The sequence below is a fragment of the Arvicola amphibius genome, chromosome 1 (genome assembly GCF_903992535.2).
Source record: "Arvicola amphibius chromosome 1, mArvAmp1.2, whole genome shotgun sequence".
Classification (NCBI taxonomy): domain Eukaryota; kingdom Metazoa; phylum Chordata; class Mammalia; order Rodentia; family Cricetidae; genus Arvicola; species Arvicola amphibius.
This window is the reverse complement of record NC_052047.1, coordinates 148,091,197-148,158,877: the sequence shown is the minus strand read 5'-3', so window position 1 is coordinate 148,158,877 and position 67,681 is coordinate 148,091,197. Positions and strand designations below refer to the sequence as shown.

The following is a 67,681-nucleotide window of genomic DNA, read 5'->3' as shown; positions in this document are numbered from 1 at the left end:
ACTCTGTAGTCCAGGCTGGCCTCGAACTCAGAGATCCACCTGCCTCTGCCTCCCTAGTGTTGTGATTAAAGGCGTGCGCCACCACACCTAGCTTCAATAATTTTTTTAAAAAATGAATTATTATTATTCAGCCATCAAAATAAATTAAGTACTTATAGGCTACACTGTGAGTGAATCTTTTTTAAGATTTCTTTATTTATTATGTATATACACACTAGAAGAGAGCACTAGATCTCATTATAGATGGTGGTGAGCCACCATATGGTTGCTGGGAACTCAGAACCTCTGGAAGAACAGCCAGTGCTCTTAACCTCTGAGCCATCTCTCCAGCCTGGATTTTTTTTTTAATAAGTGAGGCTTTCTTTGTTTGTTTGTTTGTTTGTTTGTTTGTTTTTTGAGGCAGAGTTTCTCTGTGTAACAACCCTGGCTGGCCTGGAACTCACAGAGATCCACCTGCCTCTGCTTCCTAAGTGCTGGATTCAAGGCGTGAACCACCACTGCCCAGCTATAAGGGAATCTTTAAATCCTTGTATTATATCAAAGAATATAGATATAAAAGGGCACATACTACATGATTCTGTTTATTTTTTTTATTAAAATTTTTTTTATGTTTATGGGCATTTTGCCTGTTTGTGCATGCATGCAATACCCACAAAGGCCAGAAGAAGCATCAGATCCCTGGCTTTTTTCTTTTTTCCTTTTTAGGACTTATTTGTTTTTCTATTATGGGTATGAGTGTCTTGCCTGCATGCATGTGTGTGAAGTACATGTGTGCCTGGTGCCCCAGATGTCGAAGAAGGCATCAAATCCCTAGGTACTGGAGATAAGATGCAGATGGTTATAAGCTGCCCGGTGGATGCTGGGAATTAGCAGCAAGTGTTCTAAACTGATGAGCCATCTCTCCAGCCCTGCGATTCTTGCTGTGTGAAATGTTCAGAACAGGCAGATCCACAGAGATTGAAAATATGTTGGCTGTTGCCAAGGGGACTTGGAACTGCCTGCCAGTAGTTGCAGAGCTTCTTTGTGGAGTGATCAGAATGTTGTTGAATGAAGTGATCATGTTAAAAATATGGCCCCCTAGCCTCTGCAGACACCTGCACTCACGTGCACACCCAGCACCCCTGACACACACATATACACATAATTAAAACAAGAATAAAGTCGTGGGGCTGGAGAGATGGCTCAGAGGTTAAGAGCATTGCCTGCTCTTCCAAAGGTCCAGAGTTCAATTCCCAGCAACCATATGGTGGCTCACAACCATCTGTGATGAGATCTGGTGCGCTCTTCTGGCCTGCAGGCATACACACAGACAGAATATTGTATACATAATAAATAAATAAATATTTTTTTTTTTTGGTTTTTCGAGACAGGGTTTCTCTGTAGCTTTGGAGCCTGTCCTGGAACTAGCTCTTGTAGACCAGGCTGGTCTCGAACTCACAGAGATCCGCCTGCCTCTGCCTCCCGAGTGCTGGGATTAAAGGCGTGCGCCACCACCGCCCGGCTATAAATAAATATTTTTAAAAAGAATAAAGTCGTAAAAAAAATCTCTGAACCTTGAGCTCTACTTCTGTTAATGAGATTTTTTTTATTTTAATTACACAAAGAGGAGCTGGGGGACACAGCCAATGGGTAACATGCTCTGTAAACATGCAGGCCTAAACTGGAGATTTAGAACCTGTGGAAGACCACATTCTTGTAATCCAGATCTTGAGAGGTGGGGACAGGTGCCTCCCAGGGCCGGATGAACGGCTAGCCTAGCATAACAGGTAAGTTCCAGGCCAATAGGAGACCTTGTCTCAAAAAACAAAATGAAAGGCTCCCGAGGAGTGACAGCTGAGGTTGTCCTGCCTCCACATGTATGTGCACACATGTATAAGCACACCATATATACACGCACACGTTCACAAATAAATGATAAAGTTAGCAAACAAAAGTTGTTAAGAAAATTAATACTAGCTGGGTAGCTGGGCATGGTGACACACACCTTTAATCTTAGCACTTGGGAGGAAGAGACAGGTGGATTCCTGAGTTCAAGCCCAGCCTTGTCTACAGAGAAAGTTTAAGGATAGCATAGTCTACAAACATAAACCCTGTCTCAAAAACAACAATTAAATGAATAAACTTCTATAAAAACTGATTTTTTAAATACAGGGAGCCAGGCATGGTAGTGCACACCTTTTATTCCAACACTTAGGAGGCAGAGGCAGAGGATCTCTATGAGTTTGAGGCCAGCCTGGCCTACATAGTGAATTTCAGGTCAGCCAAGGCTACATAGTGAGACCCTATTTAAAAAATATATACTGCCGGGCGGCGGTGGTGCACGCCTTTAATCCCAGCACTCAGGAGGCAGAGGCAGGCGGATCTCTGTGAGTTCGAGACCAGCCTGGTCTACAAGAGCTAGTTCCAGGACAGGCTCCAAAGCTACAGAGAAACCCTGTCTCGAAAAACCAAAAATAAATAAATAAATAAATAAATAAAATATACTGATATTATTAAGAATAAATGTAAAAACACAAGATAAAAACAAATGACCAATTATCAGAAATGAAAGCTTGAAAATTAACCTGAAATTAATATTAGATCCAAATGTGAATGCCAAAATAAAAAAATAAAAAAAAAATAAAAAAAAAATAAAAAATAAAAAGAAAAAATGAAAAAAAAAAAAAAAAAAAACCAAATGTGAATGCCAAAACATAAAATATCTAGAAAAAGACAGAGGAGAAAATCCTTGTTCTTTTGGGGTGGGTAAATAATTCGAAAGGTGTAAAAAGGATTTTAAGACTGGTGAGGCCGGGCGGTGGTGGCGCACGCCTTTAATCCCAGCACTCGGGAGGCAGAGGCAGGCGGATCTATGTGAGTTCGAGGCCAGCCTGGTCTACAAGAGCTAGTTCCAGGACAGGCTCTAAAAAGCTGCAGAGAAACCCTGTCTCGAAAAACCAAAAAAAAAAAAAAAAAAAAAAAAGACTGGTGAGATGGCTCAGAGGGGAAAGACACTTGCTGCCAAATGTGGCTCCTTAAGTTCGGTCCCCAGAAACCACGTAAAGGTAGGAGAATCAACTTCATAAAGTTGTCCTCTGCAATGTCTTCTAACTACACACCTGCACACATATGTGTCATGCCCTACCCTCTGACTGCACACCTGCATACATGTGTCATGCCCTGCCCTCTGACTACATGCCTGCACATGTGTCATTCCCTGCTCTCTGCAACTGAACACCTGCACACATAGATCATGCCCTGCCCTCTGACTGCACACCTGAACACATACATGTCATACCCTGCTCTCTGACTACATACCTGCTCACATGTGTCATGCCCTGCTCTCTGACTGCATACCTGCACACATAGATCATGCCCTGCCCTCCAACTACACACCTGAACACATACATGTCATACCCTGCTCTCTGACAGAATAGTAAACTTAGCTGCAGAGCCATCTGTCCAGCCCCAATAAAGACTTTTATTTTATTTTTGATTTTGATTTTTCGAGATAGGGATTTTCTGTGTAGCCTGGAATTTACTCTGTAGACCAGGCTGCCTCTGCCTCCCACGTGCCAGGATTAAAGGTCTGCATTACCACTCACCACTCAGCAACGTTTTTTTAAAAGAATGACTGAGGCCTAAAAGGTTGGCACCACCAAATGTTGGTGAGGACATAAAGCTCACAAATCTCTCCCACTCTTCAGTACTGGGATGGAGCTCAGACTTCACACATGCTAAGCAAGCATGCTAGGAACCACTGAGCTACACCCCCAAAACTGTCCTGTATGCTGATTGGAAGGTAAAATGCTAGACTCATTTGGGGGATGAATTTGCTGTTTATTCTAAAGTAAAATACGCATGGGCTGGAGAGAGGACTCAGTGGTGAGGAGCACCAGCTGCTCGTCCAGAGGACCTGGGCTGGGTTTCCAGCAGCCACAGACAGCTCACAATCCTCTGTAACTCCAGCTCCAGGGGATCTGATGCCTGCTCTGGTCTCCGCGGACCCCAGGTCTGCACAGTGTACACGCAGGCAAAGCATCCATACACGTGAAATAAAATACATCGTCAAAAGTAAATAAATAAATAAAATACCCATATGATATACAACCCAGTAATCTGATTTTTTTGACATTTACTAAGGAGCAATAGGAAACGTGTTCAAAGACTTGTACATGCCTGTTTATAACAGCTTTATTCATCAGGGCCCCAAACCAGAAATGATTGAAAATGTCCACCAGCTGATAAATGGCTAATTCATTTGGGCTTATTCACATGATGGAATATTACTCAGCCATAAAATTAATTGAGTTCAGCTTGACTCATTTGTGATCCACCTCTCCCCCAGGCCTATGGCCTGTGACCATGGGGATGGAGTCAAGTATTCCTTCCTACCTAACTAGGCCTGAGTAACAAAGGCCTCACTCATTCTCCGGCTACCTGGCTGGCGAAACACAAACCTTTCTACCTTCCGATCTCACTCCTGAGCCCACTGTGCATTACTGACTTCTGGTCCTGGCTGGGGGTAGGGAGGGACAGAGTGGCCTGAACCTCCCTCCCCATCTCCTTTTCTCTCTTTTCCCCCACTTTGGTCCACTTTATCTTTACGAGCCTCCTCTTCCGGCTGACGCCCCTGTCTCCCTTCTTACCGTTCCCCACTCCACACACAGTCAAGTGCCTGGCACACAACAGCGTGGCTGAGTCTCATGGAGACTGCGAGTTTTTAAATCTTTAAAATAGTTTTATTGGGGGGGGGCCATGCATGTATAGGTCAGAGAATAACTTTATATAGGTCAGAGGCTGGCTTTGTGTAGGCAGAGAACAGCTTTGTGGAGTGAGTTCTCACCTATGTGGTTCCCGGAATCAAATTCAGGTTGCCTGGCTTGCGCCTTTATCTGCCCAGCTGTCTCACTGGCCCTCTTGTAGATGATATAAAGTGAAATGGACCAGACATGCTCATGGTGGTATTTGTGAGTTCTAGGAAAGACAAGATATGGCTCTGGTTACAGAAACCAAACGGCATAGGATGAGGGGAAAGATTTAGATACAAAGAAAAGTAAGAAGCTTTCTGGACCAATGAATGTTCTAGATCATCGTGGGGTTGGTGGTTATGGTAGCGTGTGTGTACATTTATCAAAGATGTGCACTTACAATCCAATTTGGGGGTTTGGGTATCTGATCCCACTTGCCTAGTTTGCACAAGACTCTGGGCTTGATCTAAACGCTACCAAAACAAACAAACAAAACCAACAACCGTAATGTCGCAGATAAACTGCACCTTAGCAAAGGTGATTCCTTTAAATGCACACTGCTATCTCCAATGCCCAATCCTACTCTAGAAGATTTTCTCCCTCCTTCCCACTCCACATTTTTTCAAAGCATGTGACCGGTTTCCCAACATCTGTGGGTTCGTTATGTTTGTTTGTTTGTTTGTTTGTTTTATTTTGTTTATTTTAAGTCCTAGAAGTCTCTTCATATAACATCTTGAACATAGGTCAAGAGCCAAACTGTATAAAACAGCCTCAGAGAAGCTTGGCTCTGCGTCCGCCTCCCCTTCTTACCTGCCTCAACATTTCTATCTTACCCTTCTTCGCTTTTATTTATTTATTTATTTATTTATTTATTGTTTTTTTGAGACAGGGTTTCTCTGTAGCTTTGGAGCCTGTCCTGGAACTAGCTCTCGTAGACAAGGCTGGCCTTGAACTCACAGAGATCCGCCTGCCTCTGCCTCCTGAGTGCTGGGATTAAAGGCATGGGCTACCACCGCCCCCCTGGCTTCGATTTTTTTTTTTAATCAAATACATAGTTTACTTCCCCCCCGCCCCCAGAACAAAGGGAGTTGACTACATATTTTACAGTTTATCTTGGAAGCCAATCACTGCACATCAGCCAGGAAATCTGCTTCTCTTCTCTAGCTATGGCAGCACGCTGGGCAGGCTGTTTAATCAGCCCCCTGGTTGACAGGGTGGAAGGGGGTTGGTTCTCAGTGTGCTGCCATGCACACAATGCCACAATGAGCAAGCTTGTGCACACTCTGCTTTGTTTGTGGAGCGATTCTTAGGGGAAGTTGTTGCTCTGGCCTTGGCTGTCCTCACACGGCCTTCAGAAGCTCCCTCCCAGAGCCAGGCTATTTTGAGCATCTACCTGTTTCCGCTGCACCTGGCTGGCAGAGGGTGTGGTCTGAGGTTATTACAGTGAGGCTGAGCATATTCTAATGGAGGGGGGGGGCAGGGTTCTTTCTTCCACATGCTGCCCACACCAACAGGTGTCTGTGTGTGCTTGCTAACCAGCTAACCGAAAGCACCTGCGGTCATGCTAGAGCCGTCACATTTGAACTTCTGCTAAATCTGTTGGCTTGCCGTGCTGGCCCTGTGCCAGTGTTGGCACTGCCATGTGAAGGGGGAACTGGACTGCTGGGAAGAGCTTGGAAAGGATCCCTACTCAGAACTAGGCAGGAGCCCCTTCCCTCCTAGTGAACGTAGCACAAGGGCAGCGCTGTGAGTCCAGCAGCCACAGAGACGCTGCAGCGCACGGCATAGTGGCCTTTGACCCCATGACGTTGCTTCCTCCTTCTCCATCACCATTATCATCCTCATCCTCATCTTTTTTTTCTTTTTTTTGGGGGGGGGGGCGGGTTTCGAGACAGGGTTTCTCTGCAGCTTTTTTAGAGCCTGTCCTGGAACTAGCTCTTGTAGACCAGGCTGGCCTCGAACTCACAGAGATCCGCCTGCCTCTGCCTCCCGAGTGCTGGGATTAAAGGCGTGCGCCACCACCGCCCAGCCTCATCTTTTTTTATGACTAGGTTTCAAGGAACCCATGCTCACTGTGTAGCTGAAACTGGCCTTGAACTCTTGATCTTCTTGCCTCCACCTTCCAAATGCTGGGATTATAAATATACCACACCTGGGGATTTCTGGTATTATTAATATTCTTTAAACACATAGGCATGAATCTTGTAATAAGGGTTTTTTAAATCGATTGAATAGGTAATTTAATTAAATAATTCAAAATTATTACTCAAATTAAATTTTTTTCTTCTTTTTTTGAGAAATGGCCTCATATTCTAGCCCTAGCTGGCCTGAATTCACTGAGTAGATCAGGCTGGCTTTGAACTCACAGATCCACATGCCTCTGTCATCTGATTTCTGGAGGATGGGGAGAAAAAAAACAAAAGAGACCAAACCAAACCAAACAAAAATAATAAAAGGTCCAAACCAAAAATAAATAAATACAAGGTAAGTGATTCCTGCGATTAAAGATTACACCATTTATTTATTTATTTATTCATGATTTCTAAGGCAAAAATTACCTTTCTGTTAAAGGCAACTTTTAAATAGAGGCAACTCTTTCACTTCCCGGCTGCCCAGTTCCTAAATAATCACACAGAAGCTTAATATTAATTACAAACTGTTTGGCCTATTGCTCAGGCTTATTGTTAACCAGCTTCTACTTTTAAATTAACCCATTTCTATTAATTTATGTATTGCCATGTGACTGTGGCTTTTACCGGTCTGCTGGCATTTTGTTTCTTGGACTACTGGCTCGTGTCTTTCTCTCGACTCTGCCCTTCTTTCTCCCTGTATTCAGTTTGGTTTTCCTGCCTTGCTATAGACCAAAGCCACTTTATTCATCGACCAATAAAAGCAACATATTTTCACAGCGTACGGAAGGACATCCCACATCAGCAACTAATAGTATAAATTCCTTTTTTTTTTTTAAATTGTATTTATTTGGTTTTAGTGGAAGTGGAGGCACATGCCATGGTGTGTGTGGAGGTCAGGGGACAACCTGTGAGAGTTGTCTCTTTCCACTGTGTGTCACGAGGCTCACACTCAGATTATCTGGTTCAGTGGTTCCTTTACCACTGAGCATTCTTGCCAGTCCTAATGGCATTAATTTCTTGGCTGCCTTTTTAGAGGGACTGCATACATAAAACAAATTGTGTATGTGTGTGTTGCTGGGATCACACCAGGATCTTACATACACTAAACATATATTTTACTACTGAGCCACACATTCAGCCTTATACATACATATTTTTGCTCAAATGCATATTTTTCTGCAAATCTTTTTTCTTACTTCTCTGTATGTCTTAGAATTAATTCAAATAAGTCAGCACGTGAAGAGCTCTGTGGAACGTATCCATCAGGTACTTAAACGACACCAGGCCCCACTGGTTTGGTCTTTGTTATTTATGTTCCGCTCTCACAGAGTGTTACAGTCAGTAGCTTTAGACGTGTTATTTTTACACGTGCGAGTGAACCTGCAGGCTTGGTTTCCAGATAGAGACTGGAAGGGATAGATGCATTTACAATTTTTTTTTTCAGATCCTTCCTGAGAAAAGATTTTTCTGAGCAAAAGACAGTGGTAATACAAAAAGGCACTGGGCTCCGGATTGGGGGGGGGGGAGGGGACATTGCAAAGCGGGAAACGCAGTACGTGGTCAGTGCCTGGTGACTCCTTTTCAGTCCTGAAAAAGCCTCAGAGAGCAGTGACCAAGTCTAGGACTTGGTGTGGGAACGTCACAGGCACACAGAGTACCCGCTGGGAGCAGGTAAGACAGATAACGCTGGAGTTGGCAAAACACCTCAGCCTGATACTGGCAGTGAGCAGGAAAAAGGGGCCGTCTCTAGACAGGACATGGAGACTCCATGGCTGGTGTGCCAGGGCTGTGTTCTGGGCTCAGGGTAGAGAGTGCCTGCATCTGGAGAAAGCATCAGAGCACATCTGCCCCCGCCAGGCAGGGCTGGGGAGGGGCCGGAGGTGTGACATTCATGTTCCTGGCCCCAAGGGGCCCTGACCACACTGGCTGAGAGACAGAAAGGGAATGGGAACAACAAGGGTCAGGAGTGCTGCAGGCCAGGAGCTGGCATGAAAAAGAGCCCTTGGGGTGCATGTCTGCAGGTCTGTCTTGGCAGGGCTTTCACACCTCGGCATCCAGGGACATGGCCGATTTGTTTCCCCACTGAGCCCTCCTGGTGACGGATGCCTCTTTCTGTACCTCCTGCGCGCCCTGGTCTCCAGAATCCTGGGTCTTGCTGATCCATAGGTTAAGTCTTGATGTCACAACCCCTGACAGTCGCAGATTCTCCTTTCTGATGGTTGGTTCTGTGCGGCTCTGGCCGGCCAGCTCCTTCTCAATGAGGTGGCGCTTGCTGGCTACACTGACAGGAGTCACAAGAACCTCAGTGCGGGAGGAGCCTGGAGACCTGACAGATTCGGATCTCTGTATGGCTGTATGGTATCTCTCCAGTTTCTCTCCCAGCTTCACCGTGCTAGCTGGCAGCCTCACACTGGCACTGCGGGTTAAGGTTGTTTCTGAGTTGTCTTTCCTGGGGCTCATCTGAAAAGAGATGGTCCTGGGGCTGGAGCGTTTGAGGGAGCTGCTGTAGGTGAGCAGAGTAGGTGAGGATATGTCTGCCTCTTCATCCTTGCTGGGAATTTTCACCTGGAGTGTGATGGGTGAGAAGCGAGAAGCCTTAGTTGGAGGGTCTGTTGTACCCTGCTCTGCAGAGGAAGGTGGGCTCTTCCCAGGGACAGCCTTCCCTCTGGACTCCCTTGTGGTAGCCTGGCTTCCCCCAGGGGCTGGGGGCTGCTCTGAGGCCGTTGCCTTCTTTGGAGTCAGCTTTGTTTCTGAGACTATTGACTTCTCGAAGATGGATGCTTTCTTTGACACCAGCCGCCTCTCCTGCATCTTCTCAGAGACCACGGATTTTTCTAGAACTGGAGCAGACCTTTTCTCTGGTGCTCCTGTCTTCAGAGACGTGAGTGTCTTCTCAGGGACCAGTGACTTGTCTGACACACTCGTTCTTTCTGGAACCAACTTCTCTGGGCTGTGTTTCTTCTCAGTCGGGGATGCTTTCTCTGTGGCTGCCCCCTTCTCTGAGGGGCAGGCTTTCTCGGAAGCCAGTCTCTTGGCAGGCACTGGAGTCTTCTCTGGGCCAGGCGCTTTCTCAGAGACCAAGGTCTTCTGCTGGACCTCTGCCTCCTCTTGAAGCCCCTTTCCCCCTCCCCCAAGCTCTCTTCCCTTTAGGTGCTCTTCTTCCTGGGCCCAAGGGCCTCGCTGCTCCCGGCTCAGTCTCCGGCGAGGCAGGGGCTCCGCTTTCTTCTTAGGCACAAGGGGCTGAGTTGAGGTCTGCTCGGGGTCTGGGCTGTCCTTTTACCCCTCTAGCCTCTCCTGCACCGGAGCCTGGACAGCCTCTACCACCTGCCGCCTCTGTCGCCGTTCCTTCCGAGTCCTAAGGATGGCCTGGATGTCTTCCTCTTCATCTTTGGAGGCTGGGGGTGATGGCTTGGGGACCTCTGCTTCCTCCACACTGGGCAGCCTCTCCACAGATCTCTGAGCTCCATTCTGGGTGACTTTTGGAGATTCATCGTCTGTGGTTGAACTCAGGTTGCAGTGCCTCTGCCTGCGTTCTCGCTCCTGTTCCTCTTCATCCTCCAAAGTCCGCTGCCTGGCCAGGCTGGACAGCGCGGACCAATCCTTTCTGCTGACCGACATGCTGCAGAGCCCCGCGGCCGCCGCCGCATTTACAATTTTTTAAAAGTTTGTTTGTTTATTTATTTGTTTATTTATTATGTATACAGTATCTGCCTGCATGTCAGAAGAGGGCGCTATATCTCATCATAGATGGTTATGAGCCACCACGTGGTTGCTGGGAACTGAACTCGGAATCCTCTGGAAGAGCAGTCAGTGCTCTTAACCTCTGAGCCATCTCTCCAGCCAGCATTTATGATTTCAATGAAAGATGTCAAACAAACATTCTTGAGGTTGGATGAATTTGCACTTCAGCAGTGTGGGGCTGTGGCAGTTAGGACCCTGCCTGGTGACCTAGGAGCACTTGGAGAAAGAACGAGACACTGACAGGTCCTCCTGATATGACAGTTGCCTCCACTCTGTCCCTCAGTGGACTTGAATAGGCTGTGCTGGATCAGCTGGCCACTGGAGGCCAAGGCTTGGAAACAGGAAAGCGCCTGCTTCTGAACTGGACAGAGTAGTGATTTAGGTGGAGCCTGGGCTTCACTAAAGCTTTCAAGCAGCCCTCCCACTGTAAATTATTTCTCAGGCTGATGGGACAAGTAGACCAAAACCAGATGTGAGCATGCAGTGGGAAGGTTGTCAGCCATAGAACTGACCCTGGGTGGGTGGGCAAAGATCAAATCCCCTGTGGCAGTGAGGACAATGCAGGGGTTGTTGTCCTAATGTGACGCCCTTAACAAACACAAAGAGGCCACCACAGGGAGGAGGAAGGTCTGGAGCCAGCAGGAGGAGGAGCATCAGCACCTCATAGTGTGGTGTCCAAGGTAGCCTCAAAGTTAGAACCGGAGGCCTTTCCCTTCAGATTACAAAGAGCCAAACTTGGACCCAAGAAGGTTGGACCAACCTAGCCCATGGTCTACAAACCCCTTGAGCCTCACTGTTGGCTCATCTTTGTGGTGTTCGGGCAGCCTCTGTGGGCCCTCCCATCAGGCGGGCCCTGGCTGGCAGCATGGTCTGAGGGTGGATGAATGCTGCCTCACCTGGATCAGTGAGAACAAGTTAGCGGTGAGGCCTTCATCATGGCCATGACATCGAAGTGCAGAGCAAGAAGAGAGGAGGGGGTAATGTGGAGCTCGAGTCTGGGATTCTTCTTTGAATGTTCTTCCTGACGGCCCCCGCCCAGAGAGCTCTACAGCTGACTGCCGTGTCAGCCTTGGTGATGTTGCATGCACTGGTCTTCCTGTCATTTGGAGACTTTCCTTCTGGGTGGCTGGGTTTTCTTTCACCTCCCTCTAAAGAGAATTTTCCTAAGTGCTGTCTCCACTCACAACAGATTTGCCCACATTCTTGGATTCAGTGTCCCTTCTGTGTACATGAGTCTCCTCTCTCTGGATGTCACCCCCTTCCCTGTCCTCTCTTCTGGACTTGAACTGTTTGCATTGCCTACCAGACTTCTCATCAGGATATCTGTCATCATCTCAGGTGACCACACACGAAGTGCAGCCCGTCTCCCCTCCCATCGCTGCTTTTCCGCTCACGGCTTCGGTGTTCTTTCACCCCAAACTCAGACCCTGAGCCGTGTCTGGGGCCTCCTCCTGTTCTTAGATTCTCAAATACTAGTCTTTGCCAACTTCCTTCACAGCACTCTTGTCACTTCCGTTGTCCTTGCTAATCCAAGTTGTGGTACTCCATGCCTTGAATATTCAGGAGCCTGCTACTTGGTCTTTTTCCCTGCGGTACCACTCCCCCTGCTCCAAGACACACATAATCACATTTTCTCTTTCTCTCTCCCCTCCACCACACACTCTCTCTCTTGAGACAGGGTCTCTTTATGTAGCCCTGGATATCCTGCAGTTTGCTATCTAGATCAGGCTAACCTCAGACTCAGAGATCTGCCTACCTCTGTCTCCTGAATGCTGGGATTAAAGGTGTGTGCCACCATGCTGGGTGACAATCTTTCTTTCATTCTTTCATGCTTGGCCAGACAGACTTTTTAGGATGGCTTTCTTGATCTTGTCTCTTCTACCCAAATCCTTCAGATACTCTCATTACCGTAGATACTGTTCAGCTCACGAGCCTTTCTTGATCTGAGCCTGGCTCACTGGCTTTATCACACATAGCAAAGAGTACAGGCTTGGCTGGAACTGGACTCTGGGATCACATCTCATACGCTGTGCTGCCCAGAACAACTATTTCACCTCTCTCCGCCTGAGCATCCTCTTTAGAATAACTGTGTATTTTAAAGACACACAGACCAGTGCTGAGCACATAAGCACAGCATGTCTGCTGGCAGGTATTGTTGTTGTTGTTATGTTATGCCTGTGTACCATTTGTGTGCCTGGTGCCAGCAGAGACCAGAAGAGGGTGTCAGACCCTTGGAACTAGGGTTATGAGTGGTTGTGACCTGTCACGTGGGTGCTGGGAACCAAAGTCAGCTCTTCTGCAAGAGCAACAAGTGTTCTTAACCTGGCTGGCCATCTCTTCAGCCCCCAGATGCTAGCTTTTGATTGTACTGCCACTCACATGGCACACCCCTGCACACATCGCTCCTGACTGTCACCCACATGGCACACCCCTGCACACATTGCTCCTGACTGTCACTCACATGGCACACCCCTGCACACATCGCTCCTGACTGTCCATGCCCCCATCTTAGTTTGATTTCTACTGCGTGATAAAAAAAACCATGACCAAAGCTGGGCGGTGGTGGCACAGGCCTTTAATCCCCGCACTCTGGAGACAGAGGCAGGCAGATCTCTGTGAGTTCGAGGCCAGCCTGGTCTACAAGAGCTAGTTCCAGGACAGGATCCAAAGCCACAGAGAAACCCTGTCTCAAAAAAACAAACAAATAAACAAACAAAACCAACACCGAACACCCCCCACTTCCCCACCTTTCTGTTTGCTCAGCCCAGAATGCCATTCTCTGCCTGCCGCTCTAGTTTACCCTTAAAGGACTGGATACTTCCATTTCCTCCAGGTGAATACTTAGTTTCTGTTACACAGTGCTGCTCAGACCACACTAGGCTGTGAGAGATGTCAGAAACTTATGAAGCCAGCCTTTGGTCACACAGACACATCTTGCTGAAGGGTTTTCATTTATTTTTTAGGTCAAAACAGCTACTTCAGACATATCACTGGAGACTGGAGTCAAATATAAATTTGGCAGATTTAAATAAAAATAAATTTAATTAATTAATTACTTATTTATTTTTTCAATACAGGGTTTCTCTGTTAGCCTTTGCTGTACTGTAACTTCCTCTATAGCCCAGACTGGCTTTGAACTCACAAAGATCTGCCTGTCTCTGCCTCCCAAGTGCCGAGATTAAAGGCATGTGTCACTATGGCCACCAAGCTTAAAAACTAACCTATTTTAAAAAGATAAAATTTGGCCGGACAGGCTCCAAAGCTACACAGAGAAACCCTGTTTCACCCTTGCCCCCCAAAAGACACAAGACAAAACTAACAAGAGGACTCAGAGATGGCATCTGTGCTGCAGCGGGTTAGGAAGCAGGGATGCCGGATCCAAAGGCTCAGGATGTATGAGGGTAAGCCGGGCAAGTTCAGTGGAACAGGAGGAGTCATTTATACTGGGGGCTTCTGCAGGATGGCTGCTCTATCCCATCCCAGATGTTCTCTGCTTCCTGATAACCGGCACCTCTGTGTCTGTAGACTCCTAGGTTGCCTGGGGGCAGGACTTGTGTTACACCCCACATGTAGGCCTTATCTCATCAAGTCCATCCTAAACATCTGGAGTGCAGGTGTTTGGCTAGCCTGGTGGGGCAGCTGCGAAGGCTAGCTGTGCTGTTTGCTGAGTGTGCAAGGCATTTTCCCTCTCAGCCTCAGTTTCTTTATCTGTAAAGCACGGACAATGGTCGTCTAATGAGACTGTCCTCGGGCCTCACTGATAACATGCGTGCAGTATTCAGTACAGTGGGACAGCACTTAGCAAAAGCTGTCACCCTGTCCAGCAGTGCCAGGCTCTCAGGAGCGGCTGCTCCTCCAGTGTCCCCATCCCTCACGGCATCCCCTCCCTATACCTCCTCCTGCATGTTCACAGTAGATTTCCCTAGAGTCTCCAGACTTCCCTACCGTGACCATGACCTCACTCACAAACTGCATCCCATCCTATCCTGGGGACCACTCCTGACTGTGTGCACTGTGTAATTAAGCTGCTAGGCTACTCCATCTGAAACAAAGACCAAAACCGAATGGTTCCTCTGATCTCATGCCTTTCTAGCTGCATCCCAGTCCCCACTCCTTCACAGTGAAGTGCTGTTCCTCGCAGAATTGGCATGCGCTCACCCCAGCAGCACAGGCACTAAAACTGGAATGATAGGACGGCGTGGAATGTGTGAGGCACTCCAGACTGTTCTTCATGGCCACTTCTGCCACTACCCTTCCCTAGCACAATGCTGACTTTAGCCATGAGCCAAAATAAATCTTCCCTCCCTTTAACATAAACCAAAACCAACAAGCTCCCTGTTCCCAGTGCTTCAGGCCGGCCCTTACATTCCCATCCCATCCCACCACAGCGCGGTTCTGACCAGTGCTCCAGGGACCTTTGTGTGGCTGAATTAAAAGGACCCTCTCAAATTGCATCTTATCGGCTTCTTGGGAAAACCTAAAGGCTGAAACCCTCTGCCAAGACTCTCAAGCCCTCCATTCCTTCTATCTGCTCTGGTCTTCCTCGCTCTGCAGGCTACCCCACCCCATCTCCTTTGCTTTATTCTTCCATTCTTTTGGCCTAAGTATAGGGCTGGGCTGCCCTTAGATCCTTCTTCTCTCTCTATCTTCCTCCTCCCAGAAATAGGGTTTCTCATTTTAGCCTTGGCTGTCCCGGAACTCACTCTTTAGAACATGCTGGCCTCGAACTCACAGAGTTCCACCTGTCTCTGCCTCCCAAGTGCTAGGATTAAAGGTGTGCACCACCACCATCCAGCTCTCTATAATCTTAATAAACTGATATATTGATTGATGGGTGGATTTTTTTAAGACTTTTTAGGATCTGTCTATGTAACCCTAACTGCCCAGTTATTCTTTACATAAACCAGGCTGGCCTTGAACTCACACAGATCAACTTGCCTCTGTCTTCCAAGTGCTGGGAAGTTTTTGGAGAAAGGTCTTGCTGGATTGACAAACTCACTTTGAAACTTCAGTCCTGAATCAGGTTCTAGAGTGTTGGGATTACACGTGAGTACCACGGTGCCCAGCTCATTCTTGTGACCTTAAATGCCACTTGAAAGTTCCCCAAAGCTATATCTCCAATCTAGACCTCTCCAGACTTCCAGATTTACCATATCCTCGGCCTACACACAGTCTTCACTAGGATGCGTTGCAAACACTTCAAATGTGACATATTGGCTGGGGGTGTGGTTCAGTCATACGGCACGCCTCTTATAGGCGACACCCCAGGTTCCATCCACAGAACCTCCCCCGAAAGCCAAGATGCCTAAAGCTCTCGGTTCTTGGCTCCTTTCCTACTCTCCTCCTCCTACCATCCTGTCTATGACAGGATATCTGATCTTCCCGTCACTCATCCTGTCTATGACGGGATATCTGATCTTCCCGTCACTCAAGCCAAAACCTTCATAACTTGATAACTGGAGTTGTCCCTGGCTCCAGTCCCTTAAATCCCAGTCAAGATCAGCAACCCCGAGCGGTCAGCTGTCCCCCTCAAAATAAAATCTGGCCACTTCTTGCCAGCTCTGTCTCCCCACCGTGCTCCACATCACATCCCTGTCCCCTCTTCTCATGCAGGCCTCCTTAGCCCACTGAACAGGGCGCTCTCTCCTCCATCTGCTGCCCTTTCTCCACAGGCTGTTTCCACCCACAGCCGCAGCCATGTTTCCAACACATGCGTTCAACGCTGTCACTCCTTAAAGCCACCCAGGATCTCCTCTCACTGACTGTAAAATCCAGACTTCTTATCAGGGCCCACAGTGCCCGGGGGGCTGGCCTACTACCTGTCCAGCCTCGTTCCCTACTGTGTTGATTTGCACATGCTTGGATGAGCAGGCTGGAAATGTCCCTGCCTTGGAGCCTTTCTTCTTGTCAGCCCTTCTGTCTGGAACATTTGCACAGGGATGGCCTTCCCCCAGCTCATTTGTGCCTCTTCTCAAACAGAACCTCACTACGGGGCTGATCCTGTCCAACTCCTCCCGAGTATGACCTCGGCATTCTCTGACTCCCTACAAACCCCTCACCTGATTTCCACCACCTGACAAGACTAGTTTCCATGTTGGTTTCGCTGTATTTCAGTGGTTGTAACGCCCCATGGAGACCTGTGGTACCAGGAACTTAACAGGTCTCAGCAGCTGGGCACATAGGCAGGTGTTTTGCTGTGTGGTCAGGGATGGCGACTCAGACTGTTCTCCCATGGACGACTAGGGCACACCAGAGGCTGCTCAGCTCTTGAAAAGATTGCCTTAGAAAGCCAGATATGAAAGCCTGGTAGTGTAGTAACACACGCCTTTAATCCCAGCACTCGGGAGGCAGTGGCAGGCAGATCTCTGAGTTCGAGGCCAACCTGGTCTATAGAGAGAGCCCAGGACTCTCAGAGCTACACAGAGAAACTCTGTCTTGAAAAACCAAACCAAACCAAAAAACAAACAAACAAAAAGCCAAGCAACACAAAAGCCTATCGCTATAGCTGGTTCTCCTGCCGACTTACCTTCTGGGGCCTGCCAGCTAGCACACAGCCATATTAAGGGACTAAAGATCAGATTTCAGGCTTAATGTACTTTATTGTAAGCAGTAGTGAATTCCTTGATTCTCATCTGCCGACATCTGGCTTTGTGCCAGGCTGTGCAAGTGTAGCAAGTGTAGCATCTGGTGGTCATGATTAGGCCCTTGAGGCGTTCGGCTTCAGCTACACAGGGTCTCAGGAGCATCAGGAGCCTGTTGCTTAGGCAGATAAGAGACTGAACTAGGGGGACCTCTGTAGTCAGCCTGCTGTTTCTCCAGAGCTGAGCAGAGCAGAATCTACTGGCCATGGAATCTGTCCTGAAGTTCTTGGTAGCTAGGAGATGTCAAGGGAAGGACACCCTAGGTGATAACCTCAGAGCGGGTAGAGATGCCAGAGGCTGTGGAAGACAGGGTGGGAGGAGGAACGCACAGCAGAGTCAGTTCTAGTCCTTGACGGACCTTCAATGCTTCTTAACCGTTACCTATGGTTCTGCGGCTTTGGTGAACCCCAGTACTCATGGATAGCCCCATGGGCCCTGTATATACTTCCCCCTCACCATAGCTCACAGAGGTAAGGATCATTAAAGGGGTTTATCACGAGCCAGGCGCCTACCTAGAAGACCCTTCTTGCCTGTCAGGAAGGACCCCTAAGTCTGCACCTATTTCTCTAAGTCAGGGTAGCTCCTATACAGACCAAAGGGTGGCAACTGCTGGAGAAGCCCTGGTTCCCCTGAAAGCTGTACCGGTCCTGACCTGTATTGGAAGCGGGAGTCTTCGGGGTGTGCCTTCAGCACCTGGTGCACCTCTAGAGGGGGCTTCAAGCCCATCTGCTCTGCCCGATGCCAGCGCTGCATCCGCGAGATACCTGCAGGGTGGGCAGAAGAGTCCAGGCTAGAGAGTCCAGAGGGCAGGTCCTGAGCCTCCCCAAATGTCAGTCTCAGGAGGCAGTGTCCCAGAGCTGGGCAGGCACTTGGATTATTTCTGAGACACATCGATGACAGAACTGGCTCAGGGATGTGTCAGATGGGCTGGACGTGGGGTTCTCACCTGTACAAGGCCCATACTGCCAGGCCAGGTCAAACTGCCTCAGCAGCTCCAGCTCTGCTTCCTCTTGGCTGAGGGACTGGGTGTCTTCTCCTGCAATAACATACGGCTCCTCAGGCCCATCCCGGTTTTCGCCCTGCCCTGGACTTGTAGCTGTGCCACTGTGTCCTGGCTATGTCCTCACTCGTTTGCCTTTGCCATCCTGCAGACAGCTCATTGGAAGTACGAGTCATGCTAACTTCCCCTACTAGCCAACACACACGCACACGCACACAGTCCTTTCTGGTCCTTGCATATCCACTCTTCCTGCCACCCCCACGTTTTAGAGACCTAGCTCTGGTGCCAGCTCCCCCTTGCTGTGCCCAGGGGGCCCCTCCCTCTTCTTCACAACAGGGTAGGAGTCAGTGATGAACCGCTTCCGGCCCATGGCGGCCACCCAGGCAGGCAGAGCAGGAGGCAATAGCGGGAAAGAAAAGGCAGGGCAGCGGGCCTGTGAGAGACAGCTGCTGAGAGTGAGAGAGAGGGCCAGAGAGAAATGGGCCAGCGATGGACAGACAAGCTGACCCAGACAAGCAAGAGAGAGGAAGTCCCTAGGCTCCAGAGAATGACGCCCGTCTTCCGCCCCCACAAGCACGCAAACATTAGAGTCCTGAGCAAATGGCAAGCGGCTTTTGTGGGGCGGGGCCCTACCTCTAGCCAATGGCAGCTGTCAGAGGGTAGCGGGCGGGGCAGATGCTGCTCTGTTCCGAGTGAGGAAGGCTTAGGCGGAACCAAGGACCTGTCAAGATGCCCCAGACTTCACCACCTCCCCCGGTCCCTCATTGGTCCACTTGGGTCCCCAGGGACATATAGAGAGTTATCCTCGGCCTCTCACTTCCCGTTTTTCCTTCCTAGGCAAATGTTCTTTTCAGCCTCACTAATCCCCGTGGCCAGTTTGTAAGTCCCCTGAGCCCGGCTGGAACCTTTTACTCCTGCCGGTTGGCCCTAGAGCGCTGTGGGATCAGATCTGTAGGTCCAAAGAGAGTTTGGACTAATCCGGGCCTTTCCCTGCTCCTACCGGCCCCAGGAGACCTGGCTGGAGAAGCCCATGGGCTCAGAAGGCTCCTTTCTCACAGTCTGCTGGCAGAGACTCTGTCCACCCAGCCCAGGCATGCGATTTCTGTGTCCACTGTCAGGCCCGACAGCCTGCCTCTGTCCACTTTGCTAGTCAGGAAGATTCCATTCCAAACAGGATGCCAGAAGTCTAGTCCCCAAATCCACATGGGTTCAGATCCCCAGTTCTTTTTTCTTTTTGGTTTTTTGAGACAAGGTTTCTCTGTGTAACCCTGGCTGTCCTGGAATTCAGTCTGTAGACTTGGCTGGCCTCAAATTCACAGAGATTGCCTCACAGAGATCCACCTGCCTCTGCCTCCCGAATGCTGGAATTAAAGGTGTGTACCACCACCAGCTAGCATAGATCCCCAGTTCTTAATTGACAGATCTTTTCTTTTTCTTATGAATGTGGCAGTAAATAATATCAATAAAGCTTACCCTCATATTGTACTTACCATGTGCCAAGTGCTGTCCTAAGTGTTTCCCACAAACTAACTCAAAATAGACATCAAAAGAGTTTTGCAAGTGGGTGTAGGTAAGCTGTGATTAGGGTCTTAGTAACAGATACTGGGATACTGTGTAACTAGCCTTCCCTGTGCTCCAGAAGCTCCTAGGCTTGCAGGGTAGAGGGGCATCCAATTGTTAGTCTGGGACAGGAGAGCAGGAGAACTCCTCAGAGCTAGAGGGATGGCCGGCATTGGGACAAGACCTCCAGGAGGCAGATTGCTGTAAACAGTGTCTCTCAATTCTCCACCCATGACCTTTGTCTTGGGGCCCCTGTCATCGCTGACTCACCCCCACTACCACCTCCCCCTCACCAACTTCCTGGCAGTAGGGGAAAGTGCTGGCCAGTGGGAGTCTGGGAACCAGCACTGGACTGACCCAGCACTAATCACCCTCTGCAGAACCCATCCGGTTCTTCTTTCCAGGGGTGCAAAGTCTAATGGGGGTTGCTTGCAGGCCTGTGCCCTCCCCTGAAGCTCTGAGATCTGCCTTAGCGAGCACTGGGGCTCTCAGAGAAGAGCTCTAGAGAGGAGCCCAGCAGTGGGGAGGAGAAGGCTGTGTCTCCAGGAGCCCCCTCTGGCCTGGCCTTCCCCATCTGCTTCTTGAGGAGGAAGGAGCTGTGAGGCAAGGCACACTGCAAAGACCTGGAAGGCCCTTTTCGGCCCCATTGTTTAGGTTGGCCCCCATCTAGTCCCCCGATCTGTCTCGTGGACAGGGTGGGGTGTGCACATCCAGCGAGAAGGGACCATGCAGAGTTGAGGAGGGTGACAGGGAGGATTCTCTACCAGGAAAGGAAGGATATAGGATTAGGTCTAGTCAGGCTGAGTGCTCTATAGTGGGCCAGCTCCTAGGCTCTATGAGACTGACCACTCCTCCCTAAAAGGACCTCAGAAAGAGACTGGGGACAGTTCCCGAAGGTATGTGGCACCCACTTCCTAAGTCCACAAAGCCCTGAGGAAGCGGGGAACCATGGGTGGGGTAGACCCCTCCTCATTCCTGGTCCCTCCCACCCCTGAAAGCTGATAGCCGTGGGGCCTGCCACCGCCCAGGGAGCGTGAAATGGGGTGTGCCGCTGGGCAGCCACAGCAGCTCCCACTACCGCCTGGGCCCATTCCTCTCTCTTCTTTGGCAGCCCCTGACACCCCGACTTCCTCTGTGGAGGGCCATCCCTACCTGCTCCCCCTCCTAGCTCTGCCTGGCTCAGACCCAGCTAGCCACTCCCACACTGTCTGGAAAGAGCTCCCACGGGCTTTAGCTTCTTTCAGCCCCAGAGAGAGAGATCCAGAGTGTTTACCTGAGTTCAGAGACCTTAGGATTGGCCTTCTGACCTGGGGTGAGGCAGCTCTCCCTAGAAGGTATGCTCTCTTCTCCCAATCAGTACTGCTCAGCATCGGATGGTTTTCTGAGGTGTTTGGGGAACTGACTAGCCCTTGGCCTTCTATCTTTGGATGTTTTCCTCCTTTCCCCCAAATCTCATCTTTTCCCCTTCATATCTGGAACACTTTGCCCCACTCAGGCAGCTTCCTGGGCTCATCCACCAAACTGATGTTCAGTTCTCAGATTGGAGATTAGGTTGGTAGTCTGAGTTGGGGCTCAGTTCTGTCTTGTATGCAAAGTATACTTGGTCAGCACAGAGCCCTCCAAAGCTGGTGATGGAACCAGAAGGAATTACCTATTGCACCTTGGAGATACCTAAAGGTCAAAGTCCTGGTGAGACCATGGGAGCAAATAACCTGAGCAGAAGCCCAGCAGCCTTCTGGGACTGAGACTCACTGCTGACCGCTCCAGTGGACAGCAGATTAAGCATGGCTTCTCTCAGTGTGGCAACTGGGGGTGTGGTCAGCACCACACACACATGCACACGCACACACGCACACACACCCCACACACGCACGCACACACACACACCCCACACACGCACACACACGCACACACACACACACACACACACACACACACACACACACACACACACAAGCATCCTGAAAGCCCATCTCCCTAGTTTGACATGGGTCATATGGAGAGAGCCAGGTAGAGCTGAGAAGATGAGGCAGGTAGAAGAGAGGGAGGAGAGCAGCTGCCCAGGCTCAGCTGGGATGTAAGGCACACCCCATTTCTTTCCCTCTTTTTACCCACCCACCCTTTCCTCAGGTCCTGCCACTCACCCTGCTGGAGCTCAGTCCAGCTCAGGGGATTCTAGGCAGCCAGATGAATGCCCCAAACGCCTTACTCTTCCTGCCTTCATTCCTTTCCCCATGTGCCACGTTCCCTCAGGAGCGCCTTCCTAGTCCCTCTCCACCCTCTCAGACACAGCTCCTTAGCCGGCTAGGTTTGGGGTTTTGTGGATTTAAAGGGTAGGAACCTTGGGGAAAAAGGAGGCTTCCCTGGGCCTCTAGTGTCCTTTCTGCCCTGCCCAGAAACTTCCCATACCCTCGCTGATCAGCTCCCATTTCACCTGGGCCTACAAACAGTTCAGAAGAAATGCTGGGCAAGATTCAAAAAATCACCCTTCTGGTCATTTCTCACTATGGCCACCAGGTGTCAGACTTTGTCCAGAAGGGAAGATGTCCTCGTTAGTCCCTAAGAGCCAAGTCCTGCAGGTCAAGGAAAGTTGGGGAGGGACCCCCAAGTCATCCCTGAACTACCCAGGCTAGGAACCCTGAGGGTTAAGATAGAAGGACTGGAACCCAGACCCGCAGCTCTGTCACAGTTCCCTCACTTCCTTTGCCACTACTCCGCCACAAGCTTTCCCTCCTACTAGGAAATGCCGACACCAGACTGAGTCAGGGAGTTCAAGAATTGAGAGAACAAAGGCAGGGATAATTATGGCTCCAGAGAAGAAGGGAGAACTCAGAGGGAACAACCATCAGAATCTGCAGCCAGGCCTGAATCGCTGACCTTTGTATTCTAGGCTAAGGGGAACAGAGGACTGCCCTCTCTCTGTCGTCTCCATTTTCGGTAGCTGTGGCTGTGGCAACTGTGAATGTGTTTGTGTGAGATGAGTGCATCGATGAGTTTCCTCGCGGCTGAGGGGTCCCTGCACCCTGGCTGTTGTCATTCTCTGCTGAGGGGTCCCTGCACCCTGGCTGTCTCTGCTGAGGGATCCCTGCATCCTGGCTGTCTCTGCTGAGGGGTCCCTGTACCCTGGCTGTCGCGGATGCGGGGTTTCTGCATCCTGGCTGTTGTAGATGAGGGGTCTCTGAACCCTGGCTGCTGTCATTCTCTGCTGAGGTATGATGAATCGCCTCTACCGAGAGCCTCCTCATTGTCAATCCAATCTCCAGGGAGCTGCCTTTCCTCCTGTGCATCTTCTCCAAGCACATACGGTGACAGTGAGGTTTCCAGCACACAGTGCTGTCTGGAGACAAGGAGAAAGTCAAACACTTCCGTCTCCACTCTTGCTCCTCCCCCCTGAGAACACAGGACTTCTGGAGACAGCGTCATGCCTCTATCACACTGAAGAGGTCCAGCTAGATTTGCACGGTGGTTTCTCCTGGGCTTCTGACTCTTCAGACCACACTTAAGAGTTGTAACTTGCCAAGCGCTGGTTGTGCACGACTTTAATCTCAGCACACAGGAGGCAGAAGCAGGTGGGTCTCTGAGCTCAAGGCCATCCTTGGTTTACACAGTAAATTCAAAGTCATCCCAAGTTATGAGAGACTGTCTCAAAAAAAAAAAAAACCAGAAAAAAAAAAAGGGAAGGAAGGAAGGAAGGAAGGAAGGAAGGAAGGAAGGAAGGAAGGAAGGAAGGAGAAAACCAAAGCTCTGAAAAGCTCTCTGAACCTGCTACGGTAAGCTTCCCCACCCCCCTGCTTTCTCTAGGTGTGAATTCCAGTGCTCCCTACATGAAGTATCTCTTCCAGTCCATTCCCTGCCTGTTTCTTCTGCTGTCTATGCTGCTTGTAATATGTGGCACAACAGCTCAACAATTCCATTTCCAGCACCCTAAGGTCCCTCATGTCTTGACTTTGCTATTCCTGTCTTGCCAGTCCTTGGCCTTGAAAAATGCCCTCTTCACTCGGCCCCCACCTCTTGCCTAAATGCACTGTGTCCAGAAGTCCTGTGTCCGTAGGGGGAAAGGAAGGAGCAAGAGTGGAGATGAAAGGGTTTGACGTTCTCATTGTCTCCAGACAGCACTGTGTGCTGGAAACCTCACTGTCACCGTATGTGCTTGGAGAAGATGCACAGGAGACAAAAACCCGCACCTAGGAGGAAAAGCAGCTTCCTGGAGGCTAAGCGCCAGCACTAAGGAGGCTCTGGGTAGAGGCCAGATATTTCTGGCTTGGTAGGAAATGCCACCAATGGGACTCACAAGAAAAACGTGTCTGCTAGGATCACCTGATTCTTCCCAGAAAGCTTTGGGATTCTCTCCAGTCTACACCCCAGATCTCTCCATTCCTCAGCTACCACCTCCACATTTGGTAATAACATGTTTCGAACTCCTCTCTTTAAAACAGACAAACAATAAGCCTTCCTTGACCCTGTCTCTTTACTACAGGGCACTGAGACTCTGGATTTACTTCGGCTTTTGTCACACTGAATCTTTCTCTGACTCATATTTTGGTGACTGCCTCTCACCTGCTGTTTCAAAGGTTCCTATGGGGTGGGCATGGTGGCAGACTCAGGACACTGAAGCAGGAGGATCACTATGTTTTAAGTGAGCCTAGTCTACACAGCTCCCTATATCCCCAAACAAACAAGCTGCCTGTGGTTTCCTAACCACCCGAGCTAGAATTTTTCAGAGGTGTTCATCTGGCTGCCTAGAATCCCCTGAGCTGGACTGAGCTCCAGCAGGGTGAGTGGCAGGACCTGAGGAAAGGGTGGGTGGGTAAAAAGAGGGAAAGAAATGGGGTGTGCCTTACATCCCAACTGAGCCTGGGCAGCTGCTCTCCTCCCTCTCTTCTACCTGCCTCATCTTCTCAGCTCTACCTGGCTCTCTCCATATGACCCATGTCAAACTAGGGAGATGGGCTTTCAGGATGCGTGTGTGTGTGTGTGTGTGCGTGTGTGTGTGTGGTGTGTGGTGCTGACCACACCCCCAGCTGCCACACTGGAGCAGTCAGCAGAAACCTCCACTTCCTTCTCTGTTTCCTGGAGCATGAGACTGCTGATCAGCTCTCAACTTCTAAAACACTCTTGTTTCAGACAGTCTTTCCACCCGTTTAAATCACATACCAAGGATTTTACTGATTGGAAGGATGCTAAAACACTATCAGGATGTATGGCTAACAATCCTGGAGTCTGCCTGTCTGCCTGAGGAGACTTACCTGTTCCTGTCCTGTCTTCTCCACCTGTCCAAAATCTTCCTGCCCTCGAGAATGGTTTTGAATCCCACCCTGTGCCATATGCAAAGGGTGCACTGACCGCTTGCTGTGCCAGGCACTTAAATACATCAATGGCTTCAGGTCCTGCTTCCTTCCCAAGTGGTCCCAGCCTCGACCCTGACCCCATTAGGTGCAGCCCTCTGCCCTAGACTTCCATTTGCATGGGTCTGCCTGCTTGATTTCTTACCTTTCTCAATATTTATTGGTTCTTTTTCCATCATGTGGGTCCCAGAGATAAAACTCAGGTTGTTTGGCTTGGCAGCAAGTGTCTTAAACCACTGAGCCATCTTGCCAACCCATTGCCTAGGTCTTTCTACATTTAAGCAGATCTGCCTCATCATAGCCCAGCATCATGGGAGATCATCCTACTGTTCCCTTTTCTAAATTGTCTGTTCTATGTTACAGAATACATTAACGAGAAACACCTTTAGATTGGAGCCTGAGCTGGGTACTGGCACAGAGGGAAGAAGAGCAGAGGAGCATGGTGGTGTGTGCTTGTTATCCCAGCACCGCAGGGGTGGGGGTAGGACTACAATCAAGGGCAGCCCAGGGCACAGAATGAGAAAAGGCTGGGAGGGGAGAGAGAGGAGGTAGAGAGAGGAAAGGAAGAAAAGGAGAGGGAGAGAGGAAGGAAAGAAGGAACAAAGGGGAGGATACTAAAGAGAAAGACCTGGAAGACAGAACCCTTGCTTTCGTTATTGCCTTCCTCCTACCCGTGTAATGTTTTTTTTTTTTTTTTTTTTTTTTTTGGTTTTTCGAGACAGGGTTTCCCTGTAGTTTCTAGAGCCTGTCCTGGAACTAGCTCTTGTAGACCAGGCTGGCCTTGAACTCAGAGATCCGCCTGCCTCTGCCTCCCGAGTGCTGGGATTAAAGGCGTGCGCCACCACCGCCCAGCTCCGTGTAATGTTTTGCACTTCACAAGTCAATATCCTTTTTTTCCTGTGCGTCGAGAAAGCCCTGGTGCCCTTTCTGGTGCCTCAGGCAAAGAGGCAGAGTCCTGTGCTGCGAGTGTCTGGTCAGGTATCCTGGTCCACAGAAGCAGGGCATGTTCCACCTGGGCCAGCTCACTCTAGGACAGGACACTGAGGTTGGTCAGTCCATAGGCTGCAGAAGTTCCTCCGCCCACACCCTCACTTCACCCTTGCCTCGTCCACTACATCACGTGAATGTGCGTCTATTCCGTATCATTTTGGGGAAACTGATCTTTCTTCCCAAGTGGATTGCAGGTTCCACAGCAGCAGGAGCCAAGTTAGGCCTGAGTCTTCTTCTGGCTTTACCCAACCAGCACAGTGAAGGGCAGGTATTTAGGTCTTTAAAGTATCTGTCAGCTGACTGGCACTACCATCATTTGTTACTTCCTTGCTTAAGGCATTATCTTTAGGAGGCTCTTCTCATAAAATAGCCATGTGTTTCCTGGGAGCAATTAACCCATTAATTTACCCAGTAGCTCATAACTAAAATGTCATGACATAGGGATGTTTCAACTAATCTGTAATTACTAGAGTGGTTGCTGCTATAGCCAAGCACCTTTAAGATTTCGATCACCCTCTCCAACAATTGCATAAGCATATTTAATTATTCCCACTTTACAGATGGGGAAACTGAAGACGGGGAAACTTTGCCTAAGGCTACCCAGCTAGCAGGCTATAAAATGACATTGGAACTGAGATTATCCCTCCCATCCATCCAATTCTCTTGCAATCCAATACGCATTCTCTTCCTCCAAATAGGCTTTTACATTGGAGGGAAAAGAACAGATCCATAGCAAAGAACATGGACTTGGCTAGTGTCCATCACCCTCCCTCTGATGGGAGTCTGATGGGAGTCTGGGGGAGTCTGGGACTGAATGTCAGGGCTTAGTGATCAGCAAGAGTCGGCTCTCCCCACTAAGTGCAGGCCGAACCAAAGTGGAAAAATTCACGGCCAGACAGACCCGGGGACCAGAAAAGCAGTCCAGAGGCAAGGAAGACAGGCAAACACATGACACGCACAGCTTCAGGAGGGCCAAGACATCGCAGGTGTGGTGAAGAAGTGGATGGGTTCTAGGAGCCTGTGCTGCACAGGACCACCAGGAAGAGACTGCACCCCAAGCTCTGTGTACCTCCAGATATAAGGAAACAGTGGGAATTGGTAGGCAAGGCTAGGGTCACCAGCAATGTGCCCCAGGAAGATTGTTGGGCCAGGCAGAGTCCAAGTTCTGGGGAAAGCATTTTATTTGTTAATACAAGAATAGAAATTCTGCAATAAATATCATCTAATAAATAACATCTCCAAATAAATAAATATTAATACAACAAACTTAGAGTCATGAGTGGGTGGGGCTGGGGATAGGGCCTGGGGAGCCATCCCCCTCACCCCACAATGCTACTGCAATGTAAACTTTCAGGAAACCCTGTGGCTGTGGCTATGGCTGCCCTCCCCAGGCCAGGCAACCACAGATACCCTGGGAAAGGGGGCGGAGAGGAGGCACCGAGATGCCGGCAAGAAAATTCAAGGCGAGGTCCTGATGCTCAACAAAGCTTTCGGTTTCCGCCCTGTGCCACCAATCGCCTTGGTGACTGCTGGGTCTGGTCTGTCCCTGTCCACCTCTCTTAGTATTACATCTTCTGGCTTCTAGGCCACCTCCAGCACAGACCCTAACCCTCACTCCCTATCACACCCTTCTTGAGACTGGTCATCTTGTTTCCTGAACTGGATATGTAGTCACTGGGGCAGGGGAGCAACACCCATCCAAGGAGAGGGAGGGAAGCCAAGGGGCTTCACCCCAGAAAGGCACATGCTACAGTGGCCCCACCCATGCCCTCCAGGTGTGTTTCTGCAAGTGCCACCTGAGGAACGGAGTGGGCACTGGCAAGTGGTGAGCAGAAAGCAGGGAGCACCTTTATACCCACCTGAGCCATTTGACTCCCTCAAGCATGACCTCTGTGGAAACAGGATGGTGCCACCTTTTCCCGAGACCCTAGGACTCTAGGAGCTAGTAAAGGGACAGGGCTCACACTCCCCACCCAAGGCAGAGGAGGACAGAGTTCCCACTGTCTGTTTCCTGGCTCAACAAATGTTGGTATGCAGGGTTTTTCACCCCAGAATGGAAGCACAGCTGATTGGGGCAGAAGGTCTGGGGGAGCTAAGGGTCAGAGATCAGAAGCCATGGGCCTCCAAGTGCAGGGTGACCGAAGCTGCCGGAGACTGCATCTTCTTCTTAAGCCGGTTGAAGTCCTTGGCTGAGCGCCACAGCCAGGTCTGCAGCTCCTTCAGCAGCCAGAAGTCATCCATCTTTTGGAGGAAGTCACTGTGGGCAGGGCCAGGGGCCCAGGCTGGCTCAGTCCCTGGCAGAGGCTGGGGCAGTGGGTAGCCAAGAGCTGCCATGACCCCTGCAATGCTGCCCAGCAGGCCCTGAAGACTGGTACAGAAATGGGCCAGACTGCGCCGCAGCTCAGCTGTGGCAGCTTGACGGTTGAGGCCGCGCAAATAACACAGGAGGTGGCTGTAGGCCTCATAGTTCTGGGTCAGCCGCAGTTTGTCATTGAGGCTTCGCCACACTTCCAAGTTGACAGTGGCCCTGGGCAGGGTCTCTGCCCCCAACCGAGGAGGATTGAAGTCAGGCTCGTTGAAAGGGGGCCCCAGGTAGTTCAGCTGTGAAAAGGAGAGTGTGATGGGGAAGGAGGAGGGCAGATCGGCAGCCTGCCACCAGAGAGACACCTCCTCCCAAACATGGTAGCCCTCTTCATAGACCTCCTGAGCTTTTCCAGCAAGCGTGTCGTTTGCATGGAGGTGACAGGTGAAGCAGTGGGGTGATGGCCTCTCCTATGGAGAGGTGCAGAAAGAGAAAACCACGAAGGAGCCACTCAGGAAGGATGTGCTGATTGGCTGGGCGGAGAGTGCCCACCACAGGGCAGGCAGAGAAGAAGAAGACCCCGAGGAAGCTGGAGGCCAGGCTGGAGAGGCAGAAGGTGACCTCTGAGAGTGCAGGCCAGGGAAGAGCTCAGGAAGGCAGCAGAGCTCCGCAGGCAGCAGAGCCGCAGAGAATGCTGTCGGATTTGGTGAGAAGATGCCTGGTGACCTGGGAGAGGCGGTTGCTGTGGCCTGGAAGCCAGATTGCAGGGGGTTAAGGAATGAGTGGGTGGAGAGGAAGTGGAGGCAGAGGGTGTAGACGACTCCTTCAAGAAATTTGGCAGAAGATGTCCGGAGAGAAAGGGTCGGGAATTAGAAAGGGTAGCAGACTCAAGCAGAGGTTTTCTGTGCAGGAAACCAGCCAGAGGAGAATCTGTATCAAAGGCCGAGGGGTCGGGTGGCACCAAAACTCCTCTTCGACAGACCCGGTTCCTCAAGCAAAAGGGACAAGGGATAGTAGGATACTCACCAACACCCCAGAAAAGAGGATCAGTCGCTAGGAGCAGAGCTGTGAAAGGAAGAAACCTAGGACTTCTCAAGAGGGGACAGGAGGAAGGGCATGCAAGGCAGCACAGCATAGGAAGAGGGCAAAGCCCTTGCCAATGCCTCAGGGGATCGGCCTGAGGCCCAGGGAAGGGGATGTGGGAGACGTGCATCTGGGAGGGGGAGAGAAGAGGGGCGAGGCCTGGGATGGGCAAGGGCCCAGGGGGAGGTTCACACGCTGACAAGCACAGAGACAAACTAATTTCCTCGGTGTATCCTGGGGCTGGAGCCAGCTCCCCCGCCACCCTCCTCCCCTTTTCTTCCCTGGCTCGGGAGTAGGGTCTGGGATATGGAAGAGGAACACGGGAAGAGGGGGCCTGTTCCCCATGGTCCTCAGCGCCTCCTATCCTCTTCCCTTCTCTCCTGGGCTCTATGAACCTCTCTGGACTACCCTCAAATTCTTACGATATAACCACCCTCCATACCCCAAACCCCTTGCTGTGACTGCCCTGGATTCTTTGTCGACCTCTCCTACGACCCCCACTCCCCAAGAGGCCTGTGAAAGATGGGAGAGGCAGACGGAGGGAGGCCCATGGGTCTAGGACAGCAGGGCCCCAGGTCTGGGGGCAGAGTCAAGCAGGAACACAAGCACAGAAGGTGGGGCCCTCCATCCCCACCCAGCCCCGCCCTTGCAAGAGACACCACAACACGGTGTAAACAGAGGAGACTTCCCCAGCCCCCAGGGGGAGGCAGGCAGCTGGGCTGGCAGCCAGTGGGGAAATGGGCCAAGGCGGGTTCGAGGCCTGCCCACATGCCTAGTCCTGGGGCCAGGATGGGGGCGCACCTGAGAGGGAAGGACAGGAGATAGGCCAGATGGGAGAAACCGTGTGGACCCAAAGGGCCTCTCATCACCCAATCATTCACTAGGACCCCTGCACCATGCTCTCTCTTCCCAAAAGCCTCTGTTCCCTCTTTATCCAGTGCCCAAAGTAAACGGACATGGGAAAGGATACTCACATAGGTCCCAGCCAAGCTGCGGAGTTGGTGCTCCAGGTAGCGGGTGAGGTCATAGGTTTTCTGGATGGAGGGGCCAGGCCCTGGATCTCCTGTGCGATTAAGAGCTGGCACTGCAGGGAGGTGCCACAGCACTGTGCATAGGCAAGCTAACATCCCCCACGAGTCCCCTGTGGACAGGATGGGCAAGAAGTATGAGGATGAGCCCAGGCCCATCAAACTCAACAAAGGATGAGTGGGGAAGCAGTTGGCAGCCCCTCAGGTGTCTGTCCCCACCTTGGGCTAGGAAGGGGGGTGAGGCTGAGAGACCGGATGGGAGGTGGAGGGGACGGAGGAAGGGAAGCAGTTCTGGTCCAAGAGCGTGTGTGGAGGTGTGTGCACAAGGACAAAGTCCTGGCAACTGTGTCTATCGGTAGATGCTTGACTGCATCTGTCAGCTGAGTCTCTGGCATGTATGTCACTGGATGTGCCAAAACTGTGTGCAAGCGTGTACTCAGAAGGGCAGACCAGGCGTTAGGGATTTTATGACAATATGCCAGAGTTCCAGGTGTGTCCCAGCCTCTTCTCCATGTCTTCTCGTCCTACTGCAGCAGGAACAAAGGGCTGGGAATATGGCATATGCTAATTCTGGCGAGCTGTGAGCAGTGAGCCCTGTGGAAAAGTGAAGAGAGGCTGCAACCAGGAGAGGTAGGAGTAGGGTTTCACAGCCAAGGTCAGGCTGAAGGATCCAAGATGGTTTGGGGAGCGAGAAGTGGTAAGCATGTACTAGGATATCGCTCCTGGGTGTGACGAGGGTCTGACAGAGTTATCTGAAGATGTAGTGTTCCCCTTGGGAGCAAGTTTGATTACCCCCTCCCCCTTTTCTTTCCCTGCAGTGCTAGAATCAAACACAAGGCCTGGACATGCAGGCAAATGCTCTACCACTGAATTATGGCCCAGCTCTTTGTTTTTTGAAACAGGTTCTTCCTAAGTTCCCCAAGCTACTTGTGAACTTATGATCCTTCTGCCTCAGCCTCCCAAGCAGCTGGAATTACAGGCCTGTATCAACAGGCCTTGCCAATGTCTGCCCTGTCTTTGTCTGGGATGCTGGAGGGGACACCAAGGGGACAGAGGTATAAAGAGGCAGCCTGGCCCATAGAAGGCAATGGAAGGTTTGATTTTCCCAGAAACCTAGATGGGCCAGAGTCAAGTGGGAAACACTTTTCTAAAGGGCTTTTTAAGTGAGATCCAAGATCAAAATCAGCACCCATCTGGGCTAGGATAGGGTAGGAATATAATTAGCTGTGGGCTAGGTTAGGTTTAAGGACTAGGCTAGACTTAACATTTCAGATGAATTTGGATTTGGGATTTGGTTGAGTGAGTGTGGTTGAGATTTGAGTCCAGGAAGAGGATGTGGTTAGGTTTGGGCAGGCAGAAGGTTAGCTGAGACTAAGATCTGTGAATTTGTTGCTTTACACATCAGATAGAATGGGGTTTGGCATGTCACAAAAAGCAGGGATAGTTTGGGTTTTAAGCTTGGATAGGTATGAGGTCAAGTGGTTTCTTTACTCTAGTTTACATTTTATACTTCCAGATTCTTCTGTAATGACACATGGCTTAGAAACAAGTGGATAGCTTTACAATCTGACGGTAGTCAGACTCAGGTAGGTTTGGAGTTAAGGCATGAAGACCAGACTAAGGTTAGAGTCTGTCATTAGGAGTATTTAGAAGTCACTATCCAGGACTGTTGTCTCATACAGAATCCAGAAAGCAGTTGAGGATTTTTGCTGTGGCATTGGTCCTCCTTACAGACTCTCAGGTGCTTGACTAAGTCAGCTTTGCAGGAGGAGTGTGTATCCAGTCACACACAGGAACCCATGTCTTTGGATGTGTGCATATGTGTGCAAGTTCACATATGTTTCAGACTGCAGGATCAGACACTCAGCTGCTTCCTGGGCAAACAGGCTCCACTTTCTTCTCTTCCTTGTTCCTTCCTTGGTCCTTTCCAGCCCTAGTTCTTAACTAACTCTGTTTTCCTTTCTAGTCCCTGATTACTGAATCCCCAGATAGTCCAAGTCCTCTGTACAAATCCCTGGACATCTGGACAAATGCCCTGTAGATCCTGCGGGCATCACGGAGGGCTAGTTTGGAGATTAGAACCATGAGTTGAGCAGCAGCCCTCCCAGCCTCAAGACAGTTTTTAAGATGAAGTACGGTTTTGCTGGAAGTTAGTGGTATTGCCAAAGTCCTGCCAAAGCAGAAACTGGAGGCTTGGCTGGCCTCTTCACCCGACCCTGCCAGAGGCAGCCCCAGCATCGGGAATCCTGGACCAGGCTCTGTCTGTCCCATAATGTCAGGAGCCCAACCTGAAGCTTGTTTCCCCCTCCTTTCCTGGGCCCTGTGGACATCCCTGGGGAGAAAACTCCTTACACGGGGACAACAGGGGGGAGAAGAAGCCTTTGGATAAACAAAAGCTAAGTCATCTGGGCAGAAAAACGGCTCATGAAATTAACCAGACGAGGCCGGTGTTTCCAGGAATATTTCAGTTCTGAGGTAACTGTATCACTGCAGGCTTGGGGGGGGGGGGGGGACACGGGAGAGCAGAAGGAGCCTACTGACCAGTCCTGGAGAGAAGCAGAAAGGAACAGCAACCCTAGGAATCAGAGTGGAGGCCAGGAGAGGAGAAAGGACAGGCGAAGCACAGGACAGCTGCCCTATGACAGCTCTGATCATGGGCAAGATGTGCCCAGCTTTCAGGCAGCCAAGCTGGAAGGCCTGCACAGAGAACACCTGAGCTTAGTGTGACCACAGAGCCAGGGGCTCCCAGTGCCTGGAGCCCAGATCTCTGCTTCCCTCTCTAGCTCACAGTATGCAGGTGGACCCCACCATCAGGCTGTATTGCAGCCCCCTCCCCCAGCCCTCGTCCCGCCTCTGGCTGCTGCCCACTGATTGTTTACATCCCCTTCTCCTTGTGTTTATAAATCCGGCTGAGCACGTGAGGAGCTAATGAGTGCAGCTCACGTTTCCTGCTGCAGCACCCCCACACCCCCCATCCTGGCCCCTGCCAGGGCCAGCCCCTAATTCTATCCAGATCCCTGGGCCCTGGGAAACAAGGCCCCTCATACACACACACACACACACACACTCACGCACGCACGCACGCACGCGCACACACACTGCCTTAGTCCCATCAAGCCCAAGGGCCACCCCCACATGCTACACAGGCAGGCCTTTAGCCAACCTCCCCTCAGCTCCTGGCCGGTCTCATAGGCTGACCACCCTCAGTGAGGGTGGGGGGCTCAGCAGTGCAGATGTCCAGGGTTGAGGGGGGAGACTGCACCTGGGACTAGGGGCTAACAGCTGTTCATCCTATAGTTGAGTCCAGAAGTTCTATAGTCTAGGCTGAATATAGGAGCCAGAGGAAAGGTCCTGCCCTCAATTCAGACCAGAACCAGCATCCGGGTGACCTTGGAGAAGTCCACTGAGGGGAGCTGGAGGGAGTAGCCGAAGAAGGGGTGTGAGATCCAGGAATCCTACCCAGAGAAAGACCTTTCTTTCCATCCTCAAGACCGGCTTGTTCCTTTCTATTTTTTCCTTCCTTTGCTTCTGTCTTCTCAGGTTCCCTTCCCCCAAGGCTGCTGAGGGATGGGAGCATTGGTGGCAAGGTAGGCCTGGAAACCAGGAGACCTAGCTCTGCCATGAACTGTCTACTGACTGTGGGCTTTCATAAGCAGCCAGTGCAGTGCTGTGCCTGCTAAAGTTTCTCCCAGCAGAATCATGTGGGGCTTTCCGCATTCTCTCCAGCATGCCCATCTTTCTCATCCTCTTCCTTTCTAGTCCAAAAGATAGCAGAAACCAGGGGCAAGGAAAGAAGCAGAAGGCAATGCCGATCGGTCCCTGTGAAGTCAGTCCAGGAGCCGCGCTTGGGCTGAGGAAAAGCTGCTCCGATGTGCCTGCCACAAGAGGGCTCTTGAAGCACTCAGGGAGATCAGAGGGGAGTCCACAGCCACAGGCTGAGCAGCCCACTGAGGCCAGAAGCCGCCGGAAAAGAAACGAAGGAAATAGTTGAAAGCCGGAAAAGAAACGAAGGAAATAGTTCAGAGCAAGGGTGCGGGTGAACTGGAAAGGGTGCTGAGGTCAGAGTGTGCACGAGGGTGTGGGAGGGGCTGCAGAGTGCAGGAGCCAGGGTGTGAGCAAGCAGGTGGGATTCTGGGGAAGAATGTTAAGTGTCAGGCATCAGTAGCTAGTGTGTAGGGGTGGCCTGCACAAGTGCGAATTGGACACGAAATGTGCAGCCCAGGGGTCATTACTCCAGTCAGCAGACGCTTCTGGGGCTGCCCAGTGATAGTGGCTGACGTTTCTATGTTCCTCCTCTATGATGAAGTGTGGCTACGGGGCACTAGAGCTAGAGGGGTGCGACCTGTCTGGGAAATAAGAACTTGTGTTTCGTGGTGGGGGGCGAACTATGGCAGCGTGTCCTGGATTGAGATGGGTGTCTGTCAGAGACAAGGAACGTCGGAGATTTCCCTAGGTCAGATTCCTGGGGCGAGAGAGGTACACCTGATGCTCTCCACCATTCAGGCTGCCGCTATCATGCCTCCACTGTCTGCCCTCCCTCCTCCTCTGGCAGGTTCTTCCTGCCCGTGGGCTCTGGAGAACACAGAAACTGGGGGTCTCCCAGAGGGAAGCCTCCTGCAAGCCAGTGTAATAGAAAGGTAGGTGAGAACATGGGTGTGGGGACTTTGAAGAAGCTGCGCGGACTTTGCGTGAGGGTCTCAGCCTGGAGAAATTGGGAGGTGGGAGTTGGCAGGTCGCTGGCCCTACCTCCCCGACCGTGACCTCTCGATCCCGGACCCCTCCCGGCGGCGGTGGCGCCTTCCCCTTGTGTGGCCCCGGCGCCCCCGGCCCCGCCCCCCCTGTCCGCTCCTTTCCAGCGGCGGCGGGGGCGGAGGCGGGGTCCGGGCGCCGGGCTTCGGCTGAGCCGCTGCCCGCTCCAGCGCGTCCACTCCCTGCCCTGCCCGCCCTCCTGCCACGGGCCGCCCGACCAAGCGGCCGCTCGAGGGGCCGCCGGCAGCTCTCGGCGCTCCCGGGCCGCTGACGGGTCCGGCCGGGCTGCGTCTCCCCCCACCCCCCTCCCGCAGTAATCACTCCCAGGCCACCGCGGGCCCGTGGCCCCGGCCGCCCCGCCGCGCCGCCCCGCCGCGCCGCCCCTACCTGCCGCCGGCTCCGCGGCGGTGGGCAGCATGGAGGGCTCCGGCCACGCCGCGCGCAGCGTAGGAGCCGGGAGTCCCGCGGCCCGACCGCCCGGCCCGGCCAGGCTCGCTCTGCCCTCCGCCCTCCTCTCGCGCGCCCTCCTCCCTTCCCCGCCGGCCGAGGAAGGAGTTCGGCGCGGCCCGAGGTGTCGGCCTCCCCGCGCCTCCCGCTGCTCGGCCGCGGGCTCCCCCTCTGCCTCCCTCCCTCCCTCTTCCTCTCCTGGCCCCCTCCTCCCTCGCGCCGCGTCCCGTCCCCCCCACCCCACCCCCGCACGCTTGCTGCCCGCCTCGGAGTCGCTCGCCCCGACTCCGGCGCGGGGCTCTGTGTCCTCGGGTTCTCTGGGACCCCGCCTCGCTGGGGCTCCAGGTGGCCAGGTCTGCGGGTCGTCCAGGCTCCCCGCCGCGTTCTCGGCCACCTCCCGGCTCCGCCGAGCGGACTCCAGGAATGCCGCGTCCCCACCCGGCCCCTCTCGAGGGCGCCCGGCCGTACCTCCCCAGCCCGAGCTCTGCTCCCCGACCGGGCCCCGGCGTGGGGCTCCGGGGGTGGGGAGGAGGACGGGAACCGGATCTCACTGCCGCTGGGCGGGGGCGGAGGCCGAGGCCTCGGACGCCTGGCTCCTACCTGCTCGGAGGTCCATGGGGCTGGGGGCCGGGCCGGCCGGGCGCGGCTCCTCTCCCAGAGGCTGGCGGAGTGGGAGGGCGAGCCGCGGCTCCGGCGAAGCTTTAATAATCCCATCCGCCAGGCCCACTCGCAGGTTTTTTTCTCTCGGTTTCGCATTTTTTTTTTCGGTGTGGGACATTCTGCAAACTTTTTTTTTTCTGACGTGTAAAGCTGTAACCACAAATTGTAGCAGCCCTCCCCGGGGTGGGGGGGAGAGGGGGGAGGAGGGAAGGGAGGGCTTCTGGGGCTCCTCTCCCTCCCACAACACTGAGGGGGGGTGAGGTGAGGCAAGGCTGCGACGGTACCACCCTAGGCCTCCTGGGGGAGGGGGCAGGGAGGGCATCGTCCCTCTGCAAACCCTTGAGAGCTTGGAGAGGGAGCTGGCCTTGGTGTGGTCTTCTTCCTTGGTGTCGGCCAGGGCATGCCGGCCTTCCCTCTGCTCCCTGCTGGGTTTAGGGTCCCTGTGCCCACCCTACCTCTGCCTCTTCATTTCCAACCTTCCCTCCCCCTCCCACTTGAGTAAATGCAATGACACATTCTCTCAAATGCCAGCAAGCTGGCCTCCAAGCAAGTGATGGTGTTTTTCCTGCTGCCCTTTGTCTGGGCTGACCGCCCCCCTTGCCTATTGTCCCGCCGCTTGTGCTTGTCCCATTTCCAAAAGCTAGAGCTAAGTGAGCCGCCAGCGGCTGGGGCAGGTGACTAACCAGCTCATAATGCCCCCTGAGGAAGGACGAGGGCACGAAGGCCCTGCTTCTCCCTCAAGTTCACAAGGGTTTTCATTCTTCCCAGTGACCAGAGAGAGTGCACATGGGTGGGGGATTTGTAATTCATTAATCAGCACAAGGCACCGGACCAGTTTCAACACCAGAGGCTTCACGGGTGACTCAGCGGGAACGCGCAGATTCAAGGCCATGAGAAGACCAGACCCAGCATCCCGTTTGTGAAATGCTTCCCCATCGAGACATTTGGCATCCTCTTCCCTTTGGGGTTTGGGGTTGTTGGTTTTTCCGGTGGTGAGGTAGGGGTGGTTTGGCACTGAGCGCTCTTCTCCCTCCTTCGCCTCAGGCCTGGGTTGGGACTTACTGAGTGGGAGACCTAGGGGACCCATAAGCCCAGACCCTCCCTGGAGGGTCTCCTTTCCTCCCCCTTCCTCCCTCTCCAAAGGGCTGCCAGGGGGAGTGAGTGAGCAAGAGAGTAGTGCAGAGGAAACAGCTGTCCTCTGGGCCTTGGAGACAGCACCACTTTGTGATTTTTCTTGGGGTACAGTCCTTTGGTCCCCAAGTCTTGGGTGCCGTCAATTAAGTCATTTGGTGACAAGTTGCTGTATTGTTTATCTGTAGTTCCAACAGGGGCAGATACGGGTGGCAGCCAGAGCTGGAAGGTGATGCCTGTCTCAGGAGTGGCATGCGACTTTTATCCCCCACTTCTGCTGCTGCCCCTGGGGAAGAAGGGCACTCTGCCAGTCTAACACAGCCCCTCCGGCCTGTGGGTCAGGGTAGGCATCAGTCATGGCCGGTGCTAGTTTCCCAGGGCAGCACTTCCCTTTTCTCCACTGGAGAACTGAGGTGGGGGGGTGGGGGGGTGGGGAAGAAGTTTGTTTTCAATTACCTCACTGGAGTGGGACAGACTTTGTTGTTGGGTTGTTTCTTTCTATTTTTTTCCCTCTCTCCCTTCCTTTCTCTCTCCCTCATCCCCCCCCCCTTTTTTTCTGAACAAGAAGAGAAAGCTAAGAATGGAGAGCTGGTCTGGGGTGGGGGCAGGGGACTCTAGAGCATCAGTAGCTGCTCTGATGAAAAGTGCCTTGGAGGAGCCCTTATGAAAAGTGCTCTGGCCTCCCTCTCCCCCTCCTCCCCACCCCCACCAGCTAGGGCTCTGGAGTTTCAATGACATTCTTGGCCAATGAGCCTAATCATCTCTTGATGCTCATGCCAAGGTCAGGAAGGCAGGTGCCTACCCGGAACTGACCCAGAGTGGACCAGGAGGTTCTGCTGGCATCTACTACCTCTTCTGAGGGAGGGAGCAAGGAAGGGAAGGGGAACAGCTCGAAAGCCCAGCTTGGGCTGTGCAGCTCCAGAGCTCGCCCCTGGTGGGAAGGCTTTGCAGACAATGTGGTTTGGATTTGGCTGAGCCCCCTCAGCACCTTATAAAGCACCTTGCTGAGTCAGTGGGAAAAGCAGCCCCAATGAAGAGAAAAGGAAGGCGGGCTGAGGGGGAGAGGAAAGGAAGGATACAGGACAAGGGACCTGGGAAAGGAGAGAGGAGACGGAAGGGAATGGCTCAGAGCCAGAATAAGGAGAGCTGTCGTTGTGAAGGACGGGATGAAGGACTGGAGGAAGAGCAGCAGCCTTTGGCAAAGCTGGGGAGAGGGTTCTCCAGGTTACCCCACTCAGCCACAGCAAGGCTTCTTCAAGGCGTTGGCTTGCAGGAGTGGTGGGCAGTTGTTCTGGCAGATCCAGGCCAGTGGGAGCAGGACAACTGGGTTCATGCGTGGCTCCTGGGGCTCCCCTGTTTTGATTCTTAAGGTAGTGACCCCACATTTTAGGAAAGTCAGATTCTCCCTTAGCCCCATGTCTGGACTTGCATCCCTGCCCTCTCCCCTCACCCATTGGGGACCAACCCCCAACTCCTTCAGTGCCAAAGGGAAAATCAACTCCATCTCCAAGCTGCCAGTGCCCCTCTGCCATGTCTGGGCAAAGGCAGCAAGCAAGAAGCTGCCAGTTGGGGTGGGGTGGGGGCTGGAGTAAAGACTTTGCCTCCTGCCAAATCCCCAATAGGGGTGGGCTGCTGGAATTTGGGGGAGAAGGAAAAAAGAAAAGTGAATCAGGAGAGCCCCCCAGGGTTTCTTTGGATCAGGGTGGGGCAGGACAGGTGCTGTCTTCTGGTTTCCAGCTGAGGAACGGTGACGCTCTTGCTCTCTCCTTACTTTTGGTGACTCTCAGAAGCTGGTCAGGGCTCTTCCAACCGCAGCACTCTGGGAGTGTGAGTGGGGGTAGAGTAGAGGCTGGAGGAGAAACCAGACTCCTCCCCCAGCTCCAGAGCATCCTCTTTGTCCTGTGGGATCCTGTAAGGGTGCTTTTCTCAGCTGCTTTTGTGGTGCTCCGTCTTGTAACAGAGGAAGATGAAATCCTTCAACATTGCCTTCAAGAACTTCAGTTTGGTGTCACTTATTAAATGCCATCACTAGCCACAGTGGTAGGAACAGCTTTCAGGGTTCCGGGAAGTTGATAAGAGGGCCTAAGGAGGGTCCGCTGGGTACCAAGTACACAGCTCCCAGCAGCAGCCGCAGGGTGAAGAGTGAGGCGAGGATAGGCTACCCGAGTTCACGGCCAGGGTACAGTCCAGTGGGTCAATGATTGATTGAGATGCTAACTTGCCCTCTTCTGACCTTCCAGACAGCAGGTCACAGGTGGGTGTCAGACCCAAGAAGTATGGTGAGTGAGGGGCAGAGTTGGCAACAGGTGATGACCAGGCTGCTCACCTAGGGTTAAAAAATGAGCCAGTGTTGGCTCAGGGACTGGCTATCATCCCACCCCTCCTTCTTTCCTCTCACTTCCTTTCCTCCTTTGTCCTGTAACTGTCATTGGAGGAAGCTCTCCAGGTAAGGGATCCTGGCCCAAGGAGGTTCCAATTCTTGAACTAGAAAAACCTCTAATCTGGTCTCCTCTTGACAGGTGATCAAGGGAGGGCTTAGACAGGCCCACAAGCCCACAGAGGGTGTGGAGACATTTCCTGGGGGCCTCCTCTGTGTCAGTTGCTAGGGAAAAGGAAAGGAGCTTTAAGGGGCCGTGGGGTGGAAGGATAGAGGCTGACCTGTGTGGGTGGGAAAGGCAGAGTCAGCAAGTGACTTCCAGCAATTCTCCCTCTCCCCTTCCTCCCCTTCCTTGGTTTTTTCTTTTTTCTTTCTTCTCTTTCTTTTTTTGTTCGTTTATTGTCGTTTTTCAAGGCATGATTTCTCTGTATAGCCTTGGCTGACCTAAAACTCACTCTGTAAACCAGGTTGGCCTCACCTGCCTCTGCCTCCCCAGTGCTGGCGTTAAAGGCATGTGTCACCACCACCACCCAGCTTTGTATTTGTTTTTTAAGACAGGTTTCTCTGTGTGTAGCCTTGGCTGTCTCTGGAATATAAAGATCCAGATCCATCTGTCTCTGCTTCCCCAGTGATATTTTTTTCTTGGGGGTTATTTGGCTTAAACAATATAATAGCTTGTTTTGGGGTTTACAGGGTTTCTCTGTGTAGCTTTGAAGCCTATCCTGGAACTCACTTTGTAGACTAGGCTGGCCTCAAACTCACGGAGACCCGCCAGCCTCTGCCTCCCCAGTGCTGGGCTTAAAGGCGTGCACCACCACCGCCTAATAGCTTTTTAAAACACTGAGCCCACCACCATCACCTTGAAACATCTTCAGGTCCATTTTTGTTCATTTCATCCTACCTTTGCAAGAACCCTGTGGGACAGGTGCTGTCCTTTGTTGTTCTTAGGAGCAGGTGATGAGCTGATAGTCACTCCATCCTACTGCAGTAGACTGAGTGACAGCAGGCATGGGAACCCAGCACTGTCTGACCTCATGGACCATGTCCTTTTGACTGTACTGTGCAGGTACCAATCTAGGGGCTGCTTTGAGAGAAGTGATCCAAAGAGAGAAGAGACTGAGTTTGAAAGCAGGTTTTGTGTTGCAAACGTTTTTGAGTCCCTTGGATATGAGGCCTATGGGCATAGGGGGCCCTTCAAGATACCAAGGTGTTCCTTGAGACCTGTAGAAATTATTCTAATACCTGGGGATTCCTGGTCCCTCCACCACAGACATGAACATCAGCAGGGCCAGATGGCTTACCAGCACTCTCCTGTGTCTAAGAGAGGCCAGATCCTAAGCACACTGGAAACCTCAGCTAGATTCTGGATTCCACTGAAAGGGAGTAGGAGCCACACATGAGCATTAAAGTAGGAGTTGATAACATCACCAAAGCAGCAAGACCTGGGCTTCCCTCTACCCTGCTCCACAATGGGGGCTGAAGAGATGCAGCTGCTCTTCCAGAGGGCTGGGGTTCAATTCCCAGCAACCATATGGTGGCTTACAACCATCTATACTAGAATTCAATGTCTTTTTCTGACTTTGCAAGTATATATACAGAGTACTCATCTATAAAATATAAATAAATAATTAATAATTTTAAATAAAGTATTCTGGTCCACAAAGTAAGTCCCTAGATAGGTTCAGGGGCCCAACCCCAGGCATCCTTTGGGAGTGTTCTGCAGGGTGTACAGAAAGCTCCTGCAGTGTTGTGAGGAGGAAAGGGGAAGCTGAGGGTGGGAGAGAGCGGGCACTTTCCCTTTCCAGCACACTCCAGCCCAGAGGGCCCTGCCTCACCCTGATGTCAGCGGAAACCCCAGGGGCAGAGGACTCCTCTTACCTCAGCAACTTCCCTGCCCTGCCCTGGCTCCCCCACCCATACCTGGCCCAGCTCAGGCCTCCCCAAAGGACACCCCACCCTTCTTCCCTTGTGAAGCTGGAGGGAGGCTGAGAGGCATCCAGCTGTGTGGTTCTGTTGCTGTCTCCCCTCTGTCCCACCATAGCCTTCTCTGTCATCCATCAGGGTGCCTGGGTGATGGGTGTGGGCAGAGGCAGAAGGGATACCCCCAGGTGCTTGACTCCTCCTTTGCTTGCCTTGCCATTCTCCCAGTATGTTCCATTGCCCTGGCCAACCCATGCCGCAGGCTCTGTGACTCTGTCTCCCCTGGCAGAGGAGTGGGGTTACCTCTCCCTGGGCTGGGAGATCCTTATCCTGCCCTGCTGAGTCACTGCTGGCTCCTCCCGCCCTCTCCCCTCCCTACTCCCCACTATTCTCTTCTCAGGCCTCTCCAGGCTATCCAGACCAAGGGTCAGAGACAGCCCCCTTCCCTGAGGCCATCCATGATGTACTGATGTATGTGAGGAGGCTTAGTGGCAGAAAGAGGAGAGAACACGTCCCTCCTCTACTAAGTGACCTTGGGCAAGTCACTATCCCCTCTACTCCTAGGTAGGTATCCTTCTCGCCTCGCCAAGACAGGGGTGATGGCAATATGACAGTAGCATGTTTCTTGTGGTCCTTAATAGAGTATCTGCATGAATTTGTGTCAGGATCAACTTGCCAGATTTGTTACATAAATACGATAGGAACTGGGGCTGAGGTTGTAGCTCAGGGGCAGAGTGCTTGCCTAGCATACATAAGGCCCTGAGTTTGATCCCCAGCACTGCAGACCAACAAACAGCACCACCAACAAAACCATGAGAAGCACACAGCTCATCATAATACAGAGGAGGCAAAGGCAGACAGACCTCTGAGTTCCAGGTCATCCAGGATTAGTGAGCTCCTGCCTCAGAACAAAGCGATGATAATGAAATAGGAAATGAGGGCCCTGCGGTGGTGGCACAAGCCTTTAATCCCAGCATTTGGGAGGCAGAGGTAGGCGGATCTCTGTGAGTTCAAGGCCAGCCTGGTCTATGAAAGCTAGGACAGACAAATCCTGTCTTGACAAAAAAAAAAAAAAAAAAAAAAAGGGGGGGGGGAACTGAGTGTACACGGAGGGCTATGGAGTTTGGAGATGTCAGGGAAGACCTCCCTGGGAGGTCAGAAACATGCATGGCAAACAGGAGAGCAGGCAGAGCTGGGAGGAGCTGGTACCCATGTCTGGGCTGTCCCGTTACCTCCCAAAGTGTCCCAAAATAGCTGCTGTGTATACCTCGCTGTCCAATGTGGTCCTAGAGACAACCTGCCTTCCAGGGCCATATGGAAAGGTAACTTTAATACTGGCCAGTAATGTGGGCCACTTGCTATGAGGCTCAGTGCCGTCCAGGGCACTTGGAGCTGGCCCTCCCTCAACCTCCAACTCACAAAGAACTCTAGACAGATCCACATGTATATGGATCTGGAATTTTCAGTGGCCGAGTAGGCACAAGGCCGAGTTCTAGTCCCTGCACTGGAGGAAGAGTGGAGGCCTGGATCCACCAACCACAACTGACCCTCTCACCCTCACAGAATCCTCCAAGTCGTGGTGAGGCTCACATGAGACAGTGAAGGCTTTGCAAGTTGCTGAGCTCCAAGGAGACCCAAGAGACTTCGGGTCTCCCAGCCATGTATGTAGCTATTGTTTACTGAGTATAGCTTACTATCCGTCTAGCAGCACAATAAAAAAGTATCTAAATACTTCCCACAGACAATCTCACATAGTCCTCTTGAGGCAAATGCTATTGTAAGATGCTGTTACCATCTTACCGTGTGGAATTCAAGGCCCAAATTGTACAACTTGCTCAAGATCGCAGAAGCAGGCAACTTGGCTCTGTAGCCACCCCGGTTTTAACCCCTTCCCCATTCTGCCCCTGCGTTCCTGAAAGCTTCTTCCCATCTTCACGTCTACAAGCAAACCCTAGGATACCTTCCCTGCCTCCTTTCCCCTATGGGGCCTATCATCAGGCTGGGTCCAAGACTGGCACCCACAGATGCATGCTTGACCCCAGTCGGGCCAGTCACCCCGGCCTTGCCCTGGGATCTGGGACTGGATGGATGTGGTGTCTGTCTCCCTCTGCTGGTCCCATAGGGGACAGCCTGGCTGAACTGCTTTCCCCAGAGCTGGTCGATGTCCTTGTCTTCCCTGAAGTGGCTAGTGGGTGGTGGGGAAGTTGAGGAGACAGTTGGGGGACCCGGACCACACCCTGATGCATAGAAACCCAGGATCACCTTCTGGGATGCTGTGCTCAGAGGCTTGTCTTTAACAAGACCGCCAAGGGGTGGTCTTTAGGGAGGTCAGGTTGCCTCCTGATGCCTGCCCAGGGGGCCCCCAAACAGCCTCTTTTCCCTTCTAACTCATGAATGGAACTGTCATCCATGGATTTATCTAAACCTTTTGTGAAGCTATTTATATTTCCAACTGGGACCACATCTTGGGGTAATGAGTTCCATCGGTGTCCTCCCCTGCTGGGTGAAGCATGCTGCCTTTGATTTGTCCTAAACTTACCTCACTTGCACTCCAAGGGGGCCCTGTAACTCCAGCATGCCAGGTTTTGGTGAACAAGCTAAGCTTCCCCCTTTTCATCCCTCTGTGGGTTTGAAAAATTCCATTCCATCTCCCTTCCACATCCAGCCACGCAGCATGAAAAGACCTGGTCCCTCATGTGTGCATCGTGTCTCTGTGTCTGGAGCACGGCCACATCTTTATCTCACGGGAGCCTCGGGGAGCTTTTGAGAGCCACAAGCACTCCCATTCTCCCTGCTCTGGAGGCTAAGGACCAGCGACAGCCCAGACCTGACCAGCCAGCACATATGGTGGCTCAAAGCAACCGCAGCAGCAGCCAGCTTTCTTAGCTGCTCTCAAGGCTGATTCTTTCTTCTGTCCCATCCAGAGCCTGCAGAAGATTCACCAGCCTGTGCGTTCTATGCCTTTCTCCATACCATTTCATGGGGGAGACTTTCCTCCAGGATTCCTGTGTGCTTCATCCTGTATCTAAATTGACGGTCTCTCTGTTGCCCTCTCTGAAGCTTAAGCTACAGTAAGGACGGGTTACACAGAGTAGGTAGGACACTGTCATCATTGGAAGAGCATTACACAGTAGCTCCCAGGAGCAGTGATCCTGAGTACTGCCAGTCCACACAGTAGAAGATTCCAACTTTAAGAATACCAGCCACAGCCAGGCGGTGGTGGCGCACGCCTTTAATCCCAGCACTCGGGAGGCAGAGGCAGGCGGATCTCTGAGTTCGAAGCCAGCCTGGTCTACAAGAGCTAGTTCCAGGACAGGCTCTAGAAACCACAGGGAAACCCTGTCTCGAAAAACCAAAAAAAAAAAAAAAAAAAAAAAAGAATACCAGCCACATGCCCATTTTTACACAACTTGTGATGGATCCAGGATTCAGACCCAGGCAGCCTTGACACCTAGACCTCACTCTGTCTCAGCAGACAACCTTCAAGGCTTGCGAAGGTTCTGAATCTTTGCTCTTAGGTTATTCAGCATAAATGTACCAAACGAATGCCACCTGCCAAACATTGTTCTGATAGCTGGGACAAAGGCCAGGAAACAAGAAAGCCTGGGCATGACTTGGCAGTGGGGTTGGCAGCACACATGCATCACAAACAGGCCAAGTGGGGTTCTCCCTTCCTAGTGCCCCAACAGTCAGAGCTACCCTGTCCAGTTGGCTATTCCAGAGTAAGTACACAAAGGCTATGTCTTGTATGTACAGCCTAGCTCAAGACAAGCCCAAGTGAACCCCAACTCCCCAAACTCCTTTGCCTGTCTGCTTTTCAATGACTTCAGTCTAGCAGAACTCCCGGAGCAATGCCACCCGGGCCGCCTATAAGTAGGACTGTACAGGACATACCCTGGAGGGACAGAGCCTTCTTGATGCGCCCGATCTGACTGACAACATGTTCCCAGAGCCACAGACTCCTGGCCTACTCCCAGGTGCAGCTTCATGGGGGCTTTGGTGAGCCTCTGTTGTTGGCTCTGTCCCCTTCATTTCAGCTCCACCGCTGGCCAGAGCTTTGACCTTCACTGGTACAGCTCCCTCCCTCCCTCAGGGTTCAGGCAAGCATCCAACCTGGCCACACTCTTCTAGAGGAGGCTCCCCCGCCCCAGCATCCCTCTGTCCTTCCCTCACAGCGCCTGTCGTCCAAGAGCAGAGAGCTTCATCTTGTCTCTGCCCCATACTTGGGAAATCACACCCAGGATGGGTTGAACTAGTGATTGGCTGAGCACCAAGTCCTAGTTTCGGGATTCCTATGATTCAGCCCTAAGCAGCTGGGTGAGGAGTGGCCACTGAAGAGAAGGGATACCTGAAGATAACGATTCACAAGGTCTGAAATGGTGACTGCTCTGCATCGCCATCTCCAGATACACTTCCATGTACACAGAGGTACCTGCCTGTAGGAAGGTGAGCACTCTAACGTTTGGGAGTTGAATCCCAAGAGAGCATCACATCCAGCTGCATTTGAGGGAGAAAAGGAGATGCAGAGAGGGGTCTTGACTTGCTCCAGGCCATCTATGTGTAGAGTTGGAGCCACACCTTGCTCTCCTTTCAGGATGGACCCAAGTCCTTTTTGGGTAATTCATCTCTCACCCAATATGACAAGGTCTCTGTGGGTCCCAGCTCCTCCTCTCCCACTGCGCCCCTGGGGCAAAAGTGCCCACTGGATGTGCCGGCCGCAAGGCAGAGAGGTGGATTAGAACACCTCCCACTAGACTCACCGTGGAGGCATGGGTTACAGCACAGGGAAGCCCTGCAGGATCTAAGTGTCAAGTTGGAAGGGGTCAGGGTGAGCTTCCTGTGTTCCCTGTGTCCCTGGCCCACCCCCGCACCCCAGTGTACAGCAGAAGGTTCAGATGGTTTCCAGCATAGAGCAGGTGAGTGGGAGGGTGACCAAAGCGTCCCCATCTCCTTTTGCCTGTGCATATGACCTCAGGCAGACAGTACCTGGGCTTGATGTGTCAGGCAGAAGTGCAACAATCAGCAGCCTTGTTCTTCGCCTCCACTGAGTCTTGGGGTCTGCCTCCTGTTGAGTTTGGTTGCTCAGGCAGGAGTCAGGGGAGGAAGCAGAGGATGTCTGAGGACCACACTTACCCAATCCTGGCTAGGGTGGGAGGATATTTTGGGAGGAAGAAACAGGAAACCAACAGCCAAATCTGTGTCAGTGTGGGACTAGGGATTGAACCCAGGGCTTTTGTTTGTTTTCGAGACAGGGTTTCTCTGTGTAGCTCTGGCTGTCCAAGAACTCACTCTGTAGATCAAACTGGCTTCCAACTGCTTCTGCCTCCCAATTGCTGGTGTTAAGGGCGTGCTCCACCACCACACCTGGCTAAAACTAAGGCTTTTTTAAATGTTAGGCAGGTGCTCTACTCAGAGATACACTCCAGTCCTTTAGTTTTTCTTTCCTCTATTATTAGTGTGTTTGAGAGAGTGTTGGTACATACATGGCCCAGAGCAAGTATGGCAGAGGACAACTTTCAGAAATCCGCCCTCTCCTTCCACTGTGGCTTCCAGGGTTGAACCTGTCAGACCTGCACAGCAAGCACTTTTAGCCTGTGTCCCCCTGGCCCACCGGACCTTTCTCCCTAAGTTGCCAGGGCTAGCTTTGAACTCTCTATGTAATCTCAATGGGCTTTGAATTTGAGATTTTTCTGCCTCAGCCTCCCAAGAAGCTGACGTTACAAACACATGCCACCATGCCTGGCTCTGCAGTTATGTTTGGGGGTGCGCTGAGTATGGGGGGTGGTTATAAGGAAAGGGGGTGCTATGGGCAAAGGATGCAAGCTGGATCCCTTTTTCTTACCACTTAGGGTGAATCAATTATTTATTTATTTATTTGTTTGTTTGTTTGTTTGGTTGGTTGGTTGGTTTTTTGAGACAGGATTTCTGTGTAACTTTGGAATCTGTCCTAGAACTCAGTCTGTAGACAGAACTCACAGAGATCCACCTGCCTCTGGCTCCTGAATGCAGTGCTGGGATTAAAGGCATGCCACCACTGCCTGGCAACTTCTTTTTTTTTTTTTCTTTTTGACAGTGTCTTGCTATGTTGCCCAGGTTGGCCTCTCAAACTCGCAGTCCCCCTAGTGATAAGGATTAATATGAGCCATCATACCTGGCTTCACACCTATGAATCCTAGGCTGTGTCTGAGGAACACAGAGCAACAAACAAAACAAAAGCAGTCCCTACTTACATGCAGCTGCCACAATAGCAGGGAACACAAATATTAAACACAAAGGAAAACCAATAAGCACCATGGTGACAAAGGGAACCATTGCTGCTGAGCCCAGGAGGAGATGCCAGCATGAGAGAGGCAGAAGGCCACAGCCTTGGAAGGAACTGAAGTGACAACCGAAGGGCCTAACAGGGCTTTGGAGCTAGGTGATTCCAGGTGGGAGACCTGGGTGGGACCTGAATCCTCAAGATTCAAGATCTTGAGACTGGACTCTGGCCAGGAGAGCTAATGGTGGAAGCAGATCACTGGGAACTGTGTGTTTGAAAGGAGCGCAGTGGAGATGGAAGAGAGGCCATATTGCCATCTGTCCTGGAGATGACAGCCAGAGGCTACTGAACAATGGAGTGGGCAGGACTGCATGGGCTAACTCTCAGCCTAACGAGCTGAAGGTTGGCTTCTACATTTACACTGGGTGCCTTAGATGTGGAAAGGGAAATCAAGAGGAGCCCAGAAAAACAAAAAAAAAAAAAAAAGGGGGGGGGGGCTGGGTAACAAATAGAGCCTTCCCATCATCCACAGGACTACAGGGGTAATGGGAGATACGTTGTTCCAGGCAGTCCCTTCAACACTTGAGGGAACTAACCCAGGGCAAGGCAAAGGTCTTCCAGAAGATAACCCTCATCCTTTCACAGTCTCGGGTAACTGGTAAGATGCACACAAACCATCTGTAGTGCTTAAGCCTTTGCAAGGCTTCCCAGTTCATGGCTTCAGGCCCAACTGAGGCTCAGGACCTTCCGCCTACCGATATGCCCCTACTCCATTTCACCTCTGCTCTTCCTGTCAGGTCCATGCTTGTACCTTTTTTCTGACCCAGAACCCATAAATCTGTGTATTTATGGAGATCAATGAAGGATCTTGAAACCAGGATGAACAGCCCTTCCTTCTCCTGGCTCTTGAAGCAAAGTTACATGAACTTTTCGGAGGAGCTGGTGATTGCAGCCACTTCAGAGTTCCCAGTCCACCCACGGGCTGTCTTGCTTTGACCCTGTAACCCCTTTCTACTCGTCCCAGGTTTGGACTCTGATCCAGGGCTTGATCCTTGGGGCAGGCACTTTGCTCTTCGGAGCTCCGTCCTATGGGCCCGTCGTCCCGTGTACCCAGCGGAGCCCAGTGGAGCTGCAGAGCTCTGCAAGGCGTGGAAGGTTAGAGTTGGGCAGGGGGACCCACACCTGATGAAAGACTCAGGAGCTCGCATTCTGGAGTCACGTGACAAAGGCCACACCCCGGGAGCTGACTGAATCACGTGACACCAGAGCCAAGGAACGTTTTTCTCACGTGACGGAGGTGCCTCTGGTGGACCAATAAGGGTGCGGAGGCCGGACTGGCGGGGGGCGGAGGGAAGGAAGGAGATGGTGCGCGGGAAGGGTACTCAAGTAGTTCGTTCGTAGTGACTGCTGGGATTCGCTGTGGGTCAGATCCCGACCGGGTATGGTTGCAAATTAGGCTCAAGTTCAGTGCTGGTGAACCATGAAGTGCCTGATCACCGGCGGCAACGTGAAGGGTGAGTTTGGATGTGTTTGGCGGCGGGACACGTGAGCAAGCCCTAGGAGTCCCCTTAATCTCTTCCTGCTCTCCTCCCTGCAGTGCTGGGCAAGGCTGTCCATTCGCTATCCCGAATCGGGGATGAGCTCTATCTGGAACCCTTGAAGGACGGGGTAAGAGGAGGGACTCGGGTGGGGTCGAGTTCGATGGGAATGGGGAGCCTAAACGGGCGCTCACTCTCGGCCTTGCGTAATATGATGGTGTGGGCAGGTATTTCGGCGCAGTTATTTTCCTCTTGGGTTGGTGGGGCATCAGCTTGGGCCCTGACTTCTGAGGCTGCATGTGTGTACGGAGGGCACTTGCCCTCCCTAAAGCGCCAAGTGGTAGGTAGGGTGGGGCTGAAGTAACTTAGGGGGAAAGCAAGCATGGCAGACCCTGCCTGGGCTGCGGAACACTGGGAGGTCCACATGCATAAGGTCTTGCTATACGGAAGGAGGGAAGGAGAGTTTCAGTAAGCGATGGAAGAGGAGGGCCATAGGGTGAAAAAGCAGACCATTGGGGCGGGCCTGCCGTTGCCCCTGACTGTATCTTCCCTGCTTTTTGTGTCTCAGCTCTCGTTGCGGACTGTGAACTCTTCCCGTTCCGCCTATGCCTGCTTTCTCTTTGCTCCACTCTTCTTCCAGCAGTACCAGGCAGCTTCCCCTGGTCAGGACCTGCTGCGCTGTAAGATCCTGATGAAGGTGAGAACCAGCCGAAGCATTTTCACAGCTGTGCCTCTGCCAGGGCACTCAGTAAATAGTTACTGGGGAGTTGGCCTCATATGGGAGCAATTCCGTGCAACGTGCAGGGAGGTAAAGATGTCTACACATTAGAAGGTTGTAAGAGCTGTGGAGAGGGTGGTGACATTCGAGTTGGTCAAGAAAAGGTTAGCAGAGGAAACAGCATGGACATGGCCTGGAAGTGTGCAGACATTCTGCGTGCAGTGGGAGCCCCATTTAAAGCTTTGTTGGGCCAGTGATGGACCAGGACCTACATGGGATGTAGATCTGGTTCATGGAGGCACAGTGCCAGGCTGATGTCCTACCCTGCCCAGTCCTTCCTGTCCGTCTTCCGCTCTCTGGCGATGGTGGAGAAGACTGTGGAGAAGTGCTGCATCTCCCTCAGTGGCAGCAACAGCCACCTGGTGGTCCAGCTCCACTGCAAGTATGGTGAGCAAGCGGCCGGCCAGTTCCCTCCGTGGGTGTGGGGGAAGTGAAGGTTGTCAAGCCCACTGACACCCTTTCTCCTTTTCCAGGGGTCAAGAAAACACACAACCTCTCCTTCCAGGACTGTGAGTCCCTACAGGCTGTCTTCAACCCGGCCTTGTGCCCCCACCTGCTCCGTGCCCCAGCACGGTGAGTACGCCCTGCTTCAGGCTTAGCCTTTGTCTCTTCGTCTTTGGGGCTTTTAAGTGTCATTCTGGGAATGCTCCATTTTCACTAGGCTTGGTTAACTTATGCCTGTCCTCCCAGACGTTCTTAGATGGAGGTGGGAGGATCAGGAGTTTCAAGGCCAATGAGTTTCCAGACTAACCCAGATACTGTGAGACTCAACAAGGGCGTGTGTGCCGGGGAGATAACTCAGCAAGTCCGACGTGCAAGCATGAGGGCCTGGTTTTGAGTTCCAGAGCCCCTATAAAAATGTGTGCTGTCCACTTGTAATTCTAGTCTTGGGGGGCAGGGGTAGAAACAAGATTCCTGGGGCTCCCAACCCCAGGCCGGTGAGAGACTGTCTCAAATAAACAAGGTGGACAGACTTGAGAAGGCCCACTGCTCAAGGAAGTCTGACTCTGCTCGAGGACATTCATATAGAACATACGTAAAGACAAGGCACCTCTTCTTTATGTATGTATGTATGTGTACAGTATTCTGCCTGCATATATGCTTGCAGGCATATATGTGCCAGAAGAGGGCACCAGATCTCATTACTGATGGTTGTGAGCCACCATGTGGTTGCTGGGAATTGAACTCAGGACCTTTGGAAGAGCAGGCAGTGCTCTTAACCACTGAGCCATCTCTCCAGCCCAAGGCACTTCTTCTTTATGAGGGAAACGAGGTTTCTGTGTCAAGACCTCCCAGCTCAGTGCACATTTGGGCCCTTACCTGGCTCTTAAAAAACACAGGCTACTGCCCACTCCCGTGCCCATTGACAGTGGGGTTCTGCCTTCTGTATCCTAGAGGCCTGGTTTGGCTCTCTGCTGCTCAGGCATGCTTTGACTACTTTTCTAGAAAGGATCTCTTGTATGACCTCAGTATCCTTGAAGTCTGTCCTTGACCTGTGTCACAGCTTCAAAGCCCTCTGATCTGCTCGTTCTTCTGTAGTGTCCTTCTTAAAGCAGCTGCTTCCTAACTGCCAGGGTCTAGACTCTAGTTAAAGGAAGAGCCTGGAGTCTAGGTGACAATTCACCAGCCAGCATCAAGAGACTGCAGGGCAAGGAGAATGTGGACTCCAGCAGAGGTGAAGGTCCCTAAGACCAGTCCAGAGCACAGTGGACTCTCCCCTGTCCATGCTGGACCTAGCCCAAGGTCTCATTCATTGAGTGACTGAAAGTCCTTTCAGGTCCCGATATCAGCTTCCCGAGGGTCTGTTAATAGTAATGGAGAGAAATTTGCACTAGGAGTTGTTTCTTACTAAAAATTAGCAATTGCAGTTTTGTCGTATTTTTCCCCCTCAATACTGGCACCAGAACCTAGGACCTTGTGCTTGTTAGGTACTCTCTACCACCGAGCTAAATTCCCAGCCCCAGCTGCTTCACTTTCTCACTTAATTTCAAATACAGAGGTCAGTAAGGCTCAGCAGTTAGGCTGAGCTGTCAGGTTTAAAATCCCAGAACCCACACGGCGGAAGGAGAACTGACTCCTGTGGGTTGTCCCTGAGTGTCACCTGTGCACCAGGGTATCTGCGCGCCCCTTCCCTCTGCAGCACATGCACGCCCACAAAAATGATTTTTAAAAATCCAAATATAGATACCAGGTGCTCTTCCCCTGCCCCTAGTGCTCGGCTGTAACCCAAAGACTACACATTCCACTGAGCTATAGTTCCAGCTCCTGAAGTTGTCCTGAGCAAATCTAGGTGTTACCTTTCTGCACAGTTCAGTAATATGTTTCATTACCAAGGCCTGGCGTAGTGACACACACCTTTAATCTCATTACCTGGGAGGCAGAGGCAGGCGGAACTCTGAGTTCCAGGCCAACCAGTGCTCTATATAAAACCCGTCTCAAAAATCACCAGAACCAGGCCAGGCGGTAGTGGTGCACGCCTTTAATCCCAGCACTCGGAAGGCAAAGGCAGGCAGATCACTGTGAGTTCGAGGCCAGCCTGGTCTACAAGAGCTAGTTCCAGGACAGCTAGGGCTGTTACATAGAGAAACCCTGCCTCAAAAACAAAACAAAAGGATCTACCTCTTTTCCATTTTTTGTGTGTGGGTGCAAGGTGTTGCTATTTTATACAAGTTGACCGTGAGCTCCCGGGTTCAGTAGCTGGGTTGGGTATGGTGGCATACACCTGTGATCCCAGCTATTTAAGAAGAGGGCAGACAGGTGAATTGCTCCCAGTTTAAGGTCAGCCAGGGCTAAATAAAGAGAACATGTTTTTAAATAACCCCATGCACCCCTCAAAGTAGCTGTGAGGAAGAGCAGTGTGCCCTGCACCCAGCTTTCCATTTTCCCCCTTTTGTACTAGGGATGTGCCGGGCCTCTGCCCCGTAGTTGTGTTTCTTGGTCCTTTAGCAAACAGCCTTTTGTTCCACACGGTGCAGCGCTGCCGGCCCATCCTGCGTCCGTGTCCCCCCCCCCCCCCCCCCCCCCCCTGGCTTTGTTGAGGCTGTAACATACCTGACTCATACCTCCCCCATCCGTGAGTGGACAAAGCACCTCACGCACATCTGCTGCGTCCCTTGTCACAGGGTTCTGGCAGAAGCTGTTCTGTCCTTTCCCCCTGCGCTGACTGAGGTCACACTGGGCATTGGCCATGGCCAGCGGGTCATCCTGCGCAGCTACCAGGAGGAGGAGGCAGGTGAGGGAATTACACCTCCCCCAAGAGGGAACAGCTGGGCTGAGGCCAGAGCTCAAGCCCTTTAGCTCCCCCTGTGCCTGCCCTGTAGATAACGCCAACAAAGCCATGGTGACTGAGACCAGCATTGGGGAGGAGGACTTCCAGCAGCTGCAGGCCCCAGAAGGGATAGCTGTCACCTTCTGCCTCAAGGAATTTCGGGTGAGTTCACTAGCACCGGGTGAGTTCACTAGCACCGCCAGCTGGTCTTTCAACCCAACATAGGCTCTCACTGCCTGCTTCTTCCATCACAGGGGCTCCTGAGCTTTGCAGAGTCAGCAAACTTGTCACTTAGCGTCCACTTTGATGTTCCAGGCAGGTAATTCTAGGATTGGAGACCGGGGAGGAGGAAGGGCTCTGGGAGGAGGAAGGGCTCTGGGATGTCTAGAGCAGAGCGGGCTGGCTTACCCCCATTCCTTGACCCAGGCCAGTCATCTTTACCATTGAGGATTCTTTGCTGGACGGCCACTTTGTCTTGGCCACACTCTTAGAACAAGACCAGTGTCCCCAGGACCTGTGCTCCCCAAAGCCCTGCCAGCCAATGTCTCAGAAGGAGGCTCACAGGTAAGGACACCCACCCCGCTCTCCCTCTCTACTCCTCAGGCTGAGCCTGCTACTGCTACCTTCTGCACCTCCCCCAGTACAGACTTCCTGTCAGGCCCCAGCCTCTACAGGGCTCCCAGCCTTCGTGGTCAGCTGTACTGAGACCCCTCCCATCCAAAGAGGCATCCCCAAGGTCCTGCTGGCTTCCTTCTCTGGCTGAGGCCACCCCTCTGAGCCTCTTCCCAGGATAGGAGGGGAAGGGCTGCTGGGAGGCTGGGAGCTGCCTGGTGCAGGGAAGCAGGTGGCTGGAAGGGCAGGTGGGTTGGGGAGGCTGGGACCAGTGTAGTGGAAGAGAGGAAGTTTGGTCTGGCTTGTGGCCCAGCATATCCCCAGGCTCTGGTGCTCTCCAGCTCCTCTCCCTTGGGAAGGTGAGGGATTGGGCCCCATGTGGCCCTCTTCATAGGACTTGTTTGCTTCCCTCCCCCAGCTGAGCTAAGTTGGCCCCCAGGATGCCTCCCTCAGGCCTCTACCTGAACTCTGATCAAAGGGGTTCCAGTTCCACCCCCTGCAGGAAACTCCCACTTAACCCCTGCATCCTTTCCTCCCAGCCAAATCAGGAAGTAATAAAACCAAAAGCTCACCAGCAGTCTTGAGGCCTCAAGCCCTCCCAAAGTGGGGCCTGCTCTGGATCCCTCTTCTTTCCCTGTTCCTTGCTGATACTGTCTCTGCCTACAGCATACCCCACTTAGATGACTTTACCAATGATGACATAGACTGTTACATGATTGCCATGGAAACCACCGTGGGCAGCGAGGGCTCCCGGGCGCAGCCTTCCACTTCCCTCTCACATGTCTCCCAGCCCTCCCATGACCTTGCACCCTCCTCAGAGGAAGAGGAGGAAGCTGAGCCCAGTACAGTGCCTGGGACTCCCCCACCTAAGAAGGTAGGAGCTGGAAGTTGGGGTAGGAACTGTGAAGTGAGGAAGGAAGCTGCTCCCAGAACTAACTGGGCTTTCTCTATTCTCTTTCCAGTTTCGTTCACTCTTCTTTGGTTCCATCCTGGCCCCTGTGCACTCCCCACAGGGTCCCAGCCCTGTGCTGGCTGAAGACAGTGATGGTGAAGGCTGAACTTGAGAAACTGAAGCCTACATCCAATGGCCCATGGACCAGAAGCAGGCCCAGCCAGTGGCAGGGCTGGTCCTCAGTCCCTGGGCATGGAAAAGGGGCTATACTTAGGGTAGGCCCCACTTAGCTATCTCAGAGCTGCCTAGGCTACCATGTTTGGTCTGTGTTCTATATTATTCACTCAACTGTGTCAATCATGTCTCTTTCTGGTGCCCAGCTGCCACCAGATAGGTTCCTCGCCTCTTACTGTAGAGCCACAGGCCCTAACTTCCTCAGGCTTGCCTGCCTCTTTAAAAAGTGCTGATTACCCTCTGCCAATCATGAACTTCCTATCAAACCTCTGGGACCTTCTGTGGTTGGTAGGAACTATTTCTCTTGCTTTCCCAATACTTGGGCCTTGGCTTGGCATCCTAATAGCCTCTGGACCTGAGCATGCCAGTGGGGTTGCCCTGGCTGGGCCCATGTCCAGCCAGTCAGTCTGCCTCCCCAGGTGGCCTCGTACCAAAGGGCTGCTAGCCCACTGTCTGGGATGAGTGAGACAGAGGCCAAGGCGAGAATCCAGCTTTGACCTTTATTCAAGAGACCAGATGGGTTGCCCCAGGATCCAGCTGCCAACTGTGCAAGGCTGGAGACCCACAATCTGGTCTGCCATTGCCCTGAGCTGCAGCCTTGACCCCAGGATTCCACTGTAGCCACCACAGGTGCTGGTGGGAGGGAGCCCTGGGGGACTAGACGCTGCTATTGATTCATTAAAAAAAGAAAGGAAAAGACACTTAACGCTGTGTGTTCCCCATGATGGGTGGGCCTGAGGGGACTGTGACCCATGGCAGCATGATTTCTGTACAAATAATCCATCGTCTGGGGCAAAAGGGCAACACATGGAGGCTATTTCTTGGCTTTGGCAGAATTGCGGGGTGGGGTGATGGGACGGCCTGCAGGGTTCAGGCCACTGAACTGCCCATACTTCCCCTTGTTCTTGTCAGCGGGCTTGAGGATCTGAAAGAGAAAAGGCGGGTCAGGTTCCTGGCACTAAGTCAGGTAGTCTGACAGCCTCTTCCACACACCCACCTGGAAGGAGCACATAAGAGTCTCATCCACGCTCATCATGGCACCGGCATTGTCAAACTCGCCACAGTAGTTGGGAGCAGAGAACAGTGTCACCAGCTGCCTCTTGGCAAAGAACTCATAGCCATCTTCTACAACCTGGGCAAGGATAGGAAATGTTTGGTCTACAAGTTAGGTAGCTGGCCATCCCCAGCCTGCCCTAGGACCACCTGCCCACCTGGTGCGCCCGGCAGATGAGGTCCAAATCATGCTTGTGCAGGAACTTGGCCACCACTTCAGCCCCAAAGGTGAAGGAGACACCACGGTCATTCTCGCCCCAGCCTTGAACATCCTTGTCAGGGTCAGACCACAGCAGATCACACAGTAGGCCCTGGTCAGGCACGTCTGTGGGCCGCATAATACGCCTGATCTGCTCCATGGACTGCAAGTCTGGAGACAGGCCTGGAGGAAGGAGGTACTGGTCCTTAAACCAAAAAAGGGCTCTCCCATGCCCAGAAGCTCTCGGGGATCAGCCCCTCCCTCCCCACCACCAATGGGCTCCTCTTTTGGACTCCTAAGGTCCAGGCAGGTAGAATTCATTATCCCTCAGCTTTTAGAAGAGCAAAGAGCACACTCCATGGGGGAAAGGAGATGCGTGAGTTGCCTACAGGATGCCAAATGCCACAACAGGAAAGAGTGTAGCCAAACTGGGGGGTGGTGAGTAACTTCCTACAAGAAGTGACATCCAAGAGGAGATCCAAGGAGAGCTATTCCAGTAAACTGAGGAGAGTTCTGCCAACAACTTTCCAAGGCCCCTAAGGATGTGGCCCAGGAACCCCAAGCATAGGCCCCACTGCCATTCTCACCTCCGTGGCAGCAGAAGATCTTCTCATCTACAATGGCTGCAATAGGCAAGCAGTTGAAGCAGTCGGTGAACGTTTTCCACAGTTTGATGTTGTAGCGTCTCTTGCCTGCACAGGAGAAGGAGATGGCTCACAGGGAAGACCACCCACCCCAAGGAACCCTCAGGCTATCTTTCTGTGCACTCCAGGGTATTGTGTGGGTTACTCTGGCAGAGCTGGGGGAAAGGATTGGCAGGCAAGGAAGGCTTGAGCCCCCGTCCCTGCACTATCCTAATCCTGCCTTCCAGAATTCTAACACAGGAACCTGAACTCCAGTCTGGCCCACGGTCGATGTTGGCACCCACTCCCACGAACCAGGCCAAACTAAAAGCAGGTTTGGTTTATTCATACAGGCACCCTACAGATAGACACCTTAGATGCTTAGGTAAGGGATTTAATAGAGGTGAGTGTCATCAGGCAGGACTATGGGGGGAGCTTTAGCAAATAGGCACTCCTCCATGAATCTCCATTCACCAGGTCTTTCCTAAGTGTCAGTGATGACAGCATGTCACGGTACATGAGGGGTCTCTGGGCACCAGACTAATGTAAGGGTCCTATGAAGAGCAGGGAATGTAGTTCTGGGCAGCTCACATTCATCATAGAAGCCGTAGATGCGGTTGATGCTGGCACACTCGTGGTTCCCACGAAGCAGAAAGAAATTCTCAGGGTATTTGATCTTATAGGCCAGCAGCAGGCAGATGGTCTCCAAAGACTGCTTGCCACGATCCACATAGTCCCCCAAGAAAAGGTAGTTGCTCTCTGGAGGGAAGCCACCATACTCAAACAGCCGTAGAAGGTCATAGTACTGGCCATGGATGTCACCTAGGAACCAGAGAAGGCTAGATAGGAGCAAGATCTAAATTTGAACCCAGGGCCAGCAATACGCTATGAGGCGAGGTGAAAACCAGGCAGTGGGGCGGGAGTGAGGGCTATTTCCAGGAAGCTAGGGGGTTCTGAGCAAGGGCTCACCGCAGATCTTGAGAGGCGCCTCTAGCTCCAGAAGAATAGGCTGGCTCAGGAAAATCTCCCGGGATTTGAGGCACAGACCACGGATCTCGTTCTCTGTTAGTTGCACATTCTTTCCAGGCCGTGAGCCCTGCACTGAATATGGAATAGGGTCTTAGGACCCTAACCTCGCATACAGGATCGGGGTAGGCGTCATACCCTCCCATCATGGGCAACTGTTGCCAGGGAGCCGCCCCGAAATCTCTGCCTCAGGCCTCCTAAGGCTGATCCGACCCTCTCAGCCACCCAGGAGGCCTGAGAGAGACGCCTGTTTTCAGTACCCTGTCAATCGAAGCCTCCCCGCTCCGGGCCCTTTTCCCAGCTAGCTTCGCCGGCCTCTCACCCTGAGTCCGGGTCACGCGTGCGGCCCCGGAGCCCACTCCAAAGCCGCGGCGCGCGGACGGGGAGGTGGCCGTGTCCACGGAACCTCACGGCCTGTCCCCGCCCAAGCGACGCTGGCCCTCGGGAGCCGCAGGCCCGCCCGCGCGCCACTTCCGGACGGCGAAGGGCCCGGGGATGGCGCGCGCGCACCTTCCCTACCCCTGCCTACCTTCCAGCAGGCGCCCGATGATGGAGTCCAGGTTGAGCTTCTCGCTGTCGGACATGGCGGCGCCGCCGCTCCTGCCCAGCAGCTCCGGGCCCTCGCCTGCCTCCCGCCCTCTCGCAGCCTCCTTCCGGCCTGGCTCTCCTTCCGCCCGCTCCAGCCCGCCCCCATCCCTCAGCCCCGCCTCCTCGGCTGGCCGCCCCGCCCCGCCGCGCCCGCCGTCCTCCGCTCTCTGGCGCCCCCGCTGGACGGCGAGCGCCGCAGCCCGGAGAGCCACGGGGGAGCCTGCACAGCCTAGCTGGGTGGCGGGCGGGGCTTGGTAGGCCGGGGTTGAGTTGGCTCCACCCCTGAGGACTAGCCCTGCCGCGTTCGGAGGCCTTAGGGCCGGAAGTACTGTGGAAATTGTTTTTCTCTCTCAAAGGTCTCTTCTCACCCCAGCCCTCCGTGAGGTTGTGGTGTGAGCACGCTAATCGCTGACTTCTCAAGCCAAGGCTTAATGATATTACTAATGCTTAGTGATGTTGACAGTGGACTCCAGACCCAGGCCTTACATTCACCTCGGGCTTTGTGGCCAAACCCATGGACACCTGCTACTGAACTCTGAGCGTGTTTTGGCCCAGGTTGCCTTGGTGCCTGCTGCATCATTTTTTTTTTCTTCTGTGAGTGATGTAATAGTATTGCACCGCATTCATGTTGTAAGTAATTTGTGGAGTATTCGGACTTGCCTAGCGTGTGCAAGACCTTAGGTTCCATCTCCAGTTCTGGAAAAAAAGAAAGAAAAAAAAAAAGATATTGTTTTTAAACAGTAAAACATTAAGGTAGGCATGGTGTCATAAACCTGAAATTCCAGTGCCTGAAATCCCAGCATCAGGATTCTGGAGGCAGGAGGATCAGAACGCCAGGTCATGCTCAACTATATAGAGAGTTCATCTTCTTCCCAGGTGACATGAGACCCTCATTCCCAGACAGTAACCCCTTCACTCCACAAAAAGAAAGAAAGCGGAGGAGGGAGGAGCCAAAACATTCAAGCATAATTCTTATTGGAACCATGAATTGGATTTTACCTGCTAGTGGCCTGCCATCTTCATCTCTGGCAAGCTAAGGGACTTATCACACCCAGCATCCTGTGGATGGGAGGAGCTCATGGCTTGGGTACTAGGGCAAGCAGGAAGAGCCTCATAGAGGAAGGGGGGAGTCCCCCCCACCTGGGAGGGGCCCCCAACAGGCTGCTGAAGTTGAGACTGAGGAGGAAGTGAGAGGAGGAGGTGAGGTGCAGCGAGGAGGTGAGGTGGGCTGCTGGGGCTAAGGGCCAGGCTCCGGGCTGGGGCTGCACCTGGAGCTTGGCCCACTCCCCAGTGACAGAGGAGGCTTAGTCTCCCGTGGCGGCATACTGATGACTGGAATCCCCGGCCTCAGCCTGACAGTTCCTGGCTGCTCACACTGGCTCTCTGTATGTCTTGCAGCCTGTGACACTGGGGTCTTGGGCACAATGGCCCAGACCCTGGGGGAAGACCTGGTGCTGTCATCAGAACTACAGGATGATTCTAGCTCTCTAGGGTCTGACTCGGAGCTAAGTGGGCCCGGTCCATATCGCCAGGCTGACCGCTATGGCTTCATTGGTGGCAACTCTGCAGAACTGGGGTAAGTGAGTCATGGGTAGGGAGACAGGGTACAGAGACTGAGGACTGAGTTCTGAAGTTAGGCCCAGCCTCAGGGGGCTGGCTGTAGAGACTAGCCCAGAGCTCAGGTAAGAAGGGTAGTGGAGGCAATGTCCCTTTATAGCTCTTTTGTCCTCTGAGGGTCTGAACACTCCCCTATAGCTGCACATCTTCCCCCGTTTAATCTCTGGCCCAAGAGCACCAGATGGAAGTCCATACCTCTTCTCATTCTCTTCTTCAGGTTTCCCTTAGACAGTTAGTCCAGAGACAGATAGAAACTGCCCCACCTCACACAGCAGATCAGAAACAGGAGCAGATTCACACCCAGGACTTCTGGCTTCCAGGCCAGGGCACTGTCCAGCCAGCATCCCTGTGAACTGTCTCTGTTGTGAGTGACAGCCAAACAGACCCTCCTTCATTACATACCTCCTCACCCCCTCAGTCTCCTGCTTCTGTTCCCCATTGAAGCCAAATTCCCTTCCTTTAACTGTGACAACCATTGGCAGCTTCTGGGCCACAGATCCCCGTCCAGGACTCCTCAGCGATCCCCAAGCCAGGAGCTGGGGTTTCTCTGGTGGCCTGGGACGGGAAGGTATATGTTCCAAGGAATGTTGTGCCATGTGCCTCCAGGCCTGGTCAACCCTCTGCAGACCTCATCCGCCAGCGGGAGATGAAGTGGGTGGAGATGACCTCACACTGGGAGAAGACCATGTCTCGACGATACAAGAAGGTGAGGAAGGAGGGGTCCGTGTCTACGGGGTCCCCGTGGCTCTCAATCCCCGCTGCCTCTGACGCCCTTGGCCAATGGAAAGCTGTAAGAGAGGCTGCCCTAACATAACGACTGGACCTCACCCGCAGGTAAAGATGCAGTGCCGGAAGGGCATCCCGTCTGCCCTGCGGGCCCGGTGCTGGCCCCTGCTGTGTGGGGCCCAGATGTGCCAGAACAACAACCCTGGCACCTATCAGGTGAGGACATTGGCAGTGGCTGGCTCTGCCTTTACCTCCCCTCTCAGAGCTCCTTGCTACCCTGAGCCCTCACATCCACCTTCCTACCACCCACAGGAGCTGGCAGCGGCCCCTGGAGACCCACAATGGATGGAGACCATTGGCAGGGACTTGCACCGCCAGTTCCCTCTGCATGAGATGTTTGTGTCTCCCCAGGGACACGGGTATGGGCCAGGAATACCCACTGACCCCAAGTCCTCATGCTAGCTGCTTCAGCCCAGTTCTCTAGTTCAGAGTTACACCCTTGACTGAGGGAGACGATCGCCTGGGCAAGAGGACCCAAAGGGCAGGGAAGGGTGCCTAGGCTAGCCCTGATGGGATTTTCTGGTACAGGCAGCAGGGACTGCTGCAGGTTCTCAAGGCCTACACTCTGTACCGGCCGGAACAGGGCTATTGCCAGGCTCAAGGCCCTGTAGCTGCGGTGCTGCTCATGCATCTGCCCCCAGAGGTGAGTGACTTTGACCCTGCTCTGAGATCCTCAGTCCCTGTTGACCTGTGCCCCTAGGGTCCAACCCCAGGTATTCAGACCTCAGGAACTGTGGTCCATTACTTTCAAGCCCTGTTCTAGCCACCAAAGCCTCATATCCACCAGTCTCAGTAACATTTAAGTCTATCATCTTTGGCTTCTAAACCTGGGACCTTTGACCCTGAAATTTACCCCAGTGAAGAAAATTTCACTTTGGCATTTTGAATTCTGTTCTGTGCCCAGGCTGGCCAGGAGCATCTGCTCACACTGGCTTTCCCCAGTTTATGGTTGGTGACATTGAGCTGGGAGTTTGGAGCGCCGTGGCGATGACAGTGACCTTAGGATCCTGGGATATCTGAAAGCTTCCCAACTTTTCCCCAGAGGGCCTTATGGCCCCCAAATACAGAACCTAAGGCCCTGTGATTTCCAACCCCTCAACCCCAAGACAGGGCAAGTTCTGAGTGGGGTGGGAGTGGCCTGAGTCCATGTCCCTGTGCCTGTTTCCTACCTCTCCTCCCCCTCTGGACCCTTCTTTCGTGAGGGTTCACAGGCATGCGCCCTGCCCCCAGGAAGCCTTCTGGTGCTTGGTGCAGATCTGCGAGGTCTACCTCCCTGGCTACTATGGGCCCCACATGGTGAGAGGCTGGGTAGGGATATGAAAATGGGAAGTGAGGGCAGGGGGAGTGAGGGATCAGAAGCCTGGGTTTGGGGTGGGGAGTGGAGGTTCGCAGCACTGGCAAGCCAGACTGATGAGGAGCCTGGCTGTAGGAGGCAGTGCAGCTGGATGCTGAGGTGTTCATGGCCCTTCTGCGGCGGCTGCTTCCACGTGTGTACCAGCATCTGCAGCAGGTAGGCGTTGGGCCGCTGCTCTACCTGCCCGAGTGGTTCCTGTGCCTCTTCACCCGCTCGCTGCCCTTCCCCACAGTGCTGCGCATCTGGGATGCCTTCCTTAGTGAGGGTGAGTGGGGCCTTTGGGGGGCTAGTTCACTCTTCTGAATTTGCTGGGCCCTTTTGGAGCCTTGCATCACATGGACCTGAGTGTGTCCACCTCATTGACTCAGTCCCAGAGTAACGAGCGAGAGCCTCTGTCACAAGGACCACAGTGGGCCGCTGAGTGCGAGGATGGGGAGGTCTCTGATGGGGATGGGGGCCAGGGGTCGGTTAGGCAGCAGCCAGGCTGGCTGAGACACACGTGGACTGTCAGTGGCTCAGGATGTGCAGGCCTGAGGCATGGTCCACAGCAGTAGGAGATGCTCCTCAGGGCCTTGTGGCATGGCTCTTCCTGAGTGGCCCTGCAAGCTGACGCTGACAGCTAGCTTGTGAAACTTTCGTTCTGGTGGGGGTGGGGCTAGGAGGTGACAGTACCCGAATTAAGAAGATATTTATAGAATGTCATAAGTGCCATGAAGAAAATAAATCAAGGGATGTGACAGGGTGTCAGGAGAGCAGCAGGAGGTGGTGGCTGTTTTTAAAGATGGCTCTGGCTTCTCTGTGAAGGCAGTAAACTGGAAGGCACGCAGGTGGAGGTTAGAGGCCAGGAAGGCCTCCACAGGTGGGGAGATCAGGTCACAGCCAACTCAGGTGACTCTTGGGAGGAAGGGCATGGAGAAGTAAGGGTAGAAAAGAGAGTGAAAGGGGCATCAGAGCAGAGCCAAGCTGGACTATGGGTCTTTAGGGCTCTGCTTTCTGCTGCTCCATATGTCTAGAGATTGCTCCTACAGTCAGGTTCAAGTTTGGGCTGGTGATATAGCTAGCTTGCCTAGTTAGTATGCAATAAGTCCCTAACCCAATTTCCAGCATTGTGAAAAACTAGGCATGGTGTCATATGTCTGTCATCACAGCACTTTGGAGGCAGTAGCAAAAGAATCAGAAGTTCAAGATCTTCTTTGCTTACACACTGAGTTCAAGGCCAACGTGGGTTACATGAAACTCTGTCTCCAAATCTTAAAAACAAATGAACAAAAATCCTGGCCAAGGTACCCAAAGCACACATATCCCTCTCCTTTAGCCTCTAATCCCAAAGAGGTAGGGATGCTCATGGTCCAGCTGATCCCTGTCCCCTCTATCTGGGACAGGCACTGCACAGGTACCTTTAATAGCATCGATGACATTGTCGGCGGCAATTGTTCCTTTCTAAGTCACAGTGGTCTCTAGGTCTCCCTGACATCCTATCTGCTCTTAATGTTTCAGAAGATGCCAGAAAGGGATTATGAGACCCTAGGACTGGCCAAGGTTACTCTCTCTCTCTCTCTCTCTCTCTCTCTCTCTCTCTTTCTCTGCTGTGTGTGTGTGTGTGTGTGTGTGTGCACAAGTGCTATGAGTTTTATGTTCTAGGTTTAGGAAGAAATGAAGTTTTGCCCAGAACCTTCCTAGAATTAGAAGGTGGCAGATTCAAGATGGAAAGTCCTTAATAGGCACCAACCCAACTGCTCTTTGAGGATACAAGATACCGAGACTCTGAGAGGCTTGGCATGAGATTATTAGCAGTCCCTGACTGCTGGCTGGCTGCCCTGCCTGTGAGTGTCTCGTGTCCTGAGACTGGCTTACCCCTTGCAGGTCCTGTGTCCTCAAATTGTAGTCTTCCTTAGGCATCATAATCCACGTGTCTAATCCCAGCTCAGAGACCAAGGCAGGAGGATTGCTCTGAATTCAAGGCAAGGCTGGGTCATGTAGTTCCAAGCCAGCAGGGCCTACAGAATGAGATTTTATCTCAAGAAAACAAAAAGCCAGATGCTGAGCTGTTGAGATGGCTCAGCAGGTAAGGTCTGATGACTTGAGTTTGACCTCCAGGTCTCACACAGTAGAAGAAAAGAATTGACTTATTTTTTGAGACAAGTTTCTCTATGTAACAGCCCTTGCTGTCCTGGAACTCACTCTGTAGACCAGGCTGACCTCAAACTCACAGAGACCTGTCTGCCTCTGCCTCCCTAGTGCTGGGATTAACAGTGTGCGCTTAACCTCTAGAAGAGGCTATTTGACTTTCACACATGTGATGTGGCAGTACAGTACAGTTCAGTTCATACACACACATACACATGCACGCACGCGCACACACACGTGCACACACACACACTAAACAGATAACCAGGTGTGGTGGCACACACCTGTAATTCCAGTTTTCAGGAGCAGAGGTGGGAGAATTGTTGCAAGTTCAAGGCCAGCATGGGCTACAGTGAGACCCTGCCTCAACAAAACAAAACAAATGGAGCTTGGTAGCACACACTTCTAATCGGAGCCTCCAGAAAGCAGAGGCTAATGGATCACCGTGAGTTGAAGGCCAACCTTGGCTACATGGTAAATTCCAGCCAGACAGGGATACAGAGTAAGACTGTCTCAAAAAGACAAAACAAAAAAACCAGCACTTTGGTGTCACGTGCCTGTAATCCAGCAAGGAAGAGACGGGGGCTCAGATCGAGGTCATGGTCATCTCAGCTACATAGGCACACAGAGGCCTGGTTACATGAGGCCCTGTCTCCAAAAATTAACAAATTGCAGTCTTTGGCCGTTTTTCCTGACTTGAGCTGAGGGGAGTGAGGTAAGAGGAGCAAGTCTGAGGGCTGACTCAGCTGAAGAACTGAGCGGGCAGACTGGCTTCTTGGGAGTGATTAACTCCCCTCCCCGCAGGTGCTAAGGTACTGTTCCGTGTGGGGCTGACACTCATGCGCCTGGCACTGGGCACTGTAGAACAGCGTGCTGCATGCCCGGGGCTCTTGGAGACACTGGGGGCCCTTCGAGCCATCCCCCCAACCCAGCTGCAGGAAGAGGCCTTCATGTCCCAGGTGGGTATCTCTCTCAGCTAGTCGGGCTCAATGGCCTTGCCCATACTGCACAGCTGGGAACACAGCCCAGGTGAGGCCTGTGCAGCTCCTGCACTCTGAACCCCAGAGAATGCGAGAACCCCAGGCCTCAGCTGTCTTTCTTCGGGTCTCAGCTAAGCTGTGTCTCAGCCCTCAGCCACTTCCTGGGGTGGTGTACTGCCTGCCCCAAGGGGACCTCAAGGCTTCCTGCTCCCTGCCACCCCAGTCCAGGCAAAGGCAGCATCAACTGTTCTTCACAGGTGCACAGTGTAGCCCTGTCTGAGCGAGATCTGCAACGGGAAGTCAGGATCCAGTTGGCCCAGCTACCCAAGTCATCTCCTGGGCCAGCACCTCTGCCACAGGCCCGCCTTCCTGGGGCCCAAGCCATCTTTGAGTCCCAGCAACTGGCAAGGATTCGAGGAAGCACCAAACCTGAGATACCCCGAATAGTGGTGCAGCCCCCAGAGGAGCCCAGGCCACCACGGCGTAAACCACAGACTCGTGGCAAGACTTTCCATGGGCTCCTGACAAGGGCCCGGGGACCCCCTATTGAGGGTCCTTCCAGGTCCCACCGAGGCTCCACCTCTTTCTTGGACACCCGCTTCTGAGCGTACGGCGGTACACTTAGCGCCACCATATCTTAGTCATCTGAAGAGCCATGCCAGTCTAGAAACGTGTATTGCACTTTACTTCGGAGCTGTGTGACTGCTCTGTTCCCAGCAAGGAGCACCTAGAGGAGGGGAGCATCTCCCCACTTGAAGGACTGTGTCAGGCACAAAGATAAAGGAAGGTCACTGAGTGGAGCTTGTGGGGCGCTACCTGGTGCCTGCCAGCATCAGAGCCAGCACTTAAGGAGCGTAGGGGTGAAGCTTCTGGCTGGGATATGGTACCCCCATGGGCTTCTTGTTGGGGAACCTCAAATAAAGCCTGACTGAGAAGATACTTGGATAGAGCTGGATCAAATATTCCTCCACTCTCTACCCTGGACTTATTGCCATGTTCCCTCCTGCCCACATCCCCAGTTCCTGTCATAGTCCCATATAGGGACACGCCAAGGCTACCCATTGGCTGCTGGGTAAGGTGTTTACGGGAAAGGAGTGAGCAGCAAGCTCATGAGTGGCAGCCTCCAGGGTACAGGTCAGGCTTCTGTATAAACCAGAGGAAGTCTCCCCAATGAGAGCTGGGCCCCAGAGGGGGACTCCAGCCTCTCTTTACCTCCCCCAGATGACTCAGGCCTCCCTTGGGCAGGGGACTCTAAGCCATGTTGACCTCCCCAGCCATGCTCCTGGTCCCATCTGTCAAAGAGAGCGAGACAAGAACAAAGACCTAGTGTGCTCAGGACAAAGGAGAAAGGTCCTGCCAGCCCTTGTTCTTCCCTAAGCCTGGTGTACCCCTTGGGACCGCCACCATGGAAACCCTCTCCTACACTCAGTAATTGCCCCTGTGGGTGCCTAGGGTGCCTGGGACATGAGCCATTGTCAAGACAACAGAGCTGGTTCTGATGCTGCCTCTTCTCCACAGAGCCCAGTCCTGGCTGCCCTGGCCCCCTGGGTAGCTTCCTAGTACCCTGAGGAGGGAGCCAGGCAGGAGTTGGGGAGAAGGGTTTGGTGGCCCTCCTTTCCGTGGGAAACCATCTAGCGGCTGTGGCGGAGGCAACGGAAATGAGGCTGCGCACAGTGAAGGAGAGAAGGAGATGTCCACTCGAGGAGGGAGGGACAGGCAGTGTTGATTTGGAGGGAGACCAGCAATCCACCCCCAGCCCCCACAAAGGGAGAGACCAACCTTATGAGGCAATGGACTAAGACCTGGCACTCTTCCATGGCTCAGGAGTGGGTTGGTTTGTTTCTTGCTTTTGTTTCTTTAATTGAGTTTTCCTCCTATGTAAGATTCGGATTAGAGGTCCATGTGTCCTTG

The 67,681-nt window shown here is 52.6% G+C and overlaps 6 protein-coding genes across 10 annotated transcripts; 2 read left to right on the top strand and 4 right to left on the bottom strand.

Moving 5' to 3' along the window:
* Positions 1-8,900: 8,900 nt before the first annotated feature.
* On the bottom strand, positions 8,901-10,480 carry LOC119825054 (ladinin-1-like). The gene is given in 1 exon segment (XM_038345705.1): positions 8,901-10,480. A coding segment is annotated over 1 exon segment (1,578 nt). The 3' UTR covers positions 8,901-8,902.
* A 6,702-nt stretch (positions 10,481-17,182) lies between these two features.
* On the bottom strand, positions 17,183-18,802 carry Pold4 (DNA polymerase delta 4, accessory subunit). Its single transcript, XM_038345764.1, has 4 exons — positions 18,518-18,802; positions 18,191-18,280; positions 17,897-18,008; positions 17,183-17,541 (listed from the first exon to the last, which is right to left on the bottom strand). The coding sequence occupies exons 1-4, from the start codon at positions 18,612-18,614 to the stop codon at positions 17,517-17,519; spliced, it is 324 nt and encodes a 107-aa protein (XP_038201692.1). The 5' UTR covers positions 18,615-18,802; the 3' UTR covers positions 17,183-17,516.
* An 8,570-nt stretch (positions 18,803-27,372) lies between these two features.
* Clcf1 (cardiotrophin like cytokine factor 1) lies at positions 27,373-36,461 on the bottom strand. Its single transcript, XM_038336228.1, has 3 exons — positions 36,349-36,461; positions 30,499-30,665; positions 27,373-28,740 (listed from the first exon to the last, which is right to left on the bottom strand). The coding sequence occupies exons 1-3, from the start codon at positions 36,362-36,364 to the stop codon at positions 28,246-28,248; spliced, it is 678 nt and encodes a 225-aa protein (XP_038192156.1). The 5' UTR covers positions 36,365-36,461; the 3' UTR covers positions 27,373-28,245.
* A 12,963-nt stretch (positions 36,462-49,424) lies between these two features.
* Positions 49,425-56,118, top strand: Rad9a (RAD9 checkpoint clamp component A). The gene is made up of 11 exons (XM_038312799.1): positions 49,425-49,609; positions 49,693-49,763; positions 50,202-50,330; positions 50,684-50,798; positions 50,885-50,984; positions 53,534-53,643; positions 53,732-53,841; positions 53,934-53,998; positions 54,106-54,243; positions 54,958-55,165; positions 55,254-56,118. The coding sequence occupies exons 1-11, from the start codon at positions 49,576-49,578 to the stop codon at positions 55,347-55,349; spliced, it is 1,176 nt and encodes a 391-aa protein (XP_038168727.1). The 5' UTR covers positions 49,425-49,575; the 3' UTR covers positions 55,350-56,118.
* Positions 55,904-58,991, bottom strand: Ppp1ca (protein phosphatase 1 catalytic subunit alpha). The gene is made up of 7 exons (XM_038312811.2): positions 58,848-58,991; positions 58,262-58,393; positions 57,884-58,114; positions 57,257-57,361; positions 56,629-56,852; positions 56,415-56,549; positions 55,904-56,342 (listed from the first exon to the last, which is right to left on the bottom strand). Exons 1-7 carry the CDS (start codon positions 58,900-58,902, stop codon positions 56,232-56,234), a joined length of 993 nt encoding a protein of 330 aa, XP_038168739.1. The 5' UTR covers positions 58,903-58,991; the 3' UTR covers positions 55,904-56,231.
* A 239-nt stretch (positions 58,992-59,230) lies between these two features.
* On the top strand, positions 59,231-66,719 carry Tbc1d10c (TBC1 domain family member 10C). Of its 5 annotated transcripts, none has more exons than XM_038335518.1 (10): positions 59,231-59,500; positions 60,305-60,482; positions 61,130-61,229; positions 61,358-61,465; positions 61,562-61,668; positions 61,838-61,952; positions 62,540-62,605; positions 62,739-62,928; positions 65,595-65,749; positions 66,028-66,719. In XM_038335518.1, exons 2-10 carry the CDS (start codon positions 60,331-60,333, stop codon positions 66,373-66,375), a joined length of 1,341 nt encoding a protein of 446 aa, XP_038191446.1. In that variant the 5' UTR covers positions 59,231-59,500; positions 60,305-60,330; the 3' UTR covers positions 66,376-66,719. The 5 variants fall into 5 exon arrangements, with proteins under 5 accessions (XP_038191446.1, XP_038191428.1, XP_038191452.1 ...); XM_038335500.1 differs by having other exon boundaries at positions 59,231-59,536; XM_038335524.1 differs by lacking the exon at positions 59,231-59,500 and adding an exon at positions 60,051-60,106.
* Positions 66,720-67,681: the final 962 nt, after the last annotated feature.

Bases quoted from the DNA above. Each gene is read 5' to 3' on its own strand.
- Pold4 (XM_038345764.1), bottom strand. From the start codon at position 18,614: ATGGGCCGGAAGCGGTTCATCACTGACTCCTACCCTGTTGTGAAGAAG. The intron at 18,281-18,517 runs GTCTCTAAAACG...ATGTTATTGCAG, and splicing joins GGAGCTGGCACCAGAGCTAG to GAGAAGACACCCAGTCCCTC. The intron at 17,542-17,896 runs GTCAGGACCGGT...TGTCTTCCACAG, and splicing joins GACTCCCGCTTCCAATACAG to CCTCTGGCATCTCTACCCGC.
- Tbc1d10c (XM_038335497.1), top strand. From the start codon at position 60,235: ATGACTGGAATCCCCGGCCTCAGCCTGACAGTTCCTGGCTGCTCACAC. The intron at 61,953-62,539 runs GTGAGTGACTTT...CCCTGCCCCCAG, and splicing joins TCATGCATCTGCCCCCAGAG to GAAGCCTTCTGGTGCTTGGT. The intron at 65,750-66,027 runs GTGGGTATCTCT...TGTTCTTCACAG, and splicing joins AAGAGGCCTTCATGTCCCAG to GTGCACAGTGTAGCCCTGTC.
- Clcf1 (XM_038336228.1), bottom strand. The intron at 28,741-30,498 runs GTGAGTATCCTT...TCCTTTTCACAG, and splicing joins GCAGCTTGGCTGGGACCTAT to CTGAACTACCTGGGGCCCCC.
- Rad9a (XM_038312799.1), top strand. From the start codon at position 49,576: ATGAAGTGCCTGATCACCGGCGGCAACGTGAAGG. The intron at 49,764-50,201 runs GTAAGAGGAGGG...TTTGTGTCTCAG, and splicing joins TGGAACCCTTGAAGGACGGG to CTCTCGTTGCGGACTGTGAA. The intron at 50,985-53,533 runs GTGAGTACGCCC...CCCTTGTCACAG, and splicing joins CTGCTCCGTGCCCCAGCACG to GGTTCTGGCAGAAGCTGTTC.
- Ppp1ca (XM_038312811.2), bottom strand. From the start codon at position 58,902: ATGTCCGACAGCGAGAAGCTCAACCTGGACTCCATCATCGGGCGCCTG. The intron at 58,394-58,847 runs GTAGGCAGGGGT...TTCCATATTCAG, and splicing joins CATCGGGCGCCTGCTGGAAG to TGCAGGGCTCACGGCCTGGA. The intron at 56,343-56,414 runs GTGGGTGTGTGG...TTTCTCTTTCAG, and splicing joins CTCTTATGTGCTCCTTCCAG to ATCCTCAAGCCCGCTGACAA.